General features: G+C 38.5%; 1 protein-coding gene across 1 annotated transcript; it reads left to right on the top strand.

The window, feature by feature from the left end:
- Positions 1-45,344: 45,344 nt before the first annotated feature.
- Positions 45,345-50,581, top strand: nkx1.2la (NK1 transcription factor related 2-like,a). The gene is made up of 2 exons (XM_041790283.1): positions 45,345-45,561; positions 49,983-50,581. The coding sequence occupies exons 1-2, from the start codon at positions 45,345-45,347 to the stop codon at positions 50,579-50,581; spliced, it is 816 nt and encodes a 271-aa protein (XP_041646217.1).
- The last annotated feature ends 8,728 nt before the right edge of the window (positions 50,582-59,309 follow it).

Raw genomic sequence — 59,309 nt, 5'->3', positions numbered from 1 at the left:
GATTGGTTGTATGCAACATGCACTGGCGTACATTAAAGACCATCATCCGATGTGCTCTGTGGTTCTCTGCTAGCAAGCAAAAATCATATTCATGTCCAGCCTGCCTTGCTGGGTGTGATGGGAAATCTAATATTTTGCCTTTTTTATATAAATCAACAAGAGAAGTTGAAAAAAGGGAAGCCGACTGTCAAACAGAAACCAGCCCCCATGCCTACAAAACAGCCAGCTCTTGGAGCAAAACAACACAGCTCTCTGGTAGCATGTCCTGAATTGAGTTGTCATCTCCATCTAACCATTACCCCATGATACATTTTCTCAAAAGTATATCACTATGTCCTATAAAACCACACTCATGACCAAATGAGAAAGAAAAGCTGTTGAAAAGGCACAACTAGCCCCTTAGCTTGAGGCTAATTCACCCAATTTGCATTGGCAGCACGTTCACTGCACACAACATGCAATAAACCAAGATTATAGAGTCATTGAAACAATGTATAAGCTGCTGTTAGCATAGCAGGTGGATAATTAATTTCCAATATCAGGTTGTGACTGAAGCAGTATATGGCAAGACAAGTAGCCTATGTGAACCCTTTGAAATGTTCTTGTTTTCTGCAATAATTGGTCGTCAAATTTGATCTGATCTGTATCTCAGTCACAAGTATTGACAAACATAGTGCGCTTAACTAATACCACACAAGCAGTTACAATATTTAAAGTCTTTATTGAACATAGCCATTAAACTTTCACAGTGACGCAGTACAAACACTAGAAAAGCACTCGGAGAGTGCAGACCTCCGCCATTAGCCCTATCTTCCAATAATAAAAAACCCTTAAAAAAATTCCTGGATCCATCCCCATGTGCCACATTCGCCGATTACTCCCTCCCTGGTGGGGTGGAATCACGGTGAGGCAAAGCATTGGCTTCGCTACGTGTCCCAACAGATGCATCCATGGTCTCACCGGATGACTGGAAGTCATGGCAGAGGTTGAATATTCCTCTATTCCTCCCAGCATTGTGAGTATTCTTGCTACAATTCGCTGTCTTTCTTTCTGTTACGCTCCAACTCATCTCCTCGACCGGGCGTGCGTCTTTCAAACTCTATAAACTCCAAAACTTTGAATAGAAACACACCCAAAAACTGCTGCACCAAAAACTGCTGCTGTGATTGAAGTTACTCATGTCCACCATCTCCTGGTGTAAAGTGGTAACAGCGCAGACCTCCACCATTAGCCCAATCTCCCAATAGTACAGAATCCTTTAAAAAGTTCCTGGATCCAGACGGTGATCCGGATCAGCCCCAAAATCTAATCAATTCTTCCTTATGCCATTCCTAACATTTCCTGAAAATTTCATCAAAATCTGTCAAGAACTTTTTGAGTTATGTTGCTAACAAATGAACAAACAACTAACTAACTAACAAACAAACCCACCCGATCACATAACCTCCTTGGCAGAGGTAATAAATAAATAAATATTCCCCATAAGTAAGTAAGCTGGAAGAATTAATGATGTTTATATCCTGTGACCTGCATGTGATTGTTGCAAACTTCATTTCACCGTGAAAATTTTTTTTGTAAATTTTCAGGTGGTGGTGCATGTGTGAAAACTTCCAAAAATTCACGACAAGAGAGTGGAGGAGATGGAGGGTGATTTATGTCCTGCTTCCACTGCACAACCAGTGCTATCATCTTACAGGTTATTAACTAGCGCAATGTGTTTTCAGATCACCCCTCTGATCTTCATTTACACTGTGAATATGACCATTATACGTCACATTGATAAAAAGGAAAAAACTGTCATTGTTGTACTGGATTCCTGGTTGTCCACTGGCAAAGATACATGGCAAAAGACTTGTACCCACTGGTGCAGTTCATTAGATTTCTGGCATCATTCTTTGATCTAAACCACCTTCGTCTCTGTCCTGTAAGTCAGTTATAACATCTCTCATCTTTTACCCAGCAAAGAGCTCATTAAGCCGCTCAATCTGCCTTGTGATAAATGGATTCAGTATGATGAATGTTTCCATTTTTTCTACCCTAAAAAAAACGAAGGGAGGACGAACAAAACAGGATCTTGGAGTGCCATCAAACCCTGTGGGAGAAGATACTCTTGATGCTGCTGCTCTTAGCGTCTCACATTCCCACTGAGTGCCAACAGCAGATTACTGATCTGGTGTAGTTGCTTTGGTGTGGGTCTCTGTCAAGGATGGGTACAGACAGAACTGTTTGATCTAGCTGGGATGAGAGAAAATAAGAGAAAATCCTTGGTGAGGCGTCAGCAGCTGGGCGTTATCTCTACAGAAGTATATCATGCTCATTGGACTTTTTCCGTCATGCAAAGGTTAAAATGAAGGAGGTTCTTTTAATCTCTGAAAAGGTACACCTGTATCTAACAAAAGAGCAAGATCCAAGGATTACTGTATGTATAGGTTCTTTTAGCTGCAGCTTTTTTCTGCAGAAGGCTTTCACTCCCTTTGTAAAAACTCAACTGTTGTGTCTGCTTTTCTGTGTTTTCACTTCCCTTTACATCCCTGGTTTTAAAGTTGCACACCAGAAGTCATTGTGTAAAAGCCCTGCAGAGTGATCAAACCGTTGGTGTCTTTATACTTACAGAGATATGAGTAGAGAGAGGACAATAGCGCTCCAAGCAAGGGCAGGGCTCCTGCCTCCCTGTAGGTTTGCATGTCTGTGACAAAAGAGAAAGGCCTCTTCCATGTTTGCACAGTGTGTGTTTTCTAAATGTTTGCGTACATGTCTGTGTAGTTCTTGCGGCGATCAAACAATGCTGTCGTCAGCGTAGTAGTCAGTCGGTGTTTTCATTGTGTATCATGTGGCCTGGATTTTAAACGCCAATTTGATACTGGTATTAGTGATATAATATTTGCTGTAACAATGATCTGATACCACAGCAACACAACTAGACGTTCTAAGCCTTGCTGTGACTTCTCAAAAATTGCAAGCAAACACCTTCACACTGTCTAAATTACACTAACACATTGACAGCTTCTTGGTTTGAAAGTATAAGGATATAAGCACCAAGAAATTAAAATTCTTGACAACTCAGAGGATGCATTTCACGCCTGTCTGACTTTTTTCCCCAATCTAACTCTTTCTATCACTCCTCCCTTCCTTTGATACACACTCATAATCAGTGAGTTGAAGGGAAGGGAGGGAGAAAAGCCAAGGGGGTCCACTTCTTCTTCCCCCTTCTCTGTACTCCATCACAGAGTTGTCTGATCCTTCCTCTCCCAGAGCACGTGGCGCTTCTTTCCCAAGGTTAGGGAGCGAAGTTGGCTCTGAGGGGAGGAAGCCAGAGCTGTCATTGGTGTGCCGATTTATCTGCTTCCTTTTAAGATTTACAGCTGTAGCATGGTCAACTCCTCTGTATGAGAATCAGCAGGCTGCTCTGGAAACACATACATGCATACAGTGTGTTTACATGTAGAATTATCACCAAAACTGGACTTTTAAATGTATGAAAACATGTAGTCTGGCTGAAATTGTGTTAAATTGAATTTCTCAAAGTTGGACAATACATCTAGATAGTAGCCGAGTAAATAGCCTGCTTACAGGAAAAAATCTCATCCACCATGAAAACACTCTAAAGCCGCTAACTTAGCTAAGTAGCTAACACCACTCAGTCTTAAGCTACATATATTAGCTACACAGGTAACATAGCTACCTCAACAATATAGCTAAAGCTTAATCTAATGAAGCTAAGTTAGCCACATTACCTTATGCTACGTTTGCTAAAGCTACCATAGGTCGTTTTCAAACCTGATTGTCTGGGGGACTCCGCCCAGTGGTTTACTCAAGAAATAGTTGTGAGTATTTGCTTCATGTGTTGTAATGTTACATAATTATAAACCACTGGGTGGAGTGACACAGTGCAGCAGCCATGTCTGGAATGTAGTTCCGGCTTTGTATTTAACTTTAAAACATCTCCGTCTCGTAATGTTCCATGATTATTTCATAGCGTGGTGAATGGGCAGGTCACAACTTGTCCACGAGAGCGTTTTGGAGTTGTTTGATTATGTATTTGATGAGTTTGATGAGGGAAAGCAAAAATTCCGTCTGCTAACATAGCGTTAGCTGTGCAGCTGGTTTGATGGTCCCCCCAGATCTAGAAACAGCTAGAAACACCGACAACTAAAGGAAACAAACCTGTTACTAAGTCTATAGGAATTATGGCAATGGGTGAATTTGCCAAAATGTTGAAGTATGCCTTTAAAGTGGACCAAACAGCTCTGGTGTGAATGCACCCATAGAAACATAGCTCAGGTTTGCTACATAAGCTTCATAGCTACATTAGCATTAGCTACATTTACTAAAGCTTAAACAGAAACGAAGCTAATGTTAGCTGTTTGCTCAATATCTACATTATCTGTGCTTTAGCCACGGTAAGTATGTAGGTACATGACCTACATAGCTAAAAAATTATTAGCTTTAGCTATATTAGCAACCAAGCTACTTACGCTTTGTAATTATGTGACTTGCATAGCTAACAGAGCTATGTAGCTATCATAGCTGTTTGTTTTAGTTTAAGGTAACAGCTAAAGCAAGCCACTGTTCGCGTAACTACTTCTAAAACAAGTCAATACTCTAATCCTGGATTAGAGCTCAGCTATATAACTTTTTAATGTTTTATTTATGAAAATTTTATGAAATGTTATGTTGTTAATGTTAATTAAATGTTGTTAATGTTTATGAAATTTATGAACTGTTGATTAGTCTGTAATGGCAATGTGGTTATTTCATGAATTGCAGGGTCTCACAGTTGGGGTCTGCAGCCAGATCGCTCTCCAGTCTTACTTTAATCATAGCTCAACTTAACTGTGCATGCAAATATACTGAAAAACACAAATTTTTCCCAAATGCATTAGTTATGACGGTGTATGAATAGGCACACGTGCACGATTACAGAAAGTAAGCAAAGAGGAAATGTGGATGAGTTGTGAAATCTAGGCCAGATACACAAACAAACGATTTAACAAGTTCTCTCAAGAGCTACAAACCTAACCACAGCTTTGTTCTCCCCAAACATGATTGGGAGAAAGCCAAACAGGCCACAAAACATTTTTTAACCTTAGCCCTTCATCAGAAGCTGGATGGTTTGTGAAATGTGGATAAATTCAGCACACTGTCATCCACAAAGGCCTTGTAAGGAGTTTGGAAAGCCCCATAGCATGCTACTCTTTTTCCCTCCCCTACCCTCGCCAGGCAGCCCACTCCACCCGGGCTATTATAGCGGGGTTGCTCTCCAGGGACTACCCAACCCCACCCCCAGCCTCCGAAACACACAGACACTAGTTTGGAAACCCCTAGCAAGCCAAACCGCCTGCATTTCAGTGTTTAAGAAAAAAAGAGGAAGGAAAGGACGAAGAAAGGGAGAAAGAGTGAACGGCCTTGTTCCTGGCTGCATCTTCCTGAGTCTGTGATTTCCATCCACTGAGAATGTAAACAAACAAAGACATGAAAGAAGAAAACACAGGCAGAGTAGAAGAGGAGGCGAAGGAGGGAAGAAGAAAAAGTCAGCAGGCAAAACATATCTTGGCACAAAGCGTGAGAGACAAGTCACCAGCTCATTTATCGGTGCTGCTGCCAGACATGCAGACAAAAAACACATGCAGGTCCACAATAGCTGGTTTCCAGACACACGAGCTTGCATGAAACCTGCTAGCACTGATTTTAAACACACATCATTTTAAACTTGAACAACTGCTGCAGGAGAAAGATTTCAGATTTTATGAATGAAGGGGTTTAAAAAGTCTAAAAATCTGTTAAAGGTTAGAACATCTAAAGTCAACAGGTTCATTTAAAGGTCATAAAGAAATCAGACAAACATGTTTCCACTGCTCAAAGTAAGCAATCTCTGTAGTTTCTGCTTCTTTCTTGTGATTGATTGTTTTTATGTGCAGATTTAGCTGAAATGATAGAAGAGTAAAAACAATTTTGAAAAGGGAGCATGACTCCCAAATGCAGCATGTTACAAGAGGTCAAAGGTAGAGCAATCTTTGTTTTATTAGACTATTTTATATGATGCAAGCCTGATATGTTTTAAGAATACCGAAGCTTTAAGCTTTAAAACTTGAGAAAGGCTTGGGATTTTATCCTTCTCTTATTAAAATAGCAAGAATTTACAAGTGACAATTTGTGGAAGTCTAAATGGAAAGACAGCGACAGTGACCCTCTGACTGTACAGATGGAGGTTTAAAGCTTCTGTGAGGATTTTTTAGTTGGTCTTGAAACACACTGAAATTGACACTGACTACTCTTTATGAGCTACAAAGGCATACGAAAAGGTCAGCTCTAAGACTGAAAATTTCTGTATAACAATTTTTGACTGCCTTAAACTGTTTTTGGGGGGTAGGTGTTTGCAGAAGCCATAACCAGCACACTGCAGGAAACAGCCTATTTTAAAGACATTTTTTTCACAGCGAATACTTAAAAAAAGGTGAAACATTACACTGTGTCCTAACAGCATACAAGCCTCAGACATTGCATCACGCTGCACACATTAATGATCTAATACTCTAAACTATGACTATCAGTTTTCCTTTGTAAAAAATAGAGATTCACTGTATGAACAAAGTATTTGGCCACAACTGTTGATTATTGAATTCAGGTGTTCAGATCCGTTGCCACAGGTGTATAAAATTAATCCCCTAGCCATGCAATCTCCATTTACAAACATTTGTGATACAAAATGAACAACAGCATCTCAGCCATGAAGCTGAGGACCAAAATCACAAAGTGGGGTCAATGATTATTAAGGTGCATGTGCATAAAAGTTGCCAGCACTCTGCTGATTCCATAGCTGAAGAGTTCTGAACTTCCCCCGGCATTAATGTAAGCACAAAAGCTGTGTGGGAGGAGCTTAATGGAATGGAATTCCATGGTCGAGCAGCTGTATGCAAGCCTCACATCACCAAGTCCAGTGCCAAGTGTTGGATGGATCGGTGTAAAGCACACCAACACTGGACTGTGGAGCAGTGGAAATGTGTGGAGTGACAAATTACACTTCTCTGTTTGGCAGTCAGATGGCCGAGTCAGGATTTGTAGGATGCTGGGAGAACGGTACCTGCCTGACTGAAAATCGTGAAGTTTGGTGGAGGAGGTATAATGATATGGGGCTGGTTTTCAAGGTTTGGGAAAGGAACCCTTAACTCCACTGAAGGCCGATCTTAATGCGTTGGCATACTCAGACATTCTGTACAATGCTATGCTTCCAAATGTGTGTCAACAGTTTGGGAAGGGCCCTTTTCTATTCCAGCATGACTGTGCCCCAGTGGACAAAGCAAAGACACAGCTTGATGAGTTTGGTGTAGAAAAGCTTGACTGGCCCACACAGAATCCTGACCTCAACCCCATCAAGCAGCTTTGGGATGAAGTGGAAAGAAGATTACAAACCAGGCCTTCTCTTCCAACATCAGTGCTTGACCTCATAAATGTTCTGCAGAATGAATGGGCACAAATTCCCTCAGAAACACTCCAAAATCTTGTGGAAAGCCTTCCAAGAAGAGTGGAAGCTGTTCCAGCTGCAAAAAGGGGGCCAACTCTGTATTAAAGTACCTGTATTGAATACAAAGTCATTACAGTCCCTAAAAGTAAAGTGAGTCTTTATGCTGATGGTCTAGTTTGTTTTTGTGGTATAGACATGTATTTTAGTCTGATTAATGACCAGCATAAAACTCCTGATCAGGGACTTCAAACTCTGTCTTAATGCTTAAAATCTTATGAACACAACATTAACTTAGAAAGATTTTAACATTACCTTTTGTGGTCATAATAAATGTCAAGTACCAACCATGACATGGACTGCTTTTTTTAAACAATGACAGCCATATTATAGTAGCTATAGATGGTCTCTGATGAATACTATACCAGCTAATTACACTGACGTCAAATCATTCTGACATTACTGAATGAGCTCAATGTTAATAATCAAAGTTCCTATGACATCCAGGCCAGCTGTGTTATAGCAGACTCTTACATAACCAGTGCAGAACAAAATGGTACCATGTGAACAGGCCAGTATACATGGGTGGACCTGTACAGGGAGCAGGACTTCAAGAACAGATTGATTGGGTGTCAGGAGAGTGGGAGGAAGGAGTTTATGAGCTTTGAGCCCTTCTCTCTCTCTTTTTTTTTTTGCATTAGTCACTGTTTCTCCCCTCTGTTTCCTACTAACCCCCCTGCTTCTCTCATCTTAAGACTAGAAAGAAAATAAGGAAATTCTCAGTGTCTACCAAGTAAAAGAGCAAAACAAATTATTTATCAGATTCAAAGGGAGCCCAAATGGCCCACCTCAAGGTTCTGCTTGTGCTCTGTGGAGTGAGAGTATCTGATTCTGTTTTCCTGCTCTCTAATTTCCTCCACTGGGGAAGAATGGCAAACATAAATTCACCAATCTAAGCCCACATGGAGCCATCTACCACTCTGTGCAGACACAAAAACCCCCTGCAGGAAAAAGGGAGGTTTCATTGAAAGCAATTTCCTTCTTTCTTTCATTTTCCTCCATTTTATCTTCCCCTGGTGCATACCATGGAAGCTATAGTGGCATTTCCAGCTGCCAGAGCTGGCGCAAAGTGCTTTAAAATCTATGTCACATGGCCCAACTCTTCCTTACGCTCACACTTGAAAACACTCTAAGGCACTCAAAGATACATTTTTGTGTTTGACAGATGAACATATAAACACAATGGATCTGTTTCTGATCTTAACATATCTGTAATGTAGCTGTGTCTAAATATTTACCAAAAGCTTCCTCCTATTCAGAAGATTTTGTGTGCAGGATGGGAGGCAAAAATCCTGCCCATGCATCATATTTTGGAGAGCGGCCAATCATTGAAACAGTTGTAGTGGCAGGTGATCCTCCTGAGAGGATGTGAGCCACTGAGCTACATTTAGGTAGATGATGAGATACAGGCAGCATAACAGGCTGGGGATGATATTTTAATTCACAGCTGTCTGTATTTGAAGTTCCTGTGAGGAGGTTTCAGCTGGTCAACAATCAGAATGAAATTAATCTGCTCTAAATGATGTCATGGTTATCCAAAGCTAAATCCAAAAGGGGCAACTGGACTGAGTTAAAGTTGTTGAAGAGGCCTTCAAAAGGCTTCTTCTGTTGAAGACAAATCTATTAACCCCACATGTTTAAGTATTTCCAGAGCGCTATTAAACAGAGAGAGGAAATTTTAACACAGCTTTTCTAAACATGATTAAATCCATGATTTATTTTGGATGCTTACATTATTTTAGTTTGCACACAGAAAAAAAAACTACCAGGGTCTTAATTATTAGCCCCTTTCATACTTTTAGAGTTGACCTTGTTTTTGAGCCATTGCACAAACCACTGTTGTGGAATGATGTGATTCAAGGTTGTAATGCTCAACTATTAACCGTTAAATGATGTTAAAACTGAAGGTCATCTTCAAATTTATACACAGTACAAAAACTTCTGTGAGGTTTTGAGCTGCCTCTTGAGAAAGAATCATGGGGAACACAAAAAAATTGGTTTAGACTTGAGGAAAAGAATTGTTGATACTCACAAAGCAGGAGAAAAATATACATAGTTATTACAGCGCTACAAGTGTAACGGACTGGAGTGAGAAGTATCATCAACAAATTCAAAAGAGCCACACAGTCCAGGACAAGCCTGGCAGAGGTAGGAAGAGAAGATCTCTCTTCCTCTGAGACTCTCAGACTCTGAAAGCTAGTAAGAGATGTGTCTGAAGACCCCAGAACAACTGCCAAGACATGAGTGAATGACTTAGCCAAGTCAGGAGTTGTAGTCTCAAAGAAGACCATCACTAGAGCCCTGCACAGAAATGGACTGTGAGGTTGCAGACCAGGAAAAACTGCTCTTCTGCAGAAGAGGCACCTTCAAGCTGGACTGAAGTATGCTAAGGACAATCTGGATAAAGATTTATCTTACTGACAGCATGTCAGTACATGCTGGATGCAACCCAACTGCTACTCATCTTACCAAAAAGTAACTTTATTTGAGGAATGAAAACTACTCTAAATCTTCAATGGTCCTTTTTTTTCAGTCTTGATGGCAACAAAAAATGATCTCAGTGGCATAGTTTCACTGCAAGGGTACAGGCTCTTCCAGATTATAGTTACACTGTTTCGTGTCATTAAGAATGATTAATCATTAATTCAAGCATCAAATCAAGAATCATTAATTCATATTTACCATTATTTGAATGGGACAGAGTAGGAAATGAGAGAGAGAGAGAGAGAGAGAGAGAGAGAGAGAGGGGAATGGCATCAGCCATCAGCGCCCAGATGCTAGTACTTCTAAATGCTCCAATATAAGCCTATTTCTAGTACTTGTTTTGTGTTAGCTTCTAAGAAAAGGTGGGAAAAAAGTACTCTTATGACAATTTATTGTCACTCTGGCTTGTTTGATCAAAACTCTGCTGCCAGTTATCCTAAATTTGTCCTGTTGTTGTGGTGCAGTTATGACCAGCCTATGACCTGGAGCTACCGCCACTGCACCACAACACAAAAACAATGAAAGTAGCACAACTAGTAACTGGAATGTAAACAAGAGCCGACTAACAAACCAGCTATGTTCATGTGGCCGTTGCTGGGCACTGAGTCTGGACCTCAATGACAATGTCCTCCCTCAGACTGTGAAGTGTGCAATCTTCAGCTCTCATTATCCCACAGCTTGGTCTTGTTTTTTGATTTCAGCTTTATTTTTTTGGTGGAGAGTCTGGAGAGTGTAATGGCAGTGATTTTCGATGATGATGAGTCAACCTTGTGCCGTGCTAAACATGGGCATCTAAAATGGAGCTGCCATGGACAACATTTACACTGGAATGCTGTTAAGATGTAAAAGCAAAGTCACAGTTCTCCCTTTTCATGTGTTTGGGTAGTGTTTCTATGGCTGCTGTCACTCATGTTTTGGCCAGGTGTGCTCAATACGAATGAGCAGAAAGTGACATCACCCCAAGGAAACTATGGCACTGGGAGAGGCAGTTTCTCTCCAAGGCACTCAGCATACGATCCAAGATTACAGCACACATAAGAGCCACATGTTCTTTTAATAATCAGTCCATATAAAAAATGATTAAATTGAAGACAGGGTGAGGAAAGAAAGATTCCAAAGCCCACTGGCCAGCTGGGAACAAGGTTAATAAATGTTGTGAGACTGAACCAAGTAAGGTAAACCAAAACTTCAGCTGAATGACACTAAGATGCTGATTTTTATATCAATCATAGTCAATAAAGTCTTTAATGTTAAAGTGAAAAACAGATTTCTACAAGGTAATGTCAATTAAACCAAAATGTAAAATTAGAGACTGCATGAATAGTCCCCCTCTTTGAGTCAGAATTTAGTAGATGCACCTTTTGCTGCAATCACAGCACTGAGTCTGTGTTGGTAGATCTCAGTTGGGCTTGCACATCTGGACACTGATCAGGCGTGAACAGCCCTTTTCAAATCCAGCCACAAATTCTCTTTTTGATTGAGGTCTGGGCTTTGACTTGGCCACTCCAGAACATTCACCTTGTTGTTGTTAAACCATTTCTGTGTAGCTTTTGCTGCATGCTTCAGGGCATTGTCTTGCTGGAAAATCCTTTAAGGTTTTGCTGCTGAGAAGCATCCCCACAGCATGATGCTGCCACCATAGGGCTTCACGGTGGGGATGGTGTGTTTGTGTTGATGCGCAGTGATAAGTGTCCACCAAATATAACATCTTGTCTGATGGCCAAAAAGCACCATTTTGCAAAGAACTTTCAGATGATAAATGGATAGATAGATAGATAGATAGACAGACAGACAGACAGACAGACAGATAGACAGATAGATAGATAGATAGATAGATAGATAGATAGATAGATAGATAGATAGATTTTGTTCAGAGAAGTCAAGTTCTATTGATCATGATTGATTTATAAAATCAATAAAAAGGTAAAACAAGGTGAATATTTTTTATAGGCACTGCAGGTGATCTGAAGTGTTAGGTGATGGTTTTCTATAGCGTCATCAATTGCACTGATTTTAACACTGTCATGTTAAAATACTTATCTAGCAATTGTTTGATAATGACTGTTCATTTCTGCACCAAAGGTACTAGAACAATCCAAGGATGAATACCATGCTGTTTGATTTATACAGTAGATTATTTCATTCTCAGGACAATAAATGAAAAATAAATCAGTCTCTATATTTACTTTGTCAGTTTCTCTTGGTGATTCACTGGTTACAGCACAGCTATTTCTTCATGCATACTTTCCTTGTACAACTGCTAATACTAAGCTGTATGTTTTACTTGGAATCACCTGAACACAGTCTAGGTTCTGGCATAAAGCCTATTGGATTACTCAAAGGGTTTGTCCAACAGAGAGTGTCAGACAGAGGAAGGCACTCAGGACTGACATGGAAATTGTGGGTTTATGAGAGAGGGAGTGATCTGACATGCAAAACAAACATCACTCTTCCTTCATTTGTGAAATCCTGAGGGGAGGCTTCCCTGCATAACTTTCAACTGCCATATGTCAGTTAAAGATTGCATCAAGGAAGTTCTATCAAATTTTCCTTGTGAATATGAGGAGAGATTGAAGGCAGCATTTTGAATTAAACTGATCAGGCCACCTCCAGTTTCTCCTCCTTTTTCTTTACAGGCTCTTATAAAGTCTCAGCCTTCTATTTGTCTGAATGTATGCGTCCCATCCCACATTATTTCTTCTCATTGTTTGTGTTCACCTGTGACCCTGAATGGGATAAGAAGGGAAGGTAATGTATAGAGGGATTGATAGATGGTTAGTTTTGTGGTCAGTTCAAGTATGTTTTTTTCACATTGGTCATTTAATTCAGTTTGATGTATGCAAAGTTTGTAACAACACAATAAGGCCAATCTTGTTAGAAGTACAATATATACTCCGCTTTCCATTTGGGAACACATGTAATGGCTGTTCTAAAAGTGTTAAAGAGCAGTAGATTAGAAGTCTTTATGTAAGGGGGGTCTGCCCCTGTCAGAATGGAAATACACTCTAAAATTAAAATAGGATTAAAGGTCCATTTAGGGTTATGGAAAGGGTTAAGGCAAGGGTTAGGCTTCCAAAAGTTACAAGTCAAAAACCTGATTACAAAATGTTCAATAATGAGTAAACAGTTTGCTTACAGCACAAATTTCAACCTCCTTTAAAACATTCTCACGGAGCAAGCGTAGCTTACTTAGCTCTGTTAGCTGCATAAGCTAGGTAGCTGACGTAGCTAAAGCTAAGCTCACAAAGCGGCTACGTAAGCTACAGCTACATCAGTGTTTGCCAAAGCTCACACTGCTAAAGCTCACTTAGCTACATTGGCTTATGTAATAACGTTAATTACATAGCTAGCATATGTTAACACAGATAAAGCATGCTTACATTTGTGTTTCTAATCCTAAAACGGGTTACATACGCAATGTTAACTCTGTCATTTCTTTGTCTATACTATCCCCAGAGTAATGCCGTTTATCTGATGGGTCTCAAACAGCAGGAAGTAAGATACTGTGGCTTTACTCAAGCTAAATTCAGTGGCACTCACCCAAAAAAGCAACTAACATCCACTGGATTGTCTGCAGAAGTTTGCGGAAAAAAACAATGGCATTATATAGAACTGTACAGATATAAAGCAAAGATTTTCTAGGTCTGTGCTGAGGAGAGGAAAACAACTTAATAGCATGTTTATGAATTATTTTTGGCTCATTTAAATGTCTTATAATGGATTTTTAGTTTTGGACTACTCAATACACAGATTGTTTACCATGAAAAGTCCATCCGCATAAGAAAAAATGCTGATGGGAGTTGCTTTGTGAGTTAGACACAGTTCCACATGCTTGCTGTTTTCTCAGTGAACATTTTACCTGATTATACCAAAACCTGGTGATATGTAACAGGCCAATGACCCTATACTAGAAATGTGCTTAAAATGAGAGAAGACTTAATAACTGTGAAAATCATGACCCCTGTGTGCAGATTCCATACAAAGAGGTGTCTAAATTTTTTAGGTTAAGGGCCCCATACCCAGAAAATATGAGAATGACAGAGGCACTGTGCCAAACATTTAATGTTTTAAAGTAAATCCAAGCCGGTATGCTTGAATATTGTGAAAACACATATAGATAAATGAACATCTACAACACCTTACCATTAATGCATGACATGACAAACAGCCAGTCATTGTTAGGGAAGTGAACATATTTCTTCTTCTACACTCAAAGTGGTCCCTATTCTTCATTTTATGCAGTCTCAAGCCCTCACAGACCCACACAGCTGGTGTCAGTTAGGGTTATGCTTAGGTCTTGAAGTGAAGACTGGGATTGTGCAACACTCCACTGACCAATATGAGAGCGGCATTGATGTCCTCATCTATCAAGCTGACAGAAAGACAATAATCATGTTGCCTACTGTCAAACTTTGTATGCATTGAAAAACTAATAACCATACAATTCCTTTAAAGTGTAACCTAAAGGATATATCCTTAAACAGAATGCAGAAATAGGACTCTGTTTACCACAATTCCATTATCTGTAATGCAGGAAGTGCGTGTGTAATGAAGGAAGCCTAACTAAAAGATAAACACACCACACCTCGTACTGTCTTGTCCTGTCAGATCCTGTCTCACTCTGCCTGACTGCTACTGCTTCAGCCTCTGGGTCAACAGGAGTGGCCTACCTGACTTTTGAAAATTCTTCACAGGATTCACTTTTACTGTGTGGAAAGTATCAAATCTGTTGAAACACTCTTTCATGTTTCATCTATGTGCAAACTGCTGAAAACCCACAAAACTTTGTGTGTAATGCACACAGTTGGCTTAGTTTCTAGGTAACAGAAAGACAAACTAAGTGGCACTCCCTTAGCATACACCTGGCAATAAAACAGCAAAATGTGATTTTTAAAAGGCATTTCCTTGACAAGATTATTCCAGCTTCACCTGCCACTCCCACACATACAATAAAAGACATCATAGCAAACACATATGTGTTCAGCGACACACAAAGTAATACATACAGAGCATGGTGTGTTTACTTTATGAGCAGGTCGTGGCATAGCCCGAACAAAAGGCTCTCGTTTTTTGCCACACAATGCTCCTCACAGGTTATTTCTGGTGCCCCGGTGGTGGAGAAGGATGAAAGACCAGTCACAAAGGAAAGAATGTGGTTCCTGTTGTGGTCTTGGGGGGTCATGAGCAAGGAGATGTGGGGGTGGGGCGTCTGCCTTTTGACATTGGGTGGCCCCTGGGGTCCATGAGTCAAGATTTGACTGTGGGAGGAGGGGTTAAAGATGGGATAAATGGCTGTTTATAGGCAAGACTTAGAGGGATGAGTTACGCCATGAGAGTGAGACGATACAAAAGATGCTACCTTGGTAAAACTTTGCTGATAGAGGCATTTTTTAAGGAATGGAGACAGTCAAACTCGACACTGATATACTGCTCAAAATGAGGTTTTCCAAAGTCTTGTTTTCATGCTCTGACAGACTGAACTCATGTCCTGATACGTTCCCTGAAGGGACATCTTGGCCTCTGCTAACAAAACAAACAGTGACAGGGGCGACACATGACATGTAAATCCCTGTGGTAACATTGTGTTCACTGCTTGTATTTATATACAGTAACTGCGTGCGTACCTATGTGTGCATAATGTATGTCCCTGCCTCTGAGACTGTTTACTGTGTGAATATCATATGCTGTGATATTACACACCTAAGATCCTGTTAGTATAAAACACAGAGCAAGTGTGAACGTATGACCCTGAAAGTGTTTTTCCATCACTTTGTGTGTACATGCTCCACTTTTGGCAGGCGCCCATAACTGCCATTGAGAAGCAGTGCCACAGAATCTAGTTCTGCCACTGTCTGTCTGGGTGTCTGTATTCACTACAGCCACAGGGCTGTCATTATCAGCCAGACAAAACCCTGTCATAATAGGCAGCTGATGACAGTATGTGTAGGGAGGCTTCACTGACAGATTGTGAACTGATGGCTGCATAATGACTTAGACTGATGCATACAAATACAAAGAAAACAAATCAAACCAAATAAATGATTAAAGATCACAGAACTTATCTAGTTGAGCACAAACCAGCCTTTTCACTCAGGCTGTACCCATTACGTCTTGTATCTTTACCTACTTTTGTGTATATTCCTTCCCATTTCCATGGACTCAGTACCTCATGGCATGCAAAGCAGGGGTGACATTCACAAGTTAATTTTAAAATACAATACAGCATGGTTCAACATGATGCATGGTGGTAATGAAGAAAGAAGAAGAAGGGTATAGTATGGTACATTATAATATGGTGAAATACTTAATAAAACAAGATGAAATGGTATGCACAAAAGGATACCACAGGGTACGGCATGAAGTAACATGGAATGATCCCTAGCAAGGTCTAATATGATATGGAACAATATCATACAGTATAATACACTACACCACACAAGGCTACACAAGGCTACACTATGCTACGCTACGATAGGATGTGTTGCAATACAATAAGGTTTGCTACAGTTAGATATGTTATGATATGATAGGATAAGATCCCATACACTAAAGTTTCACACAATATGATACAATACCTTTTAATGCAATGTAATCCAAAGAATGCAATGCAGTGCAATGTGATACGGCAAGGTGCAAAACAGTCAGTATGGCATGGTTTGATCTGACACAGAACAATAAGATTAGAAAATATACTATGCATATGATGCAATGCAACAGTGGTTTGGTTTCTGAAGTTGTCAAAATAAGATGTACATATCTATCTTTTAAAAGCATGATTAGAAACATAATGAATTAGGGTCAACCTAGAAGATGAAATATTAATAGAATTAGTTTGCTTAGATATGAGTAGGTGGGGCCCTGAGGAAAAAAGTTTATGAACCACTACCATACAATATGATAAAGTTAGCTATGTTGTGATACATTTTGATAAAATCATAGGATTTAGTACGATGCGATTCAATACGATGCAATACAATATATGTTTCAATACTATACAAAATGATACAATGCGATACGATACAATACAATATGATATACAAAATGATACAATATGATAATATATGATATAATATGTTATTCAAAGTGATTCAATGCAATGCAATACCAAGTGATGCAATAAGATACAGTAAGATAGGTAATGATATATAAATACATAATCCCACATGATAAAGTATGACATGATACAATTCGTTACAGTCTGATACAATGCAAAATGATATATACGATGCGATATGATGCAATGTAATGCAATTAGATACAATACCATACCATACAATATGATACAGTTAGATATGTAATGATGCATTAGGATAAAATTATACAATTTAATATGATACGATAAGATGCAATTATACATTATGATACGATATTTTACCATACAATACAATAGGATTTGATGTGATTTGGTGCGATATAAAACCATATGATATGATACAGTTTGGTATGGTACAGCATGGTACGATAAGATACTGGTTATTGTAAAGCACAGTATGACTGGATATAACATCATATGATACAGATTGAGAAGGTAGCATACGGTATCATAGGATAAGATACAGTACCATACCTACCTATATGATATTACATGATACCATACAAAATGGTATGACACAGCATGGCATAGCATGATGTGATGTTATACTTTAAGAAATTATATGACCGCAACATAAATAAAGTTGTGCAGTACAATGTAATTCAAAATAATACAATACATAGAGGTTTGATACTATCAGGTATGATAGGTAGAATAGAGAATGATACTGTATGATACAAGGCGCAATACATTAATGTCAATGTCAAAATACAGAGTCTGCAACAAAAGCATGCAGGATTTTGTCTGTTTAGAGCACATTTTCCCAGAATGCATGATCGGCACTAGCTTTTGATAACTGTATCAAATAAGTCAGGACAACATTTTATTGCTGTTTGATATTTTGTCCCACTGCTTATACAAAGGCAGAGAAATCCTTTTAAGCATGATGGTGGAGGAATACAAAAGGAAAGCCCTCAAATTTTCCCTGCCTGGCTCTCTTTAACATTCCTTACTCACTCTGTTGCTCTGTCTTTGTGGTTGAGTGTGTGTAGTCTAATTGGCAGAGTGGTCTGGGACCCTGTGGCCTTCTGCCTGGAAGGCTGGCACAACAATACAGGAAGCCAGCACTTATCTTGAGAGAACAAGGACAGAGAAGCTCAGAACCATGCAGGATTTCTCATAAAAATTACTCCAATTATGACATCTTTATGGATTTACAAATTAAAAGAAGTGAAAGCAATCTTTGTGCACAAGAGGGGAGTTTGTGGGAAGCTGTGATCGATGCAGCCTGCAGGGGGAGGGTGTTGAGGTCCAGACAATGTTTGGAGTTTACACTGACTGTTGGTTGGATGATTGTGTGTTTTCCTGGTGAAGACATGCAAGAGAGTATCTGATGTGTATCACAGAGAGTACAACTTAATCTAATGTGACAGCTGGAAGAAACCACTATATGAGTTTACTGTACTCTCAAAAGCATTTTAGGCCTGTTAACAAAGACGGATATCATCTTGCTTTACTGCAAAATACCTAGTGTTAAAGTCACTCTGAATGTACACGATAAAACTTCAGCCTACTGTCAATGCAACACTGTCTTTTTAAGCAGAATAATGTCCTGTTTTTTATTTGTTTAACATTTAAATTGAAATTTTGGAATTGATTTATTGTTCACACACAGTGCTGATAAGGCCTTCATGTAAGAGATCATAAAAATATAAAATGAACTCCACTGGTTTGTTTATAGAAGTGTAACAGCTTTCTAGAATATAATAATCATTACATCTAAAGATTTATAAAGCCATAAATCACACTGATTCAAGTTTGATTGCCACACTCCTCAGCAAATCTCAAAGAGCTCCATGCACGCCCTCCTCTGAGATAATAAATTCTGTAAAAGTGCTTTGTATCTGGCAGCATTTTTCTTTAAATGAGTCTGGAAAACATCCACAGGCAGATGGATGCTCCTGATGTCATTCTGAGCGATGACATGCAGACATCTTAATGGGAAAAACAGTCATGCAGATGATCCTCATGAAATATTTTGGAAGTTATATTTGCTTATAACTTTGGGATTACAGCTCTGTGTAGTGAACATCCATCCAAGCTTTCCTTGTTCCGATTTTACATGCCAGCCCCCCCCAAAAATGTACCAAACACTTGGTCAGAGCATGCTTGATTGTCAAATATATATATGATAGAGTGAAGAGAAGACGGAAAGAGGGAAATATGGAGAGAGGGTAAGCAGGGTGCACACATTAAACACTACTGAATCAGTGAGATCTCCCAGGCAAGTACAGTACATAATGTCCAACAAAGCTGAACAATGTGTTAGTTCAGCCAAAATATAGGTCTAAGCTGAATTTCTAAAAGTTTGACTATGCCTTGATAATGAGGTTGGGTGTCTATTTACTCTTGCATGCACAAACAAGGACTGTAATAGTGTATTCATATATATGGAGCTGCACCACTGTTTGCAGCTACAACATACTGACTGTTTTCCCCCTTAAATTCACATTTGGACAAAGATTTTAACTCAGAGTGACAAAAAAAGTGAGATCAGTCCATCCCAAAGCTCCCTGATCATCAGGTAATCAAACACAGAGATGGTTCAGCAGATCTCTCCGACCTTAAGATCCCCTCATAATCCCCAAGATTTACTTTTACTGTGGAAAATTCTTAAAAAACTAGCAAACATGTTCTTCATGTGAGAGAAAAGAGTGAGCTTGCTTTAAAAACCATGATTTATTAAAACCATACAAACTAATCAGCTGCTTTTTTCCCTGCAGGGTTCATACTCCCACTGAAGGTAACTGAATGAGCAACACTGAGATGGAAAGCTTCAGCGGGACACAAACAAGTTTAGACTCACATAACTATTCATGCAGTGAACCAAAGCTTTTGCATCTGGCCTTCAACTATCATAAAAACACATCCAGTACAATGTAAATGCAAACAGATGCAGATATATTTACAGTGAATGTAACAGCCCTTCCAGGAATGTCACTCTACTACACTGTGCTCCAGTAAAAAGCCATCTAGACGTCTATCTAGCAGAAGGACAGGAAATTTGAGAAGCCATAACTGAACCAATAAGCCCAGAGATGATTATTCAACACGCTGACTGAGAGGCAGCTGTCAGGGAAACGCAGTCGAACCCTCCTCGTGGCTTTGAACCTGAACGGGGCCTTCGTGGCAGCAGAGGGATGGAGCAGCAGCGCGCCTCTGACTTCAGCACAGCTGCTGTGTGCATGCAAATGTAAGTGTATGTGTGAAATCATAAAAACTAACACCAAACACACAGAGGAATATTACACAAGTGCCCAAAAATCTTAAAAATGTAGTTTAAATTATACGTTTTTACAATTGAAGCCAGAATAAAGTGGCTTTACTTAGAAGGCAAATGATGTTAAAAATTAGCAACGGCTGTAAAGATTTTTTATACAGTTCGATTATAGTTAGAGTTAACAAAACAGCCTGGTTTGTTGATAATTTACATATTCTTTACCAGATTACTCTTGATTGGATTAGATTAGATTAGTTTGGATACAGCTGGATATACTGATAGCATTAAATTCAAATGACCATACAGAAATGACAGTCAGCACAGTAGAATTATGGTGAAACAAATTAAAGAAGGTTTAATGATTCTATTATGCTACAGTTATAACAAAATCACCTTTAAGACAGGTCCTTGATCAAGTGGTAGTCCTCTATTTGATGAAGGCAGGGCTGTTATGGTTATTTGGAGGCCCCTGGCAAAGAGAAATTCAAGGCCTTGCCTTGCTTTGCTTGAAGCCAAGCCTGCTGCTCCCTATACACAGACCACACAGCTTGTAGGGCCTTGTCATATGTGTTTCTCTCTGATTCTCTCTCTGCACATCAGGCCAGTGTATGATAAATATGATGAAGGTAATGTATATAAAGCATTGGGCAAACATGAATTTGGCACTAATCTCTAATATTTTTGGAGATCAGAGCCATGGTCAATTAATGTGCTTTTGCTGACTGACACACACGCTCACTGCAGAGAAATTCTGTCATCAAATTTCTTCTGCAAACCAAGATATTGTTGTGCAACCTCTCCTGTCAAACATCAGCTTCTGCTAAAGTTCCCACACTGGTTCTGATGGTGAATTGATACACAGTGAGTGTCTTGGTGTAGATCAGCAGTTTAAAGTCAGATTGCGGGTGAAAACCAATACGTAATAAAACACAGGCTGCTGATGATAACACTGAAGCAGAAACAGGCAGGAAGAGAAAGAAGCAAAATGGATGAGTGTGAGAAAATGAGAGGGGTGTAGGGGTGTGTGCGAGAGGGGCTAAGGGGCAAGATGAGCTGATTTGTGTTTATTTAGAGGGAAAGACACCAATAAAACATAGCTAATAAACTGGCAGTTGGAAATTAAAAATATCATCTTTATTATTGCAACAAGGAAAATGACAATTAAAAGTAATGATCATTTTTCTGACTTCTTTTTGCAGATAAGAAGTTGGTTTTGCCCAATGACATGAGTCTGTAGAGTGGTAATCCTTGTTAATGACTTATTTGTTACTCAGAATCACTGAATCATGAGTATAGGAAAGCTCATATGTATGTGTGAGAATGCGTGCTGCCTGTACACCATGTCAGTATAAAACATGGACGTTGTCTCACTTGCATCACCCATTGGTTTCCGAAGAGTTGTTTTGAAGCAGAACATCCAACTTTATGTCCACCTGTCAAATCAGCTCTGCCCCCAATGATGCAAATGTATTTTGTTATACTTGATCTAATCAAAAGTTATTATAACATACCCCATGCATGAATGAAGATATGAGCTATCTATATGTAAAAAACCAGGCTGTGAACATGCTTAAAGCTGCTGTAAAAACAGGTGTCAATGAGGCCTCCCTGCTCTTGGATACAGCCTCCAGTGGACACTAGAGGAACTGCAGTTTTTTTTTGCATGTCTACATCGGACTCATATTTCATCCTTGTAGGTGTCTTCGTCTGGACACAGATACATTCTGAATAAAATATGTAAGTCCTTCATCTAATGGCTGAAATATCCCTCTGTGACACTGCTAATGCTCACACAGATGACAGAGTGTTAATGTGTTTGTGTGTAGCTTTCCTTCTTTTGATAACCTCATCCTGACCTTTCTGTCAGAGGCTCATCTTCTAATAGTCCTTGTCAGGGGCCACTAATCATTTCAAACACTGTTACACAACACCTCTGACTGGCTCTGAAAACAAACTGTGCAGCTTTAGAGTGACGCTCATACTTAATAAAAGGATCAGGCAGCTTCCCTGTGCCACCCAACACGCACAAATACCAACACAAACATGAGAGCAAGACACATGGGGCATGTTCAGGCTAAACTCAGTGACCAATATAATTAAAAGCAATCATGAAAATCGTGATACCCCAGGAAACAGGCTCTCCAGCATGTCATTACAGCACACAGCCAGCATGTGGCACCGTTTCTCTATTACATGCACAGAGAGGGTGAGTTCAAGGCTCAGTCCAGTGATCCTTTAAAATGTTGATTTTCCACAAATCTTCATAACCAGAGTAACAGTACTTTGAACAGGGATTAAGTCTAAAATGTGTGACTTTCTCCTGCAGTTTTTACAGTGACAGAGACTTTTTTGGTTGTTTATGAATCAAAATTAAATCAGTATTTTGGTGCACTGAAAGTTACAGTGATCACATTAAACATGCTTACTTCATACTGTCGAACAGTTATTCACTTCTGGTTATAAGCCATTAAAAAAACATGACATTACCTCCGGAGAGACTCCTGTGGTAAAAGCTCATGGTGTAATTTCTGAGGTAACTGCTCCCTCTTCTGACACAGATCACACAGCAAACACACTTCCACCTCCACTGCTGGAGAAGTGAACAACCTGACACAGAGTACTTATCTTCTTTATGTTATAATATCAAAATGGTTTGGGTAAAAGTAATTCATTGAAAAGTTTAAAGTGGTCTCAAAGCATTTGGAATAAAAAGGAAATCAAAATAGATCTGGTTTCACAGAACAAGTAAGGAATCAAAGCACTTTCCAAACAGGACCAACACTAAAGTAAAGTCAGAAAAAGCTTATTGGACATCACAGATACCAGTGTGATTTACTGTTTCTTCTACCTTTACATTGTGTCTTGAATGACTCGAAGAGTAAGAATAAAAATACAATTTAAATATAATAATAATAATAAAAATAATAATAACTTTATTCATATAGCATTGTAAAAAACATGGGTTTACAAAGCGCTTTAACATATACAAAAGCAAACAGGAGAACAAAGCAACAAACCCAAACTGAACACGGCATGCAAACATCAGCAGAATTTTAACACTTGAAGAAAGCAACCAAAGATATGGATGAGATAATAACTCATCAACATCAAAATACATTGAAACATGGACGTCATGTGATGCCATGCAAACGAAGACATCACAGATATCAATCAGAGTGTACGCATGAACCATGCTATAACCATAATTTCCTCATTTATGAGCAATATGGTTAAATGAAATTTACTTGCATTGTTTCACAGTGCTGGAGTACACCATTTAAGGGAGGAGCATGGTCCCCCCAGTATTATATTTTATTGTATTTGATACAATTTTCAGTCTGCTGACTGATCCATTTAGTCACTTTTGATTCAATAATATATTCAGTTACTAAGAAAAAGACATAAAACCCCACTTTTCATTGCATGCTTCTCTAGGGCCTATCCCTACTGTGGGTCCTGTGGGTAATCAGTAACCCCCCCATTCATTACTATGTATTAGTATTAGTTTTTTTGTAAATTGTATTAATGGACAAACTAGGGCATTGGGATGTATAAATTAGCAGGGTTTTTCTTCTAAACAAACTAAAATGAATGAATGCTTCAAATTGGTTTAAAAGGACAACTGAACTACACCAAGCCATCTTTTATAATCAAAGACACGACCTACAATTAATCATCAACTTAATGTCTGCCATAAATGGATTAATAGCAGAGTGGGGATGGGAGTAAAGCTGAGTTAAACCCCCTGAGAGAGCTCTCTGAGTCCCTGAGGTCTTATCAGTTGCCCTCCTTGTCCCTTGACTGCCCCGCTCACTGCTGAGTGTCAGCGGCGCAGATAGATAGAGGTCTAATAGAGAGGCCTGCTCTGTTAAGTGATTGAGCTGTAAATACAGATTGACCTGAACTTAGACTCTCATCATGTGTAAACTCATTCAACACTCAGTGCGTCCTCTCCCCTGACGTCTAGTGGAGTCGGACTCATTTCCATCACTGAGTGAGAGGGGCCATCTCTGATCATGAGATAGAGACCCACAGCTCATAGTGTATATAAACCAGTGAGAGTGCAAGGCCGCTGAAGCGTCAAACGACAGCCCCTGAGATGCTCTTTCCATCAGCTCCACGGAGAGCTGAGATTGTCCCGGGCTGGATTTATGGAAATGGTGATAAAATGTGAAGAGCTCAGTAATGGGAAATGTCGATAAAACCCTCCGTGGCACAATCTACAGCAGTTTACTGAGGAGATGAGTGGCCCGGCTGTTAGACAACTCAAATCTAATTTTCTCCATAAAGGCCTGTAAGTCAACAACTCTAAAGGCTCCATAAGTCATAATACAAGACAGATTCATCAGGACTGGATTTATAGTTATGGCAGAGCACCAAGAGAACACTAATTCCTCCACTATGTTTTCTCTGATGGAGGAATTAGCTGTTTCCTTGTATAGTATGTGTCAGCTCAAAGAAATGTTGAGATATTACAGCTCTGCTTATGGCCTAATGCTCCTGTTTCTGACCTGTTTCTTCAAAACAGCATCACAGTTAATTTAAAGTGAGATTATTAGGGAATTGGTTTGGTACAATTTAACACCAATCTAAGGTATCTAAGTGCAACTGCATTATCAAACAAACACAATGCTATAACCTCCTCTGCTTTGACAACATACACAGACAAAAGGTCAGGATGGCTAAACCAAAATAGAAACTATTTAAGCTGGGTCTCCAGAAAATGTTGGCTGGACTTAAAGTCCCTGTGAAGTGATTTAAAGAATTCTGTATTTTAGGTTTTTTGTATGACAGGGCACTGTCCAGGTCAAATTTTAGTCATGAAATACATCCATAGGTTCATGAAATTAAGCTAAAAAAATCATGATCATGAAAAATGATGCAGTAAAATCTGCTCCAGTATAGTGTGAGCTATCAGTTGAAGGAGCTGAAGCCACGCCCACTCATAAGAAATACAACGCTCTCAAATTTTCAAAAATGTTTCTGATCAGAGCATAGCTGCCTGGCTCTGTGCCAGAGCAGAGAGACAGAAGTTGGGGATTAAATTGACTGGTTTCTGGCACAAATCTCTCTGTTTTGATACTTTTAATGACCCATAGGCCACCATGGCTGATAAGTTTGAGCAATTTACCTCACAATGAAAAAAGACAAACAGCATGTAGCTGGCTGTTAACTTTCAATGAAGGCAGTGACGTCAGTAAATCATCAATAAAACCAAGCCAGTCTAAATCCAAAATTCAATCACACAGATTTCATGAAATTCATGAAAATCCATCCACAACTTTTTGAGTTATGTTGCTTACAAACAAACTATCAAACTAACAAAGAAACCCTGCTGATCACATAACCTTCTTGGCGGAGGTAATTATTCAAGAATTATAATATCAGACCCCTGAAGACACCCACCCCAACAGCTGCTGCATTAAAATAAATCACTGCACCATTCATACTGATGGTTGCTTTTGTACTAATACTGAAGCATCAGTACTTATTTCAGTCTACTTCATGCCCATCTAAAACTCCTTACAGGACCCAAATAAATTTTGATGTTTGAAACAGAATCTCTGATTTTAATTAAGACATGTGCAGTTTTCACTGAAGTTTCTTTTTAAAGATAAAAGCCAACAGGAAAAAAATCAGTATCCAATTTACAAAGTGAATTAACTTCTAGTGTTTACAGCATGTTATTTTTCATTCAGTTTCTCTTTCAGGTGTTTTGTGTATGATTTATTGAGTTTTTTTTTTTTTTTTAATACACTATACATATACAAAAACAAAACATTCACATGGTACAAAAATCTTTCGCAAAATATCTGAATTGAAAAGATATTGTGCTGCATTGCATGATACAGACATTGGCAAGGACAATGTAAAGTGCTAAGAGGGTAATAAAAATTCAACCAAGCCTTAAACAAACAAACAAACAAACAAACAAACAAAATTTTAAAAAGAGGGAACTATATAGGACATTTTAAAATGATAGAATTTTACATGCTTGTATTGAGGTCTCAAAGAGAGTATCTAATATTTTCTAATGTCATAAAGCACAGTGCTTCCTTTATCCATTTGGCATAAGAGGGTGGTAGAGGGTTCTTCCAGACATTAAAATAGCGCCAGGTGGACATTTAAACATAAAACAATAAAAACAACAACTCAGTGTTTACTTTTGGCCATTAAAAAGAGTGGAATACATTTATGCAGAATGAAAATAATTTTTAAAAACTATAGAAATAGAAAGGACAACACATGTTGTGAGGGAAAAAAAGTGACTGATGTGACCGTTGATGTTTTATCCCCTGTTCTCTAGTGAAAGTGTAAAATCAATAAGGTTAAAGAGATGGCAGTTTGCTTTAATTTTCAGAAAATGTCTGGTCTTCTAATGAGCATTTAATGATCCTAAGACATTTCCCCACCCCCTCCAATTTGCAAAGATTATTGAAGATCTGTGACAAGCTATTTGAATATTTAGTGAAGAATTCTTAATGAGAATTGACGTCTGAAATCAGAAAACTCTTTAGTGTCTCATTTATTATTCCATTATCCCTAAATTCCATTAATTTTAACAAACAACACAATAACTTGGACTAATGCCTTAAAGAATGTGTATTACAAAATTTAGTGTGGATTATAATTGCCAAAATACTGCAAGAAAAATTGAGATTAAGAAAATGTGTGTCTTATTGTGAGAAGTTGGTATCATCAAAATGAACTTTATTTACCTCAAAGACACAAAAGAGTAATTTAAACTGAGGAAAGAGTCCCTTTCTTCTGCACTAAATGTGGCCTTTTAATGGGACTAAGCTCTTCATGGGCAGTGATGCCTGCACAGCGTGATATTTAGGATGGGATGGACGCTTTATGAAAGCCAGCAACTCCTCCCACTGGGGGGATGGAGAGGACCCAGACCGTTTTACTGGCACTGGAGGGCAAATAAGTGTTAAAGGAAAACAATTATACCCCAATCTTTGCCTGATTGTTTGGCAGTCATGGAGGAAAAAAGGGGAGAATGAAGGTTACAGTGCAGTAGAGGGCAATTTGGCTGTTTTCAGGAGCTTTTATGAAAAATAATGGAAAGCCTTCTAACTGAATCGCTCATTTTTATACAAGATTTCTGTGTATGTGTGTGTGTGTGGGTTGTGGTGGTGGTGGTGGTGGTGGAGGGGTCTTTTTACCTTTATTTTGATAGAACAGCTAAAGAGAGACATGAAACAGAGAATTGGGGAAGACATGTGTCCAACAGCGCCAAGACTGGGAATAACAGAAGTAAAATCAGCAAATACTCTTCATTAAAGTATTCTTAAGGAAACATTTTAAATATATACGTATTTTCATATATTCGTAGCTTTCAGTTACATGACCAGAGCAGAGGACTAGGGTGCAAAAAAGATTTGGACAGCGGCAGCTACCTCTGGTGGCCACAGAGACTGTCAACTTCTCTTAAATGTACAGAAGTAAGAAGCCTTTTTGCATGACATCACATGACAGCAATGAACTGTATTATAGATAATGTACGTTTGTGTACATGAGCAATTTTACTATTAGGTAACTGCAGCCAATTGCCTGTGACCTTATGCTCCAAGGGGCCCAAAATTTACCCATTACAGATGTGCATCAAATATAGATAATCAAATATAGTTATCAAGAGGAGAAATTTGAATGTAAATAAAGGAAACATGAGGAAATAAAACTGCATCATCCCCATGAGGACCAGGGAGGACCCCTTGCCCCAATAACAAGGTCCAAGAAGCTCTAAAATGTCTCCATATCACAAGACAGTCTGGCTGCAGACCACAAATCTCAGACACCCCTCCTGCAGAGCACCCCTTGCAGGTGAGACTCTAAATCTGCCAGAACAGAAATACAAACTAAAAGTTTCAAAATAAAATCTGACAAAACTTCTTTGCTTAGGATACCAGAAAATTAAAGATCAAAAACCTGACCTGACCCGACCCAACCTAATTACATAATGTTTTATAAAGCTGAGTAAACTGCCTTACAGGAAATACCTAGTCCTCCATGAAAACATTCTAGTGCAGCTATTATAGCTAAGGCTAAAGTTAACAAAGCTATGTTAGCTATGTAGACAACATATCGATGTAGCCAACATAGTTAAATGGAAAGCTAAAGTAGCTAGGTCGGCTACATGGGCTACATAGCTACAAAACTAACGTAGCTAAAGCTAAAGCAAATGGAGCTACATTAGCTATGTTTGCTAAAGTTAGACCTGTTTCAGATGTAGTTATGTGAAAGGTGGCTTGCCCTGGTTTTGTAAGCTTTAGCTGCAGCTAATGTAGCTATGTTAGCTACATGGGTAACATAGCTACAAAACTAATGTGGCTAAAGCTAAAGCAAATGAAGCTACATTAGCTATGTTTGCTAAAGCTAGACCTGTTTTTAGATATAGTTATGTGAAAGGTGGCTTGCATTGGTTTTGTAAGCTTTAGCTGCAGCTAACATAGCTACATTTGGTCACAAAGTAACGCTAATGTTACCTTTAGTTAAGGCTAACAATGCTAAATTGAGCTGCTGTTTCCATAACAACATGATTAAACATCATTTGAATCATCATACTCTTCTAAGAGTTGATAAATAATGTTGGGTATTTATCTTTGAAAGAGCTTATAACTGTTTTGTTTACATGCTATAATTGCTTTTGGCTAAATGAGGAAGGCCCTCTTGTTGGTCTTTGCCTAGGGCCGCTAAATTACTTAAACCAACCCCTGTTTGTATACATTATATTTATTTATTTATGATTTAAAAATCAAATCTTATTCATATTTTTATTTATAACTCTATATTCCTATAGTTACATGTAAGAGCATATTTCACCCTATATTTCTGATTCTGATTCTAATATATACAACTGAGGTTTTTATTTCAGTTAGTTGTCAAGCTCAGTGTCAGGTCTGGAGCCACTCTGGGGAAGCCTGAACCTGGATCAACAGTAATCCTTCTTCCATGGAGGTCACAGTCTAGTTAAAGGAGGCAAAGGTTCCCCCCTGCATGTTTTCAGTAAAACTTCCATTAGCAATCTGTTAGCCTCGGTCCACGGAGAGGACGACTGCAGCACAAACTCCCGGGAGCACACAAACATACAAAGACACACACTCACTCAATCACGCACACACACGCTCACGGCACAGACGTTGTTTGATAAAAAAGAACAATTAAGGGAGAAATGAGGGAGAATCATCAGGGGAAATGGCTGATGAAGACTTTATTGATTAGAGCAGCTCCACTGATCCAGACCTCACTGTAGCAATTACCTCCAGCCGGTGGGGGCCTCATGGTGCAGGGCCCCATCTGAAGACCAAGTATAAAAAAACGAGGATGCATTTCTGGACTCCACTTGATGGAAAAACACCACAAACATTAGCTTTTGCCTGTTTTTATATTGAAATGAAACAGAAGAATATCATTAAATTGTGTAGGATTAAAGACCATTGGTCATGCAGCAAAGAATCCTGGGATTTGCATTCAACCAAAAGGCGTCTTCCTCATTTTGTTTCTCTCTTTAAAACACACACAAATGCACACACAAACCCACATATAAACACCAATGATTAATTCAAATCCCTGGTGAATAAAGCAATAAAGTCTAATGGGGCCACATCTGAGTCAACATGCCCACACACCTACAGAGGAGGCCCCCTCTGATCGCTCCATTCGTTTGTTTGCTCAGCTAAGACAGCTCCGTATTTATATTTAAATCAGACTCTTGTCTCTGCTCTGACCAAAGACGCTGCAAGGAAACTGATGTGTAGGTTGACTTATCAGTGCAGCTGTTTAGATTGTGTGGGTGGCTTTACACGTGCTATGCTGATAAATTACATGTAGTTGAAACGGCACAGTTGCATATCAATGACAAGACAAAATACATCTGGTGTTTGTGATATTGTCATCATGAACTGAAACGGTGAATTAAAACACACAATATAGCAGTGGTTGAAATTTTAAGTTCAAATGTCAAATAGAAGTGACCTTGGGAAAACCTTCATCTAATTAAAGGTGATGGGCCAAGACTTCATTTAAAATGTGACCCCAGGTTCACCAAATATTGTCAGCAGCTGTTCATATTAGACTAAACCCCCAAAAAGGAACTAAACCACAATAAAAATATGATTTATTTGATTTTTATCAGATGAAATATACATAAAACATGAATCATGATACAACTAGAAGTGAATTAGAACAATGCATTTCAGTAAAATAGAATTAGAGTCCAAATAATAAAATAGCAAGCTCACACTTTTACTTTTAACTATCATAAACAAATTGAATAAGAATTTCTGGTCTCATTGTTTGGCCTTCAATATTTACAAGAAAATTTCTTCTTTTGGATAAAGGCAAGGGTGCCCATAAGGGGGCCAAATTGGGGCCCCATGGAGGTCAGCAAAACCATGGTCCATTGTCAAACTAATCTCTGATAACTATATAAATATATTTTAACCTGAATAATACTCACTCTTATCAAAGCAACAAATGGATTTTTAATCTATTCATGCTGTACTATATAGCCGTCTTAACAGTGCAAACCCCATTTCTCAAAAAAGAATAAAACTGGTGAAGTAAAGTGAAAAAGGGTTACAAGTGGCAAAAATGGGCATAAAAAGTGGTTAAAAAACATGATAGTGGCAAAAATGGGTTAACAGAGGCAACAATAGGCAGAGAGTGGCAAAATGGGCTAGATGTGGCTAAAATGGGTGGAAAAGTGATGGAAAGGGTTTACAAGTGTTAAAACGGCTTAAACGTGGCAAAAATGGGTTAAAGGAGGCAAAAAAAGGAGGAAGCATATATTTATTTAGTGCTGTATTTTTTTCTTATTTTAAGTCCATTTAATTGAAAAAGAAATCTGTATTTTATGTTTGTTATACAAAAGACCCACCAGACTTAAGTTACTACTAATAATTAAAAATAGACATGGAGTGAAGCCTGCAGGCCAGTTCTCTTAGTCAGCTCAGGCTTCAGTGATTCATATTTAACATACAGCATCATCACATTCTCCAATCACAGGCATCCTCCTAAATTTAAACGGCAAGATTTCCACTCTCTTCCTTTGCATCCCTTGCCACTGCTGCCCTTGATCTGCTGTTCTTAAAAAATAATCCCCCCACCACCTTAGCATCCACCTGTAGGCTCCAACAGGGGGCTATATATTACATATCCTCACTCTGGAAAAATTCTGCACACAAATATGCTTGGAGCGATGAAGTTGAAGCCAAACTTGCCATTTTGAATTTAGAAATAAATGCTTAAAGTATTTCAACGTAAGTTGTCTGACTGATAAATAGCTAAACATTCGGGCTGTCAAAGGATTTAATCTTTTAATGAGAATAATGACAGAATTTTAACAATCATGACTGATCTGCAGCTTGAGTTGCAAATATTTCTTAATAGATTATAATATGCAGTACAAAGAGTTTTCTTAATTCCATATCAACAATGTCAAGCAGGTTTTTTATCCATTTCTTGGTTTGGGAATCAAACAAATGTAAAGAAATATACTTCTTGATCTCAACTGTTAGATTTATCATTTAGATTGGTGCTGCAATGACACATCAGTGTGGTCTGGAAACTTGAAGAAGACAACTCCAAAGTGCTTATTCTGGGAAATATAGTGTTTAGAATTGTTATACATAAAGAAATAGGCAGAAACGCATGTTCAAAATGACTCAGTGAATGCCAATAATTGACTGTTAATGACACAGCATTCATACTTTCCAAGAGTTCCAGTTTCTTTTCTGTGCTTGTAACCCATTTAACCCAATTAAGCTATTTTGTCACGAAACTGACTTTTTTAGGCTTTTGCTTCGTGTTTTGTGCTGTCTTAAGCTAGGGGTGCTTACAATACTTCTGATTGGATAGGAAATGTATTTTATCTTAAAAGAAGAAAACTTAGTCTGACAACACAAAAACACATTTGCTGTGGATTGGTCAAAAAGTTTATATAAATCTGTACTTTAGTCAAAGTTATCAATTTTTTTTTAATTTACAGCAACTTTTTTTTTTCCAATAAGTGAAGTGTGATTAGAGATAAATTTCTAATTTTACTAAAATCTCCTTTTATTCTAATAAAATCAGATTCCTTGTAATTCTGATTCCTGCAAACAGATAACTTTGCAAACACTGACAGAAAACACAGAATGAATAGAAAACAATACAGAATTTTTAACAGAGTGAAAAATGACTCTGCAAGGGAATTCATTTAGTATTTAAAGGAGCACTTTTGCTTGCTTTTATTGTCCACTAAATGTAAATGAAACCACCATGCTTCAACTCTGCAGCTCAAAAGCAGCCTCACACTCTCACTGCCTCATGGACTATTTGGCAAGGACACAGAAACAAAACAGAGATAATGGTCAATGGAGAAATATAAAGGGACAAACACAAGCTGTTTCTGCACTAGATTGAGATGAATGGGGCATCATCCACTGCCTTCCATCACACCTTCCCCGCTGCCTGCACCGCGACTGCAATGATGATAAATCCAACACCCACTATTTATATTTCCTAATTGTAATTAGCACGAATTATCAATTACGGTTAGTGCCTAATTGCCCTTCATAAAGACAGCTCCCCAGGTTTAAACGGGTCCATTTAAATAATGTAACTAATAGCTCTTGCCTTTACGTTGTGGATACATCTTCATTGTTCCAAGCGTGAACCGTGATGGTTGCTCGTAATTTAACAGGCCAATCTAGAGAAGGAGTGCAGGTGGCACCGGGGGACTAATTATTGTTAATGAATTATGATGTGACCTTCTCAGAACAATGGCTAATCAATGCTCACGTTGAGTGACAGTGCACGACAGTGCACATGCCAGGGACCACCAGGCTACTACCAGCAGACCTTGTGGCTGCAGACAACAAGAAAATGCCTGATTCAGTCTGCTTGCTTTTGCTGTTTCCTGATTTCTACACTCTTGCATCTTTTGTTTGAGGAATAAAAGCTGAAAAAAATACCTGTTCTCAATTTCTGGACTAAACCATTTAGATCTAACCAGAGACTTTAGCTTTGGTAACTTAGCTCTCTTCCCTTGGAGACAAAATACTGCTAAATCACATCACTATTTGTAGTGTTTCAGGAAAGAATAAACCATTATTTTAGTACTGAATGGTTCCTCTTGCATTATATCATGGCTCTTTCAATGAAATTCCTGATTCTTTCTCCATCACCAACAAATGTTCACTAATTTCTGAATCCATAACTGCAAAGCTTTATCAATGCCCATGGATTAAGGTTGTCTATTCTTTTTACACTTCTTGTGTCAAAACAATACAATGTGTTTTAAATTATTTAAAGTGATACAATATCCATTGTTTTGGGGATCAATAGTATCAAAGACTACAAAAGCTTGATAAAATTACATCTGTGTCATAGGACAAATTCATCAGAGAGGAATGAATCCTCCAGAAAATTGTAGCTGAACCCCTGCACACTGTCTAAATTGCACAAAAAAGTTTTGGTGCTGAAATTGCAGGAGTTTCTCTGCCTTCATGGAAACGGAAAATGAGAAAATGCCCAATACTTGGTTCCAAAAGCTATTATTTTTATTGCCACGGTGTCAAAACAGGTATCCATAGTATCTGATTTTTAATAATATTAAATCAAGCATAACATTATATTATCTAGCAACCCTACAGAGGATGCAAATGTACTTAAAGACATAGCGCTTGCTTATTTAGGCTAGCGGCTATCACTTCTGTGTCTAGGTTATTTCTAGTTAAAGAAATAATACGACCCTGTTTAAAGAGACTTTCTGAAATATTCGGGCACAATAGGACATGAACTAGTATACCTTAATTATTATTTTTTTCAATCTAATTGACCTACTGTTTAGCCCTGTTCCCTAAGCTCACTCAGACAAATAATGCACACTCTGTCCAAACTAACCATGGCAGCTGTCAGCATGAAAGACGTATTTAAGAATGGCATGCAAGACTTGGAGACAAAAGGGCCTGGTTTTGCTACAATTAACACTCATGTCCAATTGTCAAAGAAAAAAAATACTATTTAGAAACGGAGAGGGGTCTGGCTGCACATCGTATATCTTGAAGAGCATTATTTTGAGATGTCACATCTGTCAGAACACGCTAAAACTTTCAGAATAAAATCAGATTAAACATTTGGTTAGGTTAGGGTAAGGGTCAAGGTTAGGGTTAGGATACCAAATGTTGAAGGTTTAAAACCTGACCTGCAAAAGCTGATTACAATTCATTGACTACAGCCAAGTAAACAGTCTGCCTACAGAAAAGACTCGCCCTCTGTGAAAACATCACAATTTAGCAAAAGCAGCTTACGTACCTCTGTTAATTGCATTAGATATGTAGATAACAGAGCTACGCAGCTAATGTAGCTAAAGATAAAGCTCACAGAGCCCATGGATGTCTATACTAACAAAGCTACGAAGCTAATGTAAGCTACGTAGGTACATCACGTGCTAAAGCTTACGTTGCTAAAGCCAACTTAGCTACATTGGCTTACGTAGTAACGTTAACTACATGGCTAACATAGCTATGTTAGCTTTAGGAAGCTAAAGCAAGCCACCATTTGTGTATCTACTTCTAAAACAGGTCTATTTATAATTTAACCCCCAGGATAGACCTCTTTCTGTTTTATTTTGAAATATTGCTTTATCTGTTATGTTTGCAATGTAGTTAATTCATGTGTGTGTAATTGCCAGACTGTTTATGAATAAAGCTGAATAAAAATAAAACACTGCAAATGTGTTGTACCAGCAAATTATTACTTTTGTTCTGACAGAGATGGTGTGCAAGAGGGGCTGTCTGAGATCTATGGTTTGCAGCAAGACTGTCTTGTAGAAATGATGATGTGACAAACTAATGTTACAGACCTGAAGTTTGCCATAGTGTTTGCAGAGATAGCTACCTTACAGTATCATTTCATTAAAAAGTTTGCAAGGTGAGATGATCCACATAATTCCCTAGCCTTTAGAGATACCATGTATCAGTGTTGCCATGTACATTGTTTGGCCATTTCTCCAAGTTATAACTTTAAAATTCCAATAAAGCTGTAGCAAAATCAACATTTACAATGCTTTGGAAGTCCACAAGTCTGATGTCTGAGTGAAGTACCTGCAAGAAATGTGACTGGCCCATGGCACTGGAGGGTTGGGCTTAACAAAGGACAATTCTAAAAGTGCCTGTAAAATAAAGGATTACAGATCCTAACATATGCCTGGCCTCAGTGATGTCATATTTTGGTTTCTGAAGAGACTTATGAAGCCCAGTGATGGTGGTCACCATATTGGAAAAATGCTGTCTCACAGATTTTTGGTCAGTCCAAATAAATAAATGAATAAATAAAAGAATATTAAAGGAATGAATGAATGAAAGAATAAATAAATAAATAAATAAATAAAAATGCAAAAAGGTTCAGTTCAAGTGGTTCTTTGCCAACAGCCTGGAGTCAACTCAGGAATCACCCCAACTGATGAAAATTCAAGCACAACTCTTAACAGTGACATAATTTAAACAAATTAGTAATCACAAACAGACACCAAATTCGTTTCTGAACCAGCTTGTAAATGGGTTTAAGTTTTTTTGTGCACTTTCTGTGCTCGCTTCAACATCCGGGGTTGCCACTTGCAGAGTACCCGCAAGATGTAAGATGTACAGTTAAGTTAAATAAAAATAGCAGAGAAAAACTCCAACAACCTTTGAGTCAGACATCCCTGGTCAGTAGAAAGTTTGCAGACATGACCACACTGTGCTTGTTGTTAGTTGACGACATCAACGTTTGAACTGACCTTTACCTTGTTGTGACAGGGGCTCGCTATGACAGACAATGTCCCTCAGTATAATTTACCCTCCACCCCACCCCCCTCATATTGCCCCGCATCTCCTCTGTGATGCAGTTGACCCCTTTACAAATCACCCCCCAACTTTACACATCTGCTGCCTGTCAGCATCTGCCAGGCGCACTCACCCGTCCCGCCCATAATGAAAAACTCTCATTACTCGCCTCCACCCAACAGGTATACAGGCCGTTAGGACAATTACTGGGCAATGCCACTGACCTTGTTGTTGGAGAGAGTCAAACAAACACAGGGGTGTGACTGAAAAGAGGCCTGGAAGCTTGAGGCAGGCGTGCAGAGCAAGACAGAGACTTGGCCAAATAGAGGAAGCTTGTTCTGTCAGCACCTCAGAGTGCAGAATTAGTAAACAAATGCTGCTGTCAAATAACAAAAACTTGTCTTACTTGTTACATATAACATACAGTTCACCAAACTGCAGGTTTTAGGCATTGTCATTTATTATCAAAGTTGTGTGTGCTACCTAATTGAAAAAGGTTGTAAACCATGGAGTACTAACACAGTATGAAAAACAAGGTGGAGGGGCAAAGTTGCATTGATTGGCTGCAAGCGTAAAAAGTTTTAAACCAAGTTTTACATGAATAAGTAAGTAAGCAAGCAGCTTTGAGGCACAAGTGTAAAAAATCGAGTATATATATATATATATATATATATATATATGTATTCAAAAGTTGTGTACTGCAGGGCTCAAGAGGCTGTTGATATTTTACATGACACTCTTCGTGAGTTAACTGGTTTCAAATCCAGGCAAAACTGAACTCCAATGTTTTCAGCCTCAAAGAAAAAGCCACTGTACCTGTCTTCTGTTACTACATTTCAGGGTGATATGTCTGTATCATCTTATAAATACCTCAGTTTCTTGCCTGATGGATGATTATTTTATGGCAGAAATGATTTTATATAGGTCAACTAAATATAAATCATGATCCGACAATAATCAGTGCAATCTGGGATTGCATTGCATTTGATTGATTCTTCCTTCTTTATTTTTTCACATGGACTTCTCTTGGCTAAAATTTAGCTTAACATAACCAAGGATCACAATGGTGCTGTAAAACCAAACTAGCTGAGGCAACTGATTTATCAAAAACTTTTAAGTTGTGAGAAGAAAACATGATATCATCACAGTTTTGTTAGATTTAGGCACCAAAATCACTTGTTAGGTTTGGTTAAGGTTAGAAATGTAGGGGTTAGGTAAAGGAATAAGGTTAGGTTTAGGCACCAAAGTAATCAGTTTGTAGTCAGAGGATTAGGGTTTAGGAGTTAGGATTATGACTGAGAATAGCCTGGCTGCAGATCTGATCTCCCACCCCCCGGCCCCCTGCAGGAAGTGATGCAATTTGCTAGTACAAAGTTATAGAAGTTTTTTTTTCTTTAGTCATTAATAAAATCTGGCTGTTACATTCATGAAATGACCACAATGCAAACATGATAGACAAAGTAAAATAAATTAAGAGGTCTAATCAGGGATTGAATTGTGTATTGTGGAAGTACACAGTGAAAGCTAGAGTGTTGACATTTCAGTGTTAAATATTTCAGAGTTGATTTTAAGTCCGGAAGTGTAATTTTAATTAAATTCTGAGTGAAATGACCTTCATTGTTTAAGTTATTTGACAGTGTTAATTGATTCAGTGTTAGTCTAGCTCTGTAGAGAGTTGATTGATTTAACCTCCGCCCACTGCCATTTTAAATCTAGGGTTGGTGTTTTCCCATCATACCCTTGGGCACAGTGTTTAGATGTGTTTTAATCCCTTAAAGCCTGTTGCATCATATTTGATACGTACTTTTATGATACCTCTATCCAATCAATATGATCAACAGATAACTAAAAGAAAATTTTGAATACAACCTGATAAATGATAAAAATGCCCTCAAGGGAAATAATATATTTGTTAAATTCTATGGAAATTTGGATTTTTTCAATTTCAGTAGAAAGTGAAATAAACATTTCACTTCCAAAAAATGAGAATTTTCTGGCTATAATTTGTTTTTATGTGTTCAGGTACTTTAAGATGTCACATTTTGCACAGTGATCACTGCTGGGATTCTTTTACCCATGCCTCTGATGGATTGATGCTGTTTTTGATATTCAACAATTCTGCACCATGACTGAATGCATTCACTGAGTTAGTGGCTTCCCGCCTGTGGATAAAGATGGGTTTAAGCAAAGGATGCAGTGCTGAATTAAATCAAAGGGTTTTTCTTAGCACCATCCTCGCCAGGAGACACTTGACTTTGCCACAAGTCGTCAATTCAGTGTTGCAATCCCGATAAAGTACAAGAAGTACAAAGCAATGTGCCAATCATTAAAACTGTAAATGCTTCAAATTTACACCTGGAACGAAAGTAAATAACATTATTTCATAGTAAAAGTGCAATTTAATGTGTAAAAACACAACACTAAGTGTTAGAAATTAACACAGTATGGAAAAAGGAAAAAATAAGTGTAGCTCTGTTAGCTTTAGATCTGGTAATAGTAGCTTTAAAATGTAGCATAGGCTAACATAGCTAAAGTAGCTTTTATAGCTGAATTAGCTGGTTTTCATGCAGGACACTTTTTTTCCTGTAAGCAGGCCGTTTACTCCGTTTTATTTAACAGGCTTTGCAGGCCAGGTTTTTGATTTTCAACTTTTGGTATCCCGACCCCTACCTTAACCCTCACTGGAAGTTTAATCTGATTATATCTAAAAGTTGTAGCGTATATTTCTGTTCTGACAGAGACAGCGTCTCACAGCAGTGGTCTGCATGGGGGGACATCTGTCTTGTTAAGATTAGGGTTGGTGAGGGTTATTGCTGGCTTCATGCCACAGCCTTGTATCTCCAAATTCACCACTTGTCAGGGAATGGTAAAAATGCAGTATTTTTCAAATAACTTAACACTGAATGGTCAGGGTCAGACACCAGTGATATGGGCACCAGAACTACACAGTTTGCTTTGGTTGGTGTTGCAGGTTGAGAGTTAGGGTTAGACCAAACAATTACTCATATCTGTTGGGGAACCATTTCTCCCTTTTCTCAGAAGAAGATCTTAAAATTGACTTATGGTTTCTTGAGTGATGTCCAGTGGACTAATAAGAGAAAAAGAGGTAACTTTCCGGAAATAAAGCCCTGAAAAATAGATCTCTCTACCTGGGCAAAAACTGGAAATGCATGTATCAGTACAAATCCTCCAGCTCAAATATTCAGACTTTTCACAACTCCTGTGCAACTGTGCTGTTCTGTATCTTAGAAACCATGACAACTATTCACTTAAGGAATCTATCACAGAGGATCTAACGGCCTCATTTAATGATCCACCGGACACTTGCTGATCTTTTGTTTGAGTCTCTCTTTACAGGAGCGTTTGGGAGGCTGTGGAGGACTTTAGAGAAAACAATAGACACTACAGTCTTTGAGTGGAGCTGCAGCTCATAATGCTGCTCCTGCCATTAGACAAATTATCTGACGCTTAGCAGACTAGGGGCAGCCTTACCGTGAAGTGATGACTTTACTGACCCAGGAGGGGGGTCTTGGATGGAAGTGTGTCTCTCTGGCCCCCCTGCAGTGTCTAACAGGGAACTCTCCTCTCTAAAGTCTGGCTCTGGCCCGTGAAGACTCTTCCCGCTCTCTGTGATCCACCTGAGGCCATCTTTGTCCTCTGGGCTTGTCCCTTTTGTCCCGCTGACACATACAAACAGATGTCCAGCCACCGGGCCTTCTCGTAGGAAGTTGTAAACCTCCAGTGTGCAGTGGGCTCTATTCATATGGAGGGACTACAGTAATGGCCGTGCAAGTGCCATACACATGCAAATGTTGACATGCAGACACCCTGTAGGGGCGGCTTTAACAAATGTTTGACTATGTAACTACTGCAGACCACGTCAGTCCTCCAGACTATGACAGATGCAGCAATGAAACATCCCTGAAGTGTAGAGGTAACAGGAAATTGTGTAGAGAGGAAACAGTGTGTAAACATGCCAGGATCCCCCACCTCAGAACCCCAGGACCATCCCGCATGCCTTCTGTCTGTCTCCTCTGCACATAATGCAGACCTCACAGGGTTAGATGGTAAAATATGTTAATGCATGAGGATATGGAACAAAACAGACACCCTCATGGTTTGTCTCTCAAAACCAATTTGTAGCAGTTCTTATTCTACCAAAGTGAATTTGTAGGTGAAAAATGAACTCATAGGATATGTTTTAGGTTATTCAAGGTCTAAGGACTTAACAGAAGCCCCCCTGCCCTTGTTGTTTCAGTTACTGGTTTGGCCTTCCAGTGAGTATCCAAACTGACTGTCTGTAGCCATCAGGTTTTATCTGTATTGGACACCTGCTGAGAATATCGATCCGCTCCTGGTTTCACCATTTTAGCCATCAGCCGGCATCAAGCTTTAAACAACCCCATGTCACTTTATATTGAATACTAATAGGGGAGACCAGGGGAACGACTGATTGTGAATATAAATCTATCAGTTTAGGTGAGAAAACAATCAGTGGGATTCATTGTACAGCTGAAATTTACTTTTGAATGCTCAGAAGGAGTGAAATACAGATTCTTAATGGATTTGTGAAGTCCATACAAAACGTAACACCTTTTTTTATTGATAGATTTTTTAAGAGGTATTATTTTCTGGAATGGCAAGTAGGTCTCTGAGTAATACAAGGCAAAACACGTGATACTGGAAATGATGGACTACAAGGCTTTTTTGAGTGTTTTGTTGCTTCGGAGGACAGCAGTGAACATGCATTCACACATTTTATTTACTTTACCCCCTGATAATTAGAAGTTTTTAGTTGTCTTCTTTGGATTTCAGCTTTTTTTTAAAAAAATATATCAAGATAACAATGATTGCTTTCCTGTGTTAACTAGTAAATTTTAATTGTTTTCTCAAGATCATTTACTTGTTATCATGAGACAACTTTCATTTTTATCCCAAAACATTGAGATATAAAATACAGGAACTTGAGAAAATAACTGACATTTACTTGTAATGGCAGAAGAAGAGAGTGAAACATGATGTACAGATGTATGTCAGCCTACCAGCTTCCATATTTCCACATAAAATACTTAGAGTAAATAATAACTAGGTCTGTTAAACTATCAAAAACTTTAGTCAATATTGACCTCAGACGTTCTGTCGTGTATTGTGATTAATTTCACCTTTTTTCACATTTTGAAATTTGACCATTTTGCATTCAAAACATTTTTTGTTTTATTTTGGCTTGATGTACTGTCTTAAAATAAAAGGTGATCAACTTCCTGTTTTCGTACACAAGTCTGCTTTTATTTTTAAAGAAATTATTTTGCATTGAAAACTTTTTTGGTTTTATTTTGGATTGATGCACTGCCTTGAAATAAGGGTGCAAAGTTCCTGTTTTTATACAGAAGACCAGCTTTTATTTGGAAAGAAAAAAAAAATAAACTGGATAGAGAGATGTTGACATGAACTAAACCATAGGGGAAAAATTTGTAATGGTTCAAAAAGGAAATAAAGAAATGCTTAAAAGGTAAGAGATTAACACAAGGTACAGATGTCATATGACTTGTGTGAAGTGTGATGAAAGGAACAATAAAGCATGTTGTTAACTGTGACTAAAATATAGATGGATAAACAATAGATCTTAATTAATTGTGGTTAATGCATAATACAGACAGCTCTAATAGTAGTGTGATGATAACTAGGACTGTTGATTAAAAGCATCCTTCTCATTCACTAAAAATCTCTTTTATGATGGTTAAGTTTTGCCATTATTTTGGATTGAGCTGGAATTTCTTATTTTCTTAAAATGAAATAAAAATAGAAATACAGTAAAATTTCAAATAAAATCAAAATCGAAAATAAGAATAAAATAGAAAAAAAACAAAACAAGAAAAGGAGGTCTGTTCCCCCAAATACAGTGCAAAACCCTAACCTAAAGCAGCTTGAATGTAGCTCTAGTGCAGTGGATCTCAACATTTTTTCAGTGATGTATACCCAGAGAAATATTTTTTCAGCCCCTAAACAGCACAAAGCATTTTTTGGCTGAAAAAAACACAAAAAACAACAACAACAACAACAACAACAAAAAAAGATGTTAAGCAGTGCTGTGACATTGGTATCTGAGTTATTGAACTTTGTAACTGATACTTTTAAATTTCAAACTTTTGAAAAAAAATTGTAGAACATTTTAAATGTTAATGACACATGACTAATGGTCTTATCACTAAAATGTATGCATTCAAACTAATGTCGTGAAAACAGTGACTGGACAGGCACAAAACCATTCAAGACTCCATCGGTGTGCAAAACACTGCTTTATTGCAGTGATCTCTTTTAAACTATTTTGAAATAAAAACACAGAACTGTTACTTGTTTTAAGATGGAAATAATCATCTTAATTATAAATAAAGATTTGTGCACACAAAACAGTTAACAGCTTAGTGCCCTCATAATGAAGATCTTCCTCTCAAACTTAAAGGGATATTTCAGTTTTTTGAAGTTGACTTGTATGGGTTACCTAGAAGTAGAAGTGGCATTAGCCTCCAGTGATTTCAAAGAGCATCACTACTTTAAGAAGGACTCACTGGTTTTACTGGAGGCAGGGCTATACAGCGTAACTGATGGGTACAGTTTCTCCCCGTAATTTTGCCAGTTTTTGTTAAAAATGGGCCACAAATCAGTGTTAGCCCAAATGCACAAACTGTCAACATTTTTTGAAGCATTTTATTTTATACACAGAAAGCCTTTGTGTTTTTGTCAATACTTTGCAATGCAAGAGCACGTAACTGGTAGCCAAAGCCCGCATTGCAAAAAAGTGACAAAAACACAGGGGCTATCTGGGTAAAAAACTAAAATGCTTAAAAGTTTTTAATAGTGGGTACGTTTGAGCCAACATTGTTTTGTGGCTCATTTTTACCAAAAAAGTATGGACCCAAAAAAGCATTTCTTTATTAAAAGAGTAGCAAAGAACAGACAGCCTGACAGCACCTTACAGCAGAGCTTTTGTCTTTTTGCTTTGATTTATCCATAATGACTTTGACTGACAGAATGTTGCTCCAATCACAATTGCTATTAACAAAGTTAATCACTTAACAGTCTTAGTGTTCATAAAACAGAGTTATAGTTGGAATAATCTTAAACAGGGAATAATAATCACCTGTGAATAAAAGCAGAAATATCCTTTGGGTAAAACCAAAGGCACATAAATGTCTTTTCAAGTAAAAATGTGTGCCAGATGATCTCTGATGCCTTCAGTAATGAAATCATCGAAATAAGAAAGTAGAAGGGGACATATTATACAAAAATTACTTTTTCAGGCCTTTGTAACAAAAATATGTGCCCCCTGTTCACAATCCCCTCAAGTACCAGAGAAATCCATTCCCTTCCCCACTCTCTTTCTCCACCTTTCAGAAAATGTGTGCTGAAACAAACCATATTCAGAATTTCCGCCTCATGGCTCATGTGGGGAGTTAGCACCGCCCCCAAGTTTGGTTGGCCCTCCCCGCTTGGAAGAAAGTTTCACCCTCATCTCCTGACCTTCCTCTCAGCTGCCAGCTGAGATGCTGGATAGCTCCGGGGCTACCCTTCTGGCTTTGCTCCAGGAGATTGAGGGTTTGAACCCCAGTCAGGTCATAAACTGCAGATAAAAGTGTCTTTAACATCAGCAGAGGTGTCAAAGCATTCATATTCATTACTCAGGTAGAAGTATAGATACTTGGGTTTTGTAGAAGTTGAAGTATCAACTCAAGCTTTTTACTCAAGTAAAAGTATAAAAGTACTGGTTTCAAAACTACTTAAAGTATAAAAGTAAAAGTAATGTAGGGGGGAGAAATGCCATTAAGGACAAAAGTTTACGCAGTGCCACAGGGGCCTATAGTGCACTGCCCCACCTCCCCGAAAACATTTTTCTAAAGGCCATAATGACTTTAATGTTATATCAAAATTTTAATGTCGAAAAATTTGGGATGCACCTGTTTCAGACGCATTTATGCCCATTGAAAATGAATGCGAGTTCTCTTGAGTCTTTGCCATGGACATCTTCGTACTAGGCTACATACGGCTGCTATTTCCTTGTTGGAGTGTGACGTGATTTGTGTCATGTGCGCAGGTGCGATGGTTCGTGTACAAACCAATGGGGTGTCGGAATTATGTTTATACTTCTCATCCAACCACAATCAAATTCACTCTATCCAGATGACGCGATTTATCTGGATAGGTTTTTGGGTTCTTTATTCGTGTTTTTTTGAACAATGACAAGCCGAAACGAAAACAAGCTGAAATGAAATAGGAGTAACGAGGCTATTTTTAAAATGTAAGGAGGAGAAAGTACAGATAATTGATTGAAAATGTAAGGAGTAGAAGTAAAAAGTCGGCTGAAAAATAATTACTTCAGTAAAGTATAGATACCCAAAATTTCTACTTAAGTAAGGTAACCAAGTATTTGTACTTTATTACTTGACACCCCTGAACATCAGGAGTGCCACATCCATTTCCAGAGAGGGGTGGGGTCAGGGGTGGAGTCAGACAGCTCATTAACATTTAAAGCCACAGACCATAGACTGTAAAAATCCTATACTAGAATGTTTTTTCAGCAACAAACTTCACAGGCATGTTTTGAGGACATCTGAGAACAATATAACTTGTCTTGAAATGGTAAAATATGTCCCCTTTAAATCAACCAACTTCAATACAAAACGGATACCATAACTTTCTATCAGTAAACTATTATGAGGCTGCAGTCTGACACAAATGTATTAGTTAACATGTGTAAAAAGTTTTTTCTCTCTGTAGCTGCTAACTGTAACTCTTTCAAAAGAGTCCAATTTGGGGGACAGGCTGATCTCTGATATGAACCAAGTGCCATCTGTGTCTAATTTCCTTTCAGGTCGTTGGATTATTGAATTTAATGATATGGGTGATTATCGACCAAGGCTTTGAGCCCATTAGGTGGTCGTGTGAAACACTAATAGTGTTTGTGTCACGTGCTTGGCCGAGAGAGGGTGGGTGGGGTGGGGTGGGGGCAGACGCTTTAAAGAGCGCGCGCCGGTCATCTCATTCACACTGACAGACAGAAGCAGAGGAGCAGAGTCCACACTCCGAGGGGATCATCACAGCTGATCCGGGTCTGAGAGGCTTCAAAACAAGAAGTAGACTAAACAATGAGAAGTCCATCTCCACGCGCGTAATTACGCACACCCCTTTTCATCTTTAGCGCTCTTTTATCTGTGAAGGATGCTGGACCCCAAGGACTGTGGTGGGACGATGACGTCAAATCATAAGATTTCCTTTTCCATTATTGATATTTTGGATCCGAACAAATTCAACAGCAAACGGGTGAATGAACTTTCCATCGCGAAGGAGAAGTTTTCGGTGCCAAACGCAGAGGGGGAAAGTGCGGAGTCGGACAGCAGTGCAAGCGAAGACTTCAGAGCTGAGCGCACGAAAGAAGGTAAAGAAGACACTCTGGAGTACTATTCAGCCAAAGCAAGACACGTTTATGAGCAATCTAAGGTTTTTTGTCCTATTCTAAACTTGCACAGTTGTTAAAAAATGTTTTCTCATACTAGCTTATCTGAGGCTGTAAAACGTACACTTGAATTAAAAAGTAGGAATGTTTGTGATCAGTCTTGAAATGTAAAACTTTTTCTTGGGGTCCTATACCAAGCGAGTAAGACGCGCTTTTCTATCAGATTTATTGTCATCTCTCTATGACCTTCCCTTGATTTCCAAGGCTACGTTTCCTTTCAAGAAAGCCACAAAGGCTTCAGCTCCCAGAGCCCCGGTGTGTGATTGGCACTGGGACAGGCAGGCCAGATAATTGTTTAAATCGTCCCATTGAGGATGCCTCCGCGCGCTTTGATCGATATCCCATTACTGCATCCTGCATATCTCCCTCCAGCACCTTGCAGGTACAAACTTCACACCCCATCCATGTCTGATCCTAAATATCGTTCGATTAAAACTTCCCTTTAAATAGATGACATTTATCGACCCACCCGCAAATATGAAACTCCATTAGCACGTCACGGCTGAGGTGGCGGAGCTGGATTTAGACGGGATTTCTTTTCCGCAACATGACATTTGAGGCGCTGTGTGCTTTATAAATTATTTAAGGATTAGTGACCGAGGCTCCCCTCTCTCTGCTCTGAATCTATGCTCCGATCCGCTCGAGCGACCTCAGGATCCCAATCAAACACTTTACAGATGTTAACATCAGGCCTCCTGTGTTTGGTATTTAAACTGCAGGTGGAGTAGGACAAAGAGGGACAACTCTGAACAATGAAGATACATTTCTTAGACAGGTGTGTGTCTTCACATTTGAGAGGCCACATTGACTTATGTCTGTTAAGGAGCTGTCCTTTCAGCACCACGGGGCCAATTTCCACCACTTAGCCAAGATGTGTGGGCCCTTCGGTGCCTGACTGAAAACACAGACACTTAAAAAAGAAGAATTATACATTCAGAACTCCCCCTTTTACTGTAGCTGTTACATATATTTAACTTTTATCTATTAGATAAAAGTGACTTCATCATTATAACTTTGAGGAACCAAAACAAAATGTTTGATTTCTTATTATGTGAAATAATATTATACAGTATGGCAGGATAGTACAACTCATCATATCACAAGACATGACATTAGGATAGGGTGGAGAACAACATATTAAAATATGATCCCATACAATTCCACATGATATGATACAAACCAACATGACAGAGCAGGTTATGATCATTTTCATTCAAAACAATACAGAGGGATGCAATCTGATCTGATTTAATACGATATGATACCATACCATACCATAAAATAGAGTACAATATGATACAGTACGATACGATACAACACGACACGATAACACACGATACGATACAGTATAATATGATATGGTACAGTACAATACGATACACTTTGTTGTCCTATCAGGAAAATTAGGACAACTGCCTTGGGCCGCTGCTTTGCCCTCATTTATTTGTCTCCATATCAGAATCAATACAATTAAAACAATAGGAATGTACACGTATGCAAAAGAAAGAAAATAAGAAAAAATCATATTTACAGGCACCGATAGTTTGAGAATTTTCATTAGTTTTCGTTTTATATTTAGTTTTTCTTTGTTTTGAATCTCAGTTTAGTTTTTATTAGTTTTGATGGTTTTTTTTAGCACTACAGGTTACTGGTCAGGTGAGAGCCTAAATGCTCAGAATAAGTAAGAATAAGAATAAGTCATACCATTTTAAAACATACATTGAAACAGGATACTCTTCTCTTTTCAGTTTAATTATTCAAATTTCATGCATGAAAAGACCTAAAATTACCATGGTGTAAAATCTTGACCAATCAAATGAGGCCATTTCACACTCTTTAGGCTTGTGTGTTCGAGTCAGTCAGTCTGCTGCTGTCAGACTCAAACTGAGGAGATTCTGTCCCTAATTTCATTGTATTCATGTAGTTTTGAAAGCAAGGAACTACATTTTAGTTAGATTTAATTTTGCCAAGCCTTGTTCTTATTTAGTTTTAGTGAACTGAAATGATTTTTACAGTTTAGTTTTAGTTATTTAGTTAAATATAATAAACTTGACTGGCACAGTGGGTGTGTTGTGTTTTTGTGTTTTGCAGTAGAGTATAACACCTAAAGGAGGGCTGAAGTTACAATAGTTGTGTTAAGGGTATGAGGGGTGTGTGATGCTACGTGTTCACCTGCTGACCCTGGACTGGTCCTGGGTCCTGACAGATACTAGAAATAAAACAGAAAATATTCTACTTTGGTGTGTGAAGGCAGGAATTGTTTTCCCAACTATGTATTTATTTCAAAACAAGGAAACACACGTAAATAAGTTGAATCTCAAAAAAAAATTAAAAAGCTTAAAGTACAACATAATAAAAACATACAACAGCACAAAAACAGGCCCAATAGAGCTACATTAAAGCAATGGAATTATTTGATCGATTGTACTTCATTAACATGTCACGCACAAAAGTGTCCAACCCTCATGGGTTTATAAGACACCAGAAATACAGCTGCAGTGTTCTAAAAAAATCTGTCAATTACAAGCATTTACAGGGGTACTTAATGTTTTCTCTGCTCAGTAATAGTCAATACGCTCTGCCTTTTCTCCCAGGCTTTGTTGATTTTTCTGAAGCAAAACTCAAGTTTTTTATTCAATCAAAAAAGTCAGCATTAATCAAAAAAATCTCCCTAAAAAGTAAATCCCCTAAACCATTGTGAATTGGACAGAAAAACAAAAATTAATCTCGTCCTCAGCTTCCCCAAAGTCCCAACAAACACTCTGTCCTCTGGAGTGGCATTCAACCTGCCGATCTCTATGGCTAAGGGTGAAGTTTCTGAACATATATGTGCACATAATCATCTTTGTCTTCTATTGAGCTTATACTTTAAGTAAATATTGAGGGTTGTTAGTTGTAGTAATATAAAATGCTATGTGTAATAAGAGATAACAGACTGACTTTTAGGTGTCCTACAGAGGACAGGTCGGCTCCAACAATTCCATCTCTAGACAGTACTGTCTGTTGTAGATTTTTAGTCTACTGTTTGGTGGCAGATCCAAATCAGACACTGATGGAAGTTAAGGGAACAGACTCCATCATGGCTGTAAAAGTGGATTAACAGAGCAGGTTGAACTTACTAATTAGGCCAAGGAAGTACATCCTCTACGGTGCCTTTTTCCTTATAGTGTCTATGTAGAACCTCAACTTCAGTCCACGGAAGATAGCAGATGCCAGAGCAGGGGTGTAGCTAGGGATTTAGGGCCCCCAAGAGGAATATTACACAGGGCTCCCTTAACCTGCTAGCCAACCAACAAATGTTGCATCATTTTCACAAATATCTAATAATTTGAATGTACTTTTGAGCCATAATTTCTTTACATTGCTGTTACCTGTACCTGGCATTTACTGTGGTACACTCTGGCAGGAAAGAAACTTAGTTTCCCCTTTCAAAAATATCAGGCTGCTTCATCAGCCATGCTTGTAATTCAGGTTATTCATCTAACAAGTAGACTAATAGGAGACACTAAGGAAAAGGTCAGGAAAACTGCCCCACAGTATCTCTTCCTTGTTGAATTCGCTGCCTAGGTTTGAAGGATGTACTGTCAGGAAAATAGGGTACAGGTGAAGTCCATATTTTTTTTCATACAAAATGCAGATGTTATCCCAGAGTTCCTTTTTTAAATCCCTCTACTACCTACAGTGCTGTGCGTAACTTTTAGGCATATTGCGGCCAAAAATTGAACCTGCAGTAAGGCATACATGTGGTGCGTAAGCTGCAAATGGGTAGGAAGGAGGATTGACACAACCCTAATTGTGTTCTGGATGTCTGCTTATCACCAGGAAAATAATCTGTTGAATTAAAAAAAGTCCACACTTTCAGGGTGGAGTAAGGGGTGGAGGTCACAAGTAAGCATGGCCTAGAGTACCATCCAGGTGGGTAGTAGGGTTGACACGAGCCCCTGGTTGTACTGTGGATGTCCAAAAGGCCCCAAAACTGCCAGTAGTAGTATATTACCGAGGATGAAAAGGCCAAGACAAAAGAGATGCCATCAAGCTTGACCAACTAGGCAAAGCAACCCAGCATGTGTAGCGCTTGACTCTGGCATCCCGCCCCCTCTCTCCAGCCCCAGGCTGTGACATTGAAAGCCCTATAATGAATCTATAGCACCCTACATGCCTAAAACTTATGACATGACTGTACCTGTACATTTTCACGGTTTAAAGGGTGCATTTAAGTTCCAAAATGACTGAGGGTCCATTTCACAGCATTATTTCAGTAAATCAGAGCCCAACAAACAAATAGGGGCACAAGACATGTTAGACTGTCTGTGTGTGAGCTAATCCTTCTCCTGTCTTTACAGAGGAAGAAAAAGGAGATGAACCCTCTCCAGACTCAAGGCATCATGCTGTTGTCACCTTCCCTCTTCAAACAGAACCAGAGTTCTGTCTCCCTGGGGATCACGATGAAGAAGAGTCCGCGGTCACCCCACAGGACCCTCCCACGCACAAACGCCGCCGCCAGGACCAGGCCTGCGCCAAACCCAGACGAGCCAGAACCGCCTTCACCTATGAGCAGCTAGTGGCTCTGGAGAACAAGTTCCGCACCACTCGATATCTGTCTGTGTGCGAGAGACTTAACCTGGCCCTGTCTCTGAGTCTGACTGAGACGCAGGTGAAAATTTGGTTTCAAAACAGGAGGACCAAATGGAAAAAGCAGAACCCAGGGGCGGACAGCACTTTGCAACCAGGGGGATCCAATCCTCTAGTCAATGTCAGTCCAAACCCGCCCACGTGTGTGTCGAGCCCGGCCAGCTTCCACCAAACTTTCCCCAACTTCAGCTCTGGGAATGTGATCTTCCACACGACTGGTGCAGTTCCACTTTCATCCACTGGAGGGCTCCTGCATCCTTTCATATCCAGTGGGTTTGGCCAGCCAACTTATTTCAACCCACATCTATAAAGATGAAAAGACTGACTGATGATGCTGGTGATGGAACATTAACTATCAAAACTTGAACTTTTACTGCCAAGATTCACTGTAACTGTCTCATTACTGTATGTAATAGTCAACAAAGTGAGGAGAAAGGAGGGCACTTGCCCCAATATTGAGGTCATCATATTTTCGATACTCCAGTACTTTTTGATACTTTTAAATACCACATGTATAAAGATGATACAAAGTCAAAAAACTACATATGTTTTAGGAGACAAATATCCATCAACAACTGCAGGAAAACCCCTGCACAGTGTCTACATTGCACATCTATTGGCAATGTTTCTATTGTTGTTATTATCAAAACAGGCACTGTATTGTCTGGTGTCATAACAAAGTTTAAAACTACTATATTGTGACAATGCTACCCTGCATACTACAAGAATTACACACTACTAGGATGGAGGTGATCGGTCTTCACTGTTTTGTCATGGACTCTTTTTGAAAACAACACAAGCATGGCCAGACCGAGCCAAATAACAATCTAAAAAAGGTCAAAAGACTGCACCGCTATGCACTGATTACCATGTTTGCTCAAACACCTGCTCACATTGTGTATTTGACAACTCATACTGTATCATCATCTGCATCCGTGCATCGACTCTACACCTCAAACTGTGTGTGACCATCCGACAGCCAGCTGTGTTTCTGCACAGCTTATGTCTGTTGCCATTTCGACGATATTACCAGTGTAAGTTAATTAAAAAAACATCAAACATCTGTGTGTGGCTCCTGTATTACAAAGTAAAAGCACTTCAGATGAGAATGGATTGTGGGATACTTTGCTTTCCCTTAACATTAATGTGCTTAAAGAGGACATCAGTAATAGGTTTGTAATAGTGATAGATCATGTTCCTGTAAATGGGACCCATATGCCATTAACTACCGGCAACAAGGATGAGCTCATAAGCAAAGAGAGGGATCTTTAATGACTTTATGATCAGGGACTGCAGGTTTTATGGGAGCACAATGAACATTTAAGTTTGAGAACAGACACAAAACAATAAGAATTATCATTTAATTTTAAACAGCAAATTCAAGCCTGTAGTCAGAGTGGGTTTGAGGGTTCAAAGAAATCCCTGATGAAGGCCAAAGGAACAGATTTAAGTCATTCTTTAAATAAATAAGTGTGCCCCCCTTTTAAATAAACTTTTCAAATTCCAAACTTCACCAAACCTAGGCTCTAGGTTTTTTAAACTTTACTTTTGATTCTCCTTCCATTCATGAAGTGTCATGTTTGCACCACCTGTATGGCAGCAGCACATTCGAAGCTCAGTATAAGCTTAAAAAAATATGGGAGAAATGGGAGCAAAAAGGTCTGGTTTTAGGGGAAAAAGAAGCCCCCTTCCACAAGGCTGGCTAAAGGTCTGAAATTTAGTCACTGATTAAAACAAACTCAAGTTTAAGCAACTTTTACACTTGAGTACTTTCATTAGCTGTTACCTTTCATTTTGATTCTCCAGCTGAGGTTCCTGTCAGATTCTACGTACAACTTTTAGTCATACTTGTAAAATTCTGCACTGTTATGGATTAATACAAAGCAAAAATGTATGCAAAAACTATTACACATGATTTTATTATAAGGAAGCATTTTTGGGTTTGAAGTAATAAGTAATTTTAAAAAGTTACCCTGATATATGATAATGAAAATCACCCATAGCTAAGATCAGTTATGAGCTATAAGCTTATTTGAAGACTTTAAAACAGATTATAAAACAGACTGAGATTAATAGCAATGCCTCTTTAAGACCTACAACAGCAAACAAGGCCAACAGCTACAAAATCAACTGTTTACTGTAATATTCAGAGCCATAACTACTGTCAAGGGTCAGTGTCAGGCTGAAAGCATGCACATATTCACAATATTCCCAGTATTCCTGTAAATAGAAAGAAGGATCCGTTCATGTACCTACACAAAATAATTAAAAGGATCTCCCACATATGGAAAATGATCTTCCCAGTGTGCAGCACAGGTTCAAATCGGCATTGTGGCTCCTTTCCCACACACCATTCCCTTTTCTCTCCCCCTGTTTTCAACACTATCCAATGTCCTGTATTTTTCAGATGAAGGCACATGGTCACTTGAAGTAAATCTTGAAGAAGAACAAATTTGGGAGCACTGAAATCAGTCTAGTTTTCATCAAGATGACATAAACTAGACTAAAATGTAATTTACTTTTTGTTGGGCATTCATGATATTTCTTCACTGTGGGTAAACCGTAAATCTGTCAGAATAGAGTGCATCTGTATCTCTTCTGCCTCTCAGCTGTAGAAAACAGGGAGAGTGCACAGAACACACTCCAATGACCTAACCCTGCTTACTGTTATTATTAAGAGGTTATTAGTACCTTATTCTACGAGACTATCATGCATGGCTAACAGGCCATTAACTAAGAGTTTTCTCTAAATAACCTCTGGATGACTGCGTACTGATAGCAAATTAGGAAGTTGTTTCACATTATGATCTTAATTTGCTCTACTTAGTATGGACCTTTTAAGGTAGTAGTACCACATGGATATTTTTTCTCCCATAATTACTCTAAGTATTAATTATTATAAATTAATTATTACATTTTACTATAAATAGGTAGTAATAAGGATGTTATTAAGGGAAAACTCTTACTTAATGGCATATTAGTCATGCATGAAAGTCTTGTAGGATAAGGTACTAATAAGCTCTTAATAATGACAAGCAAACAATTATTATGCCACTAATTAGCATGCTAATAAGCAGCTAATTAATGGTGAGAATTGTACCCTTAAGTGTAACTGTGAGGACTTTTATGAACTAAAACTGGACTAAATATTTTTGATTTTTTTAATGGCTGAAACTAGACTAAAATCATAAAGGGTAGCAATGACTAAAATGTAACTAAAACCAAAAGACATTTAATCTACAGACTAAAACTGAGACTGAGAAAAATGGCTGTCATAATTACCTCCGCCAAGGAGGTTATGTGATCGGCAGGGTTTGTTAGTTTGTTAGTTTGTTTGTTAGCAACATAACTGAAATTTTCAGGAAATGTCAGAAATGGCGTAAGGAAGAACTGATTCGATTTTGAGAGTGATCCAGATCACCGTCTGAATCCAGGAGTTTTTTTAAAGGACTCTGTACTATTTGGAGATAGGGCTAATGGCGGAGGTCTGCGCTCTCCTAGTGCTTTTCTAGTGAACACTGAAATGGAGACACAATGGGTAGTTTGTTTAGACTAATAACCTTACCTTCCTGTCAGAGGGAAAAATCTAGTTTGATAAACCAGTAAGGGAAAGTGCATGGCCAAAGTATAATTTTTCAAAATCTTGCAGGCCTTTTTTTTTTTCTACTGATTCTTCCATTATGAATAATGATGTTTTAATGTTTAGCAAACATTTATGATAAATATATACTTGAAATAGATGGAAATATTCTCATATTGATAGAAATAATAACTGTCATGGAAATTTACATAACATCTTACTTATTTTGTACTTTTATCTTCAGTAAACTCCTTTCACCATGCTGTTGTATCCAAATCTATCACTTACACGTTATATCCACATGGCGTCACTGTTTTCCTTCTTTATATCCACTCAAGCTTAGCTTATGTACAGAAATAAGTAGAAGAAAAATACATATTACTGCAAACTAAGTACATAAATTTATATTTTAATTGAAACATTTAAAAAGCTTTGATCTGCTGTATTTCTCTGGTTAATATTACTTTCTCATACATCGCTTTAATCATATTAGTCCTACTTTTTAATCCATCTTGTTCAGTGAAGCCTGATCATTTTCTAAATATTCAGACTGATCACATGATTTTTTGACTCTGGGTTGATAAGAGGCATTCACTCATATGCATCAGTAAATTGCCTCATGCATTAATGAAAGCATGTGAGCTATGCAAATAAGAAGAATTTAATAAGAACATTTAGAGAAACATCTCATATTGGAAATATCTTCATAAATATTGTGTGCATAGAGAAATTAGAGACCTTTCAAATCAATGCACTGTTGATGTACTGCTGCAAGATTCTGGGAAAACACTCTTCTAGTCTTAGTCATTTACATCCAGTCCTTTCTCTGTGTGCAGCAGGTGTGCATGACTGATGTTATGCTAAGCGATTCAATCTTTGCCAAAATAATAGCCAGTGAGTAGAAAAGAACTGAGAAAAAGAGAATTGTTGGGACATTAGTCTCTAGATCTTATGTCATTAATTGATTTGGCTGAAGGGTGTAATAGGCTTTACTTTGATCTACGATACTCAGGCTGTATAAGCAGCTGCTGTTTATATACCTGCACACAGTAAGTGTTCAGCCAGAGGAACACACAGGAGAGGAGCAGACTGAGAATGACTGCTAGGCAATTTTCTCCTGACATCAGTTTGACGGCTCGAGGGCTGACACGCATCCTTCAATTAGATGGAATTTTCTTGCTGCTGTCAAAACTCGGCTAATGTCAACCTGTCGCTGCATTGCTGCTGTTACTGTGGCAGCAACTTTTTGTTTTATGCATCCCAACCTCCCTTTTTTCACATGTACATACCTTTGCACATGCTTGAAAACATTCTTCTGGATTTGTTTGTTCCCTAATTGTGCATATGAATGTCCCCTACCTTGGTCCAGAGACATTTCTCATTCTAACAAGGCCTGGCATGCAGCTGAAGAATTTGACAGTTTTGATCAATACTCAGGAAAATCCAGGATAAGGAGCCTGTTCCGTATTTTGGCTTGAGGCAAAAGTTATGTGACAATGTGATGAATAATTTTGCAAGGTATCTAAGGGGGGTCATTTGGGTTCAGGCAAAGAGGACGCATGTTTAAAATTCATGTTGGTGAACGCTCTTGGGCAAAGTCAGATGTTAACAGTAACATTGCTTTCATGTCTGCCTGCATGCGTGTGTGTAAGGGTGTGGGTTTGAGGGGTGGTATGGGGAGAAAATTCCATCTTCAGCCCCTGTTCGTTGCACTTATCTTTTGCAGAGAAAGGAGTAGGAGGCTTGAATAAATAAAATACTGCAGAGGATTTCCTGGTATGTGTATGACTGTGTGTTTGCTATCTTCAGCTATGGTGGCCCACAGGGACTGGTATCGTTCCCACTGAGGTTCACAGGTCAGATGGGAAGAGCTGGCAGTGGGCTGGGTGGTAAAAAGAGAAACCAGAAGACAGATGGAGAGAGGTTTCAAGAGAGAACACTGCAAGAGCTTACTTCATAATAATATAGGTGAAGTAACTCCCTTTAATAATTCCTGCTTTTATATTCATTAATGATTACTCATATTATGCATCAATTAGCATTTAGTCCTTGACTCAGCTACTTGAAAAATAGGTGATTTAATTCTGGGAAGGTTGGATGCTGGGTTGATTGCTCATTTGAATTTCTAATCATACAACTGTTGAAGCAACAGGGGTGTGCACCCTTCTTTTCAAAGATTTCTTCCGTCTTTTGCCTTTATTGATAAAACAGTAGAAGAGAAACAAAAAATGTCGTGAGAAAAAGAGAGGCAGCCATGCATCAAACAGACAAGGTCAGGATTTAAATCCAGAGCCAGTGCGTCCAGGACTGTTGCTTCTGTATTTTTAACTGCATATAAATATGGACAGTGCATCTCAATCTCTGTCTGCTGTACACAAGTGAAGCCTAACTGACATATGGTGACAACATTTTTGGGCAACAATATGCTCAGATTGGAGCTGGCTGGCCCCTTCATCTCACCGCACAGCACATGTTTAAGTTACTGTTAAAAATTAAGAAATCCTTCAGGAGTAGAACAGATTTCTGTGTGAGTCTTGTGCTGCAAAATACTGTTTTTGGTCAGGCTAATATATAAACAAAAGGGAGATGGAATTCCTGTGTACTGGTACATGTCGCCTACTTAAAACACTGACATAAAAGGAGCATAAATAAGCCTTAGGAATGCATACATATCTGATGGACTTATGAAATGTTTCTCTGAATCATCCCTTAGCAAACCAGGACTATACTCACCACACTGAGAAAAATGAATCTGGGCAAAAGTAAATCTAACTTAATTCAATCTTTGGTATCAACAATAAAATTCCAAGTTTTTAGCTTGACATAAGTAAATCTAATTTTCTTGTCAGTTTCTTTTGTTAAAAATACACGACACTGATTTTTTTTCTTAATCAAGAATAACTGAGGTAATGTAAGCCAATCTTCCAAAGTTTATCCACATAACCAAGCCTGACTTTGTTACCTTTACTCAGTTTCATTCTGTGTTTCAAAACTACAAAATACTACATTATCCATGAATAAATGATGCATTGTGGGTATTTCAAATTAGTGATAAATGGCTTTTCTAACAACCAGGAATAGATGAACTGCTAACTGAAGACATGGAAGTGATGATAGATCAGATTGGTGGGATTAAAATCTGGGGATATGTAGGCAAAATGTTCCCATGATGCCCTAGGTCAGAGTGTTTATATGTGTTTAGATAAGTTTAAATGTGATCAGATGAGTTTAAATGTTGAATGTTGTACAGAGATCACTGCTGGGTTTCCTTTGTTCAACTTTCTGATGATTATTGTTTATTTTGATGGTCAACACTTTTGCACCATGAGGAAATCATCAATTGCACTATTCATATTATTGTGTTAGACTACTTTGAAAGCACGAGTCATTTTTACAAGTTGAGAATAACTGAAATTACATGTATTTCAAAGAAAACATTAAGTTAAACAAAGATTAGTCTTGTTGATTCTACCTGAAAATATAAGTAAATTTCAATTCCATTTTTTTGTACCTTGAACTGAAACAGAGTAGCAGTTTTTACACAGATTAATCTGGCTAATCTACAAAAAAAATTGACGCAAGAAGTTGCCTAGGTTTTTCTAAGTAGATTGGGCTGAATATTTTTATCAGTGCAGATGCCAGTGCCGTTTCCTGTGGACTCCACATCTTACAGCTTTTATGGATGGTTCATGATATTGTCTAAACAGATGCATTTCCATGGTGCAACGTGTACTTCTTGCTGTGTGCCAGGTCTCTGTGTACAAATTCACATGAACTCACCAGTCACTGTGAAGGAAGAAAAGCGGAATAAAAAATGTTCACCTCTCCCAGACAGTCTAGTGGCTAACTAGACCAGAGGTGAATGCCTCTGCTGAGGAGCCTGACCTGCCACTAACACCTGTCCCTGCCACTAAATGAATAGCCTATTTAATAACAATGTAATTCAAAATGTGTGGCCAGACTAATGGTCAAAAGAATAATAAAAGGCACTTTAGGAATTTAGCACTGCACTTTTACCACCACTTTCACCACCAATGAAATTTCATGTATGAAGTGATGCTGATAATAGAGGCCAACAGTGAGATTCCAGAAGTAAAAATCATATACTGTATATCCTCTCTATAGTGGGATTAATTATTAGCTAAAATGTCAAGCTGCCTGAGTTTAAAATGATGGTGTGTGCTCTTGTAGAAGACAGAAAGGTAAGGTATCGACCTCTTTACCAAAAAAGTAATCTCAGCCAAAAACAGTACAGTTCCCACAATCCTAGAGTGTCATAGTGACTCCTCCAGTTTTTAGGGCCTATGGTAACCATGGAAATGTCTACCATGCGCACAAACTGTGACCATCAGCTGTTGATGAGGACAACAGATGCCCTGGTAGTACGACACAATATATGGATTTTTGGGGGACCATGACAAACCATGTGATGAGACTCTTGTCCTGTCTTGGCCAACAGCCTGGCTACCAGTGTCGGCTCGTTGCATACTAAGAAAAGTAACTTATTACATTCCTGTGTTACCTACTGATAAAACTAACTTGTTAGAGTACATTTGTGTTACTAAATGTTAAAACCCTTTAATCACTTGGTCCACTTCCACTGTCATTGTAGAGCCTAATTTATGGCCCATAATCTCTGTCTCTGCAGCCCACCCCTGCTGGTCATAACTCGTGTTATTCTGCTCTGGTCTTTTCTGGCAGCATGTGCTACCTGAGTGAGCATATTACTGTGAGATATTGCACCATTACACTCATTGTGTCGTTACTGACTCAGCTAGAGTTTATAGCTAGCTAATGTAAGCTAGGTTAACCTAACTTTGGCTTGCTAACATAAACAGATAAGCGAGACCGACACAATGAGGCACGTCATCACACATGGAATTGAACTGAAACAGACTACTTACTATTACTTACTATTGAGGCAAATGGTTTTCTTCAACAAATGTAATGCTAAGCCAAGCTGCTCTGAGCTCTGAGTTCACTCTGCTGAAAGGAGGTTGATATGGAGCATCAAGTGAACGCCCTCTACTGCATAAATAAAAGAACAAAGACATCATGTTTAAGTACTACCAGGTCACAATCCCTGCACTTTATTAGTTAAAATAAAAGTGTTAACATTGGTGTCTATCAATTAACTTTAGGCTACACTGAGCTGATTAATCAGTTGATAAATGTTGAAAGAAGGTACATGTACAGTTAGAAAGCTTAAAAAACTGTAATCAACAAAGAGTAAAAGGAATTACAATGGTTTGTGGGATATGTAGTTCATTCATCCTCTTAAAAATATGTACACAGTCTTGTACCTTTGCCTTTTTCTCCATGTTGGAATGAAATGTTTTCTAGTTACGAGTTTTCAGGAAGCTGGTTTGCATGGTTGACTTAGGATTTTAAGAAATGTCTTCAAATAAGAATTTAAATGGTGATTTACTCCTGGAACCAGAGCCATTGAAATAGAGGG

This window comes from Cheilinus undulatus, linkage group 6, assembly GCF_018320785.1.
Source record: "Cheilinus undulatus linkage group 6, ASM1832078v1, whole genome shotgun sequence".
Classification (NCBI taxonomy): domain Eukaryota; kingdom Metazoa; phylum Chordata; class Actinopteri; order Labriformes; family Labridae; genus Cheilinus; species Cheilinus undulatus.
The sequence above is the reverse complement of the archived record's forward strand: the minus strand, read 5'-3'. Positions and strand labels throughout refer to the sequence as shown.

Excerpts from the sequence above, each read along its gene's own strand:
- nkx1.2la (XM_041790283.1), top strand. The coding sequence starts at position 45,345 with ATGCTGGACCCCAAGGACTGTGGTGGGACGATGACGTCAAATCATAAG. Across the intron at positions 45,562-49,982 it reads AGCTGAGCGCACGAAAGAAG|AGGAAGAAAAAGGAGATGAA; the intron begins GTAAAGAAGACA and ends CTGTCTTTACAG.